This window comes from Juglans regia, chromosome 5, assembly GCF_001411555.2.
Source record: "Juglans regia cultivar Chandler chromosome 5, Walnut 2.0, whole genome shotgun sequence".
NCBI lineage: Eukaryota > Viridiplantae > Streptophyta > Magnoliopsida > Fagales > Juglandaceae > Juglans > Juglans regia.
In genome coordinates, this window is record NC_049905.1 from 11850192 (window position 1) to 11922280 (window position 72089).

A 72089-nucleotide genomic window follows, 5' to 3' on the forward strand; every position below is an offset into this window, starting at 1 on the left:
TTTAAGCACCTCTGTGATGATTTGAAAACATTCGGATGTTAGAAATTTACGTTTTGAACGTGAGAGGAAATGTTGGAACGTAAATTTTTCTAACTTTTGAACATGAAAGTAAAAGTACGGGAAATTTGGCGCTCGATTTTGGTACCACTATGATGATCTGAACGTTCGTACGTTAAAATTTTACATTCGAATGTTAGTCGATGAAAATCACTGGGAATTTATAAATGTTTGAATAATAAAAGTGCAGAAAATTTCCCACTCGATTTAGGTACCTCTGTGATGATCTGAAAGTTCGGACGTTAAAATTTTACGTTCGAATGTTAGATGATGAAAATAAAAGTGTAGGAAATTTCCCTCTAGATTTCTGGCACTGTCATAGGAAGATACGTTCGAACGTATATAGAAAACGTCTGAACGTGCTCGGCAGAAAATTTATCTGAGTTTTTTAACGTTCGAATGTTTTATCTAAAAAGTTTATGTTTGAATGAATACACGCACGGGAGGCAGTAGCCTCATTTCTGCTGCTTCTCTTGTGTGTGCAACAGAGAGAGACGTGAGAGAGTGTCTTCGTGGGTTAGAGAGAGAGGGTTAGAGTGCAAGAGAGTCCTGTGAGAGAGGGACGTGGGTTAGAGAGAGAGAGAGTTAGAGTGAGAGTTGAGTTGAGTTTTGGTAAGAATGATTGGTTGTTTTGGCAAGTTTGAAGCTTTTGATTTGTAAGAGGATATTGTGAGTGCTAGGTATATTTCTAAACTTTAGCAATATTTTTATTCATTTTATGCTTACTTTTGAAATATTGTGATTATTGTTTGTATAGTTTGTGAATAATTTGTGAGTTTATGGTATTCATTGATGAATTAATATGTGTAGAAATATTGTTGTGGAAATATTGTGAATATGTTGTGATATGGATTTGAAATATTGTGATTATTGTTTGTGAATTTTGTTTGAATATGTTTACATGGTTAGAAATATATTGTGTTAAGGTTTTGGATTTATGTGAAAATTTTGATATAATATTTTTTGGCTTTGAAGAATATGTTTATACATGTTGTTGTGATTTTATGCTTACTCTTGAAACATTGTGATTATTGTTTGTATAGTTTGTGAGTTTATGGTATTCATTGATGAATTAATATGTGTAGAAATATTGTTGTAGGAATATTGTTTTTGTTGTTGTGATATGGATTTGAAATATTGTGATTATTGTTTGTGAATTTTTATTGAATATGTTTATATGGTTAGATTTAAGTAAAGATTAAAAAAATTTAATATACATTTAACATGAGACTTAATATTTAACATTTAATAAGTATATATAATATATTCATACTAATTTAGTTAAAATATGATTACTATTCAAATTATAACTATAGTATAAAACTTAATTTGAAAAAAAAGATACTATAGTATATAACTTAACAATATATAAAGTATAATATATACATACAATAACTATAATTAATAATTACTTATTAAATATAAATAACTCACTCAATTAAGTATAACAATTAAAATGATGCGATTTTAGGAATGATAATAATTAAAATTATATTATAACCTTTGAAATTAAGTATAACACTTAAAATGATACTTTAGGAATAATAATAATTTAAATTATATAATAATCTTTGAAATTGAGTATAACAATTAAAATGATACTTTAGGAATAATAATAATTAAAATTATATAATAATTTTTGAAATTAAGTATAACAATTAAATTGATATTTTAGGAATGATAATAATTAAAATTATATAATAACCTTTGAAGAAATTATATATAACAATTATAATAACAATTATATAATAAGAATTAAAATAACATAAGTATCAATTAACATTGTCCTAAGATATATAATAACAATTAAATTATAATTGTGAGGAATCCGAGATCAAAAAATTAATATTTCATATAGGATAGCCGCAACCAATCCAAAATCACTATAAAAAAATTTGTTGCCTATTGAAAAATCTGAAGTTTCGATTCAATAACTATTAATTTTTAATTTTTTTTATAAGTTTAATAGTGTCACCTTCATATTGTGTTATATTGTTAAACTTGAGAGAGATAAAAGAATATGTGAACAAGTTTCGTGTCTTGTAAACAATAAGGGAGTATGATCTTGAAGAAATGTTGGAATTTTAGTTTAATTGCTTGACTATCAAAGTCTATCCGGCCTTGGTCAAACAGTTTATGACGGTTAAATAATTAGACTAAAATTTAGACATTTCTTTAAGATCATTCTCCCTCGTTGTGTACAAGACACGAAACTTGTTCACATAATCTTCCATCTCTCTCTAGTTTAACAATATAACACTACTAGAAGGTGACATTGTTAATTCAAACAACATAGAGATATTGTTTGTAGTGTTTTTTGATAGATATGGTGTGACATTGCATAAATAACCTTAGACCCGTTTGGGAATTAGTATACATTTATGTGTCCACTAATTCTTGAATTGTCTAGTATGGACAGTTTGAGATTATATTATCTGTATTACACATTTTTGTTACTCATACTTTCCACGTTTAATATGAAATTTCGGTGTCTTACTCTACTATTCTTCGGGTATATCGTTCGTAGGGTCACAATCCCTCTATTTGAACATGTATACTTGGAGAACTATGGGGAGATGCTACCGAAATTTCTACTAACGTGGAAAGTAGTAGAGTGACGATATGTGTGCAATATGGATAATAGTCTCGAATGAGATAGGACCAACTACCTTATCAAAAAAGCAACTTTGTATTGGAGAATGACATTTTTTTTTTTTTCCATAAGAGCCAGTAGCCACACACATAGCGGCCCTGTCCCAAGTTTATTAATAAGCCCTCACTTATGGCGGAGGAATACCGTGGTAACATCATTACACATGGGGGCTTACAGGACAAAACGCTATAAGCTAACCCAAAACCAAGTGTCAAAATAAGCCAAAAACCAAAACAAATTCTAACAAGCCTAAGCCAAACGCAGCTTATTTTGAGGACCTAAGACCTCAAAGAAGGAAGACCTAATCTATCCACTTGTAAAAAACCTTTGAGCTTCCACGAAACATCATCAAAATTTATCCACATACCAGATAGTGATTCGAGGCCATACGAGCAAGAAAATCAGCTCCTGAATTTCCTTCTCTATAAACATGGTTGATCTTGACTTGCAAACCAGACAAGACCTCTTGGATTTCATCCCAATAGTCTTCAAGATAGCACATGCCACATCTCCCTTTTGCCAACCAATTAACAACAAGTAAAGAGTCAAGTTCAATCTCAATTCTTTGCAAACCCACCTCCTTGCAGTGTTTCAGCCCATAATAAAGAGCTAATAGTTCCACTTCGTTATTAGAACCATGAGCCAACTCCTTAGCAAAAAGCCAACCTCAAATAGCCCCGATCATCCCGAATAAGCCCCACCCCCATGCGCCTTGGATTGCCTAACGAACTCCCGTCAACATTCAACGTAAACCACCCCTATTGGCTTACACCACTTTACCAAACAAACCGGCTTACGTAAAGGAGCTTTAACCGGAATTGAGAAGGCCTTCAATATTCTATCGTCACCATTATCCAATTTTTTACTCGTCCTCAGACGTAATCCTACCCATGCAATTGCCTCTTTGATCGCACTCCACAAAGACTACACAGATCCATGTTTCCCTTCCATACTAGCCTTACACCGCCACACCCAAAGAGACCACGTTAAAATAATGAGAATCAAACCAAGAAGTATACCTTTTTGGGATGAATGTGAGGCCTGTCGAAACCAAAGCTCCATTGTGTTCTTCCAAGGCCTAGATGGGTTAAAAGGCATCCCCAAACTCAACGACGCCCTGCGCTAAATTTCTACTGCTAAAGTACTTGTGGCTAGGACATGATCCTGATTTTCCAGACAACCCCGTACACAACATTCACATTTAGAAACCACTGGAATGCCTAGCTCCTTCAATACGCGCATCCACACTTAGGTAAAAGTTCAAAGCCTTCCACATTGTAACTGAATACTTCTTTGGTAGTGTAGAATGCCAAATCCTACGAGCCCATTTTGTTTTTGGGGCCCTAACACGAATACATTCCCAACCCAACTTTGAGGAAAAAATACCATCCAAACTCGGCTTCCAAATCCAAATATCTGCCCCATCTTTTTGCTCACCTAAAGATGTCAAGATTTCCCCAAATTTGGATTCCCCCACCAGTCTTCTGAGAAGGTCCACATCCCATCCATTATGAATACGACACTCCCTTATTGTGAGAAGAGAAAGCTGATATCTCACAAGAGTCTGTAATAGCACCTGATGACAACCAGTTATCCCTCCAAAAAGAGACATGACCATCCCTTACCTTCCACACGGCATTACTCAACACCTTAGATAACACTGCTACTATTCGCTTCCAGAATAACGAGCCCTTACTAGCCTCAATCAAAGAGATATGCCTCTCTTTGACATATTTTGCCTTAAAGAAATTAACCCAAATGGAATTTTGAGTTAGAAGGTTCCAAGCAAACTTCATGAAGAGCGACACCTGCACATCTTCAAAATTCCAAAGACCCATACCCCCTTCAAGAATCGGGGTACACACTCTAGCCCAGGAAGCCCACTTCTTTTTTGGTTTACCATTATAGGAACCCCAGAAAAAATTACACATGAGCCAATTAAGACTTGCCACCACAGCCTTAGGCGCATACAAAACAGAAAAGTGGTGTATCGGTACACTAGCCACAATATGCCTCAACAGCAAGATGCGAGCACCAGACGATGGGAACTTCGTTTGCCAACCTTTAAGCTGGCTCCGGATCCGGTGCATTAGCCCATCAAAATGAATCACTTTCAACATCTTTGAAACCAGCGGCGCGCCTAATATTTCACCGGAAAGGAACCCTCTGAGAAGGATGTAATTCTCAAGGCACTCCTTTTTTTTAGCACTAGTAAAATGTGTAGGAAAGAAAATAGAAGACTTCTCTTTACTCACCACCTGAACAGACCAATCTTCATATTGAGCAAAGACAGCCCGGATAGCACGAGCGAGTCCTTCCCACCATTAGCAAACACAACAATGTCATCAGCATACAATAAATGTGATACAAGAAGAGTACCTTGAGGATGAGAAAATGGAATAATCCTCCCATTGCCAAATTATGCTTTAACAATCTGGATAATAATTATTCCACAATGATAAACAAATAAGGAGATAAAGGATCCTCTTGCCTCAAACCACGCCCACTGGGAAAGAATCCTTTCATTGTGCCATTCATAACCACAGAGAACCATGGAGTAGAAATGCACTGTTTGATCAACTCGCAAAATCGAGGGCCAAAACCAAAACAGGACAGGACCTGTAATAAGAAATCCCAGTCAACATTGTCATATGCCTTAGCCATATCCCTTTAATTACGACATTACACCACTACGGGCCCATTTATTCAATAAATGAATCATCTCTTGAGCCAACGTAATATTTTCAAAGATGCTTCGTCCAGGTAAGAAAGCCCCCTACTCCGGGGAAATAATCTTATTTAAAATAGGTGCCAGTCTACGAACTAGAATTTTAGAGCACACATTGTAAACCACAAAACACAAACTAATGGGTCTAAATTTGTCAAACGCAGTAGGGTTTGGCACCTTTGGAAGGAGCACAATGTAAGATGCCGAGTAGAATCTGGGTAGAGTGGCACCACTTAAGAACTCCTGAACTACGACCACCACATTAGCCTCCACAATATCCCACCACGAACAATAGAATCCAGACCCAAACCCATCTAGGCCTGGACTACTATCTGTCGAAATAGAAAACATAGCCTCTTTAACCTCTTGGATTGAAGGGAGCTGAAGAAGAGTATTGTTTTCCTTTTCTGTAATGACGTTTTGCACAAACAAGGATAAATCTGGGGTAGCCCTCCTTGGTCTTGCCTTCAAAAAATCACTCAAGAATTCCACAGCCCTAGCATCAATAGCCTCCGAGGTTGATAAACAAGAACCATCACGTAGATGCATTTCCTGCACCCTCAGCTTATTAACAGAAGCAAAAGTTTTAAAAAATTGAGCGGAGGCCTCTCCCTTCTCCATCCACCATCCACCTAATTTTGGTTTGTTGAGATAACCAAGTCTCCTCTCTGAGATGCCACACTGCAAGCTCTTCCTTGGAAATTAGTAATTCTGACTCAAGCTCTTCAGAAAAGCTAGCCTGCAATTGACCCTCAATTCTTTCTATCTGCTTTTCCAACTCACATATATTATTTTCCATATGGCCAAACACTCTACGATTCCAATATTTCAAAACCATTTTCAAACTTTTTAATTTAGCACCAAGATGAGACAACCCCACATCAGCAATTGGAGCCTTCCAAGCGCCTTGCACAACTTCTCTAAAGTTCACATGAGACATCCACATTTGTTGGAACTTAAAAGACGATGGACCATATCTACATGCCTGAGACTTTAAAACAAAGAGCATAGGAGCATGATCCAACGTCGAACGAGGCAAATAATTATACAAAGCATCTGGTAATAATTCCACAGCCAGAGGATTTAGGAGACATTTGTCCAGTTTCAACCAGCTTCTAGCCAAACCTCGCTGCCCATTACACCAATAAAACTTGGCCCCCATTGACTTCATTTCCGGTAAACCACATGACTCAATAAAATCATTAAAATTATCAATTGCCATTCTCGACCGAGGTCCACTACCCCTACGTTCCTCATCCCCAAGAATACTATTAAAATTACCAAGACAACACCAGGGGATATCTTGCACGGCCTCCAACTGTAACAACCTCCAGAGATCACGCCTTTCCATACGGTTACATTTTGCATAAACCACATAATCCATAACAGAATGAACGGCATCCTTCAACAAGACAGACACATGTTGAGCACTAAATTGACTAACAGAAACCTCTAACTCATCTTTCCATAACAACCATAATTTTCCAGCAACACTTTGATTAGAAAAACCATAATCAAACTTCAACCAATTTTTTAACTTGAGACTTCCTTACCAACTTATATAGGCGTCTCCACGATGTTCAAATACCACGGATATTCCAGAAAAGAGTCATAGAGATCATAAATTCTTCTGAGCGGGCTTGCTAGGAACTCGAGATGGGCTTCTAAGAGTTCGTCCACCCTTACTTGCATCTTTCACCGTTGTAGCATCCCCATCAGACGGATACTCCTTAATTTTACATAGGTGCTCTATACTATCTTCATTAGGTTCCGAAACATAATCCTCAACCATTCCATCCGAAGGGTAGTCTTTTTTTTTTCCAAGATGTTCTGCTCTTTCTTCATTTGACTCTGAGACATAATCTTCAACCACTCCATCCGGTGGTAACTCATCTACTGGGATCACAACAGTCAACGACTCCATCTCATCCATAGTGCCATGCAATGCCCCTTCTCTACCACCGTCTCAACTAGCACCTCATGCATCATCATTCCACATGGTTCTGATTCCTCACAACCTCCACCACAAATCTGCACACCCGAAGTACTAGGAATGTCCACAGTGATATCCCCATAGTGGTATCTTTCCACCATCATTTTTTGATGTCATGGCTCATTTAGCAATACATTTACCGCGAGAGGTACTGTTGGGTGGACCAGTGCAGTTCCGTTGGATGTATCCAGTTGAAAGATATTTGGGTCGACTGAAGCACACTGTTGGGAATAAAGCCAGAGCTGAGGGTTCAATAGCAGAGGCCTATATACACGATGAATGGTTAACATTTTGCTCTCTAAATCTTTGTGGTGTTGAGACACGATTTAATCGTCAAGAGCAAAATACTGATCTTGTTGCTCCTCCTCCTCGTGAGCTATTAGTGTTTTCCCAGAATGTATGACCCTTGGGTGCACAAACGGGTTACGATTTAATCGATGGAGAGTTGGGTAAAGTTTGGTGGTATGTGCTAAATAATTGCCGGGAGATTGATGATTATCTCAGGTATGTCATTCCATACTTCGAATCATTCTAGTTTTTTTCAAGTTTAACTATAACTGTTGTGCTCAAAATATACTTCTTTTGCATTTATCTATAACAATGAGTACATGGACACACTTAGGATGGAAGGCATAGAAAATATAGAGGCAAGACACGAGGAAGAATTTCCTAGATGGTTTGAAGAATATGTTTGAGCTAAAATTATATATATGCTATATTTTGAAACTTTTAACTCTGGATAACTTTTAATAAATATATACTATTTCCATTGTTAGATTCTGGAACAACGTCCGCGTGATCCTGGATCAATTTCTTTTGAATTGTATGCATTGGCCTATGGTCCCTCAAATAGAGCACTTCGATACACTGCATGCACGGTTTGAGGTTATAGATTCCATACTCTGGACCGTGAACGTAATAGAAAGACTCAAAACTTTGGTTTGTTGGTCGATGGGAGTCATGGAACAGATGATATTGACTATTATGGTTTCATACATGATATTATCAGATTGAAATATCTGGGTGGGTTTGTAACATATGTCTTTAAATGTGATTGGTGGGATCTAGGTGGTGGTCGGGTTTCGATACATAGGGATAATCACTTTACGAGTGTCAATACTGCATCTAAATGGTACAAAGATGATCCATTCGTATTGGCTTGTCAAGCTACCCAAGTCTATTACTTGATTGATCCAATGAAAAGTGCTGATGAAGATAGTGGAGAGATAACTTGGAGAGTCGTACAAAAATTTGTCCCTCGAAATATGTATGAAGCAGGAACGACTACAGAGTACGAGAATAGTGGAGATGAAGATGACACTCCAATTGTGGAGGCATACCAGGAAGATGGAGAGGGTATTAACTTGTTTGTTGACCTCGGTGCACTCGAGTTGCTCCCCTTGTGTAGAGATGATGTCCCACCCGTCCATCTTGACCCGTCCGTATTAAATGATCATTCAATTCAAATATGTGAGGAGGAAGAAGAAGAAGAAGTGTCAGAAGATGAAGACGAATCAGAATCCAGCCAGGAGATGGATAAGGAGGATGAAGAAGAAATGCATGATGATGATGAAGATGTTATTGAGAGAGATTCTGAATATAATTAAATATTTTATTCGTACTAAATATGAAGAATAAAATACATCCAAAGATGAAGAATAAAAGTACTAAATATTTTATTTATATAGGTGACTATAAAATATCTTGAATTTTCAAAATTTCTTCTAATTAACTTTCTTTTATATAATTAATTATTTTCAAGAATGTCGCCAAAATGACAACGAAGTCCCACTCCCAAACCCATTGAGGGACTCCCTACTCGAGGAATCTGCTTCTGAAGATCAAGTTAACACGCAAGAGAACAACAGTCAGTTGACACCTACCAGTAAGGAAATATTGTCGTTGATAATTAATTATATAGTTAATACTTTTGTCTCAATAACTATATAACTATAATTATAATTAATTATGTTGTTGATGCATCTCCACGTCGCGGTTGTGGCTATACACGTGACATCTCTCCTGAGAAAAGTAGAAGGTACGGAAAGCTCAAGATCACCATTCATGATAATTCCACTAGAAGAGTGGATGATAGTGCAACAACGCTTTCCTCTTATATTGGCACAGTAGTTCAAGCTTATGCTCCATTTTATGTGCGCTCATGGCGAGATATTCCGAATGAGATTAAAGAGCACATTCAAAGTCGTGTGCTGGTGATTTTACTTTGAGAATACATTTTTTTCACCTAGATTAGTATATCATATTTTTGACCTGATTCACTTGTTAGGATCAATTCGACCTCAACTTTGGTCGTAGCGAGGATTTGAGAACCGTGAATGAGTTGGTAGCTACACTATTCCGACGTCACAAGGGACGATGTCATGACCACTTCAAGAAGTTTGAGACGTTCGAAGAGGCTACGCAGTCTCATTTCCAGTAGATGAAGTTAGATGATTGGAGAAAATGTTGTGATCTTTTTGCATATCCAGATTATCAGGTATTTTACGTTTATATCTTTTAATTATTTGCATTCATATTCATTCTATATATTATATGTATATATATTATAATTTACATTCTTAATATATTTTGTAGCACTTGAGTTCTACAAATGCACAGAATAGATCCGTTTTGACTATCCACCATCGTGCCGGTTCAAGGTAATTCCAACGTCTTGCTGAAAAAATGGTAATTAAAAAATTATAGATTCATTTATTTTTCTGATATTCTTTTATACTAACATTATCTTGAAAAGTTTTCCATCATTTATGTCTATGTTGCTGCTCATACTAATGAGCATAGTAAGTGGATAGATGCTGTCGCTGTAGATAATTATGTAAGCAGTGTTAATTTTGTTAAATAAATTATGTAACACGTGAATAATTTATTTTTTTATTTCTGTTTCTTTTAATGCGTTACTTATTAATGATCATTACTTTTCAAATTGCAGGAAAAAATGATGGAGATGCAGTCGGCTTCTGGGGAATCCTCTCCTAGTGACGTAGACATATATTCACACAAATGCTCGGGCCACAGTCTAGTATGGCAAGAGGTTTGGGACGATCTATCAAGCATAGATGTTCATCCTCCTCAACCTCATTGACTTCACAAATTCATAATCTTACCAAAGATTTAGAAGTTGCATAGTATGAGAATGAGTATATGAGGTCGAGACAGTAAGAGTTAGTGTCTCTCTTAGAACGACAGTCTCAATTAGAGACGCATTTGCAGGACCAACAGAGAGACCAGGAGGAAAGAATATGCAATGAAGTTCAAGAGCAAGTGCAACGGGAGATGATGGTGCAAATGGAGTGTGTTATATCGTTGCGACAGAATCGCGGTGGACGAGGGAAAAAGAAGAAATAAATTTTATCAGTATTGGTGGCTAGTTTTAATATCTAATTTTAAAATTTTATAAGACATTGTTACTTGTTAAATGATGGTATGTAATATGATACAATTGATATATTTTTAAATTTTATGAAATTAGTATTTTTGATCAGTACGTTCGAATGTAAATTAAAAACATTTGAACATTGGTTCACATTCGAACCAACGTTCGAACGTGAATACATAAAATTGTATAGTAACATTCGAACGTAGGCCTCTACGTTCGAACGTACTCACCCTCAAATGAACAAAACGTTCGAATGATTAAACGATTAACGTTCGAACAAACCTCCGAACATACCACTTGCATTCAAACGCTCATTCGTTTACATTTGAAATAACGTCTGAACGTTAAACCCGTTACGTTTGAACATTGGTCCGTTAACATTCAAACGGAAAGTTGAACGTTTATTATAATTAACGTTCGGACGCATAAACGTTTGAACGTAAATATGATACGTTTGAACTATAATCAACGAATGTCAACTTCTCTCATTCGAACGCCAATCGGTCGGGTTGCCGTTCGAACGTTCAATTGGACGTCCGAACGTTACTTTCTCTGACAATTCTCAACCGTCACAAAAAGGTAACGTTCGAACCTTCAACCAAACAGAACACCTCCAACCGTCACTACAAATTCAACGAAACGGAACACCTCCAACCGTAACTAAAAATATTTTTAGTGACGGTTCAATAGTAAACCGTCACCAATTGTTTTCTGTGACGCACATTAGGTCACGGTTTCAAACCGTCACCAAATATCTTTAGTGATGTTTTGGCAATTTTTTGTGACGGTTTCCTCTGTCACAAAAAACAAATTGTATTGTAGTGGGCTAACCGGTCGGCATGCCCCCTCCAGTTATGTCACTAGTTACATAGGGAGCCGGCCATTTGGATTGGAATGCTGGGCGTATTGATTAAGGTTAGAGAAAGGGCTTGCATGGTTTTATTGACCAGTAGTTATATATTAAGTATTCCTAGCAAATGGTTATGTGGTACTCTCATCTTATTATAGGATGTTATGTCTATTAAAATTAGAAGACACGTTGTAGTATGTAAGATGAGAATACCACGGATTGTACTCTGAAAGTATCTAATAATTTCTTCTTTTTGAGAAATGATAGTTGCAGTCGTGAGTGTGCAAATACTGTACAATCAGTTTGAAAAATATGAATATATACGGGATCCACATAAAAAATTAATTTTTTAGTAGTGGACACTACTCTTTTTCAAAGCGATTGCACGACGCTTGCGCACTCTACGACTGCATGTAGTATTACTCATTTTCTTTTGGTGACCCCTTTTACACAATCCTCAAACATTGATCAGAAGTTTGGGGATTAAATAGGTGTTTAAACCAGAACAAAAAGGGAAAGGCTAGTAGAAGGGACCAGGAAATCTAAATCCAAACAAATTTGTATGATATGCCCAATACGAGTCTAATTTAAGAAATTTATGTTAATGCTTGCTTGTTCGACACTTCATGAGCTAACCAACTTCCTCGTACCCTAGTCTGCCTCTTTATATAAAGATCAATAAAATACTCAGTTATGCTATCACAGGAAATTATCCACCTTCCTGCATTTATTATAATTCCATGGGAGATTATTTAGATTTCAACGTACAAACATTACAACTGCGCGCGACACGTACGCGCGTACGTACGCTGAAAACAAGCATATATGATTGGAGCAAAGATAACTATTATGCTTTTGCTCTCAGTTGAAGAGCTTTCGTATGGCCTCAGAAAGAGCTATATTGGTGGCACTAAAACCCCCGTCCACGACAAGGTTGAGCCCACTCACGTACTTGGACTCCTCGCTCGCCAAGAACAAAGCTGCCTCCGCCAAATCTACAGCTTCCAAAACTGGCCCTTTCAAATTTGCCGCGGTGGACACAATCTCTTCAACCGTTTCCTTCTTATCTATTCCCAACAATTTTAGGAGCATAGGTGTGGCCACACCAAATGGTGATATGCAATTGACTCTAATTCCGTACTGCCCCAACTCAACTCATAAATTCTTCGTTAGTCCCACCACGGCATGCTTGGACGCCGTGTAGGGGTGCGGGGCCATTCCTTGTGACTGTGTTACAGAGCTTGCGTTGAATATAATGTTGCCCTTTTTCTCTGGAATCATTACTTTAGCCGCGTGTTTTGCTGCCAGCATTGACCCCCAGACATTCACATCAAAAACTTTCTTGTACTCCTCCTGATCAAAGGCTAAGATGTTTGCATCTACTCGGGCAGCACGCCCTGCATTGCTGAACATTATGTCGAGTTTCCGATGCTTCGACACCGCAGTGTTGACAGCATTTTGGACATCTGACTCGCTAGTGACATCGCAATTGACGTAGGAAATGGCACCATTGGTGCTTTTGTCTTGACAAATTGAGAAACCAAGCTCGTCTTGGATGTCAGCAATGATGACCTTAGCACCATGTTCAGCGAATAGTCTTGCCGTACTCTCGCCAATGCCACTTGCACCTCCGGTTATCAAGGCAACCTTGCCTGCTAGTCTGCATATTCTAAATTTTATTACGGTAAACTTTGAAATATCACAACAAATTATATAAACTATAGAGAGAAAGACACGCTACAAGAAAAATGGGCTTTTGTGACCATTTAATTGCGGCGAAAACATTATTTGTGATCAAAACAGTCTCTTTTTGGCTGTCAATAATCATTTCGCTGGAATTAAATGGCCACAAATAAACAGTTTTCTTGTAGTGACAACAAGATAGAGCAAATTAACGCACATATATAGATACTAGAAGCTTTTCTTTTTAGTATTACCTCTTAGCAATGGGAGCTAGCATGGCTGTGCCGTCTATATTTAATCTTTTATTGGTTGTGAAGTCGTGGGAGAGCGTTTTATAAGGAGAGAATTCAAGGACTGTAGTAATGGTTGAAATATGTCTGCTAGCAGTCTGAATCCTCTATTTTCACACACACAACATATATACAAATTTTTCAAAACACGTGTCATGCGATAATATATTATCCTTCAGTCTTTCTCACAACATTTTTCTTAAAGAGTAATCATAATTATATTCGTGAACGGTATAAATATCGTATAATTATTTTAAAAAAAAATATGATACTCTATTATTAAAAAATTAATTTTTTTATATGAATCTCGTATTTATTTATTTATTTTTAAATAATTATATGACTTTTGTACACTCCACAAATTTCTTTTCTTTTAATAAAATACTTCACCGATATACGTTTTGTTAACAAATCATGCCTATGGTAAAACAAAAAATCAGTACTAGAGTTTTTGCTATAGCCCAGAAGCCAACGAAATATCCCACACTAGCTAGGGGCAGCTAATGGTAAAACAAAAAAGTGATTACTAGTAAATGTGTATTTTTTTAAAATATTTAAATATATTTTAAAATATTTGAAAGAAAAAGAAAAAGAAATTGAAAATACATTAGAAGCATATATACTGGCGACGCCCTAGCATTGTCGTTTCTAGAAAACAATTCAAAAGAATCTCTTCATTTTTAGAGCATTAGTAGTGAGCTTAATAAAGTTAAATTTTAATCAAAGAATAATTAAAGTGTAAAATAAAATGCAATAATAGGTTCAACAAATAAATAATAATTTTAACTTCAGATTATATCACTAACTTCAGATAGTGTTGGGTCTCAGTTGGCCGAAGGTGTGTATACGTTTGGTACTGTTAAAATAAATGAAAATGTTAAAATTAATATTTTAATACAATAAGAATAGATTTGCTAAATTTCTAAAATGAATTCTCAGACTAAATTAATTTGGTCAAGTTTATTCATTCCACAACTACTAATTTGGTACTGTACGTAGTACAGCTGGTTGAAAAATATGTCACGTATAAGCTAGCGGTCTGAATCCTCTATTGACTATATATTTCACACAAGACTAAACGCTAACATTGTCGTTTCTAGAAAACAATTCGAAAGAATCTTTCCATTCTAGCTACCTATATATCCTAACAACTACTAAACGCTATTAAAGTCATACATATAGATAACTGCATGTTGTATGGCTAGAATGCGTTCCCGAGCCATCCACGCAATCACTGAATGCCACGGGATCCCTCAAATGAGATGAACTGGAGATGTGATATGTTGTAGGCACACTAGCTAAAATGTTCACTTTTTTCTTTTCATTTTCTCAATAGAATTCCTAACATTCTGTCTTTTCTGGCCAATGTATGAGTCATATCAAGTAGTATTAACCCTTTAACAGACATTGTTCCAAAAGAAAATCACATTTACACGGCTCACTTGTGAGCTTAGCTCAACAAAAAAAATTTTGGGCCCATCATGTATTAGGTAAGTATTGAATGTTCAACTTTATTTTTGAAACCTTAAATCAGGTTTAGATATAAGAGTTGGAAGAGAGAGGCACCCTTATTGATGCACAGATAGCATCTTGGTATACAAGTACTACTCCATCCATGAGTTCTCTGCACAACTTGAAAGTTTCTTCCCCAACCACTTCCATAGCAACTCCATCTGCAAATCCTCCTATATTATCCAGCATAATTCGCTGCCCATGGAAAAGTGATAGTGCCATTGAATTTGCATCATATGGCTCCACCCCAATAATCTTGACCTACATGCAAGATGTTACAGATAGCGATTATTATGGTCTTACTCACATGTAAAATATGCAGATACTTCCGTTTTTTTTTTTTTTTGGCACTGAAATAAAATATTTTAAAGAAAAAATGAGAATAGCTGGATGGAAAAATTTGAACTTCGGATATGTCCTGTCACATGGAGGGATGACTTCTTCTGTTTTCCCACTTTCTTTAGGTTGAGAATTGAAGAGGACCTCAATGCACTAAATCCTACCCTAAAAAGGTTATTTTCTAAGATTATATTGAATGTCACGAGAAAAATTAATATATATATATATATATATTTTAAAATTTTATGTTACATATACCTGAAAAGATAAAAACAAAAGAAATATAATGATACATCTATACCATTTTACATATATTTTACAGGTCGTGCCACCTCTAAAAAAAAAAGAAGTTAAGATTCATCATTATTTCCAACTTGTACCTCTAGTCTCATGCAAGAGCACCCCTTACTTCTTAGCCATAGTCATCAGCCCTCTATAACAAAGATGCATGTCAAACAGAGCTCTACAAGACTCTTCGTTCTACGCCACCACCATCGGAGGTTCTCACTCTCTAACAATGAATTCTACCCATTAAGATGCAGTTTCACAAACATCGATCAGTATATTCATCAAGAAATATTATTTACATACATAAATCTTGTGTACTAAGTTGCACCAAAGTTTGAAACAGAAGACATTTAAGTACTCTAGGAGTCTTGGTACAACAATGAACATATGAAAACACTAACTTACAGACAAATGAGCAGGAGATGTAGAAGTTCCAGATTTTGTTGACCGTGTAATGAAATCCTTGGTACAACAACTCACATGTGAATATTTTCCTCTTTTACTGTCCGGTAACTTTTCTAAACTAACACTGGCCCATAGATGACACCTTAGAGAACTGAAGTCTAGAAAGAAGTTATGAGGATTGCACAACAAGGTTGGCACAGTTAATATTAATAGCATCCCAACAATTAACTAATAAGCAATTAATGCATGTTGTATGTCTGTCCTACGTCATGTTCTAGAAATGGATGTCTACCTAATTAGTCAAGGAGCATTAACAAGAAAATTAATCGTTTTAAGGATCTCCTAGCTACAAACCATCAATTGGTTTTTCTTCAACAATATTAATCCTTGTGAAAATGTTCAAAAGGATTTAAGTACAGCATAGACCACAAAAGGCAGAAGTCATTTTTCCTCAACAGAAATCTAATTAACAAAAGATAAACCCCACAAAAGGAAACTTACTTGAATGAAACTCATGTCATGTCATGTACATCAAGCTCTTGAATGAAACTCACTTGGATCCTTTTGCAATCCTGCCAAATTATTCCATATATCATCATTTTCACGTGAAATAAACTTATAGTATTATGAGAGCAAATGGAAATCATGGTCTTGTCTCTCTCAAAATATACAGAGATTAGTGAATGCTTAGCAACCACATGTTTACAATGAAACCAATGTCAAGCTAAGCCTAACAACATCAAATCTGCTCAATACAATGATTTCTTATGTTCACTCAGAAAAAGCAACAAAAGCCCCCAAGTGTTAATAAGAAAACTTATTTTATTCTCTGTTCTTGTAAGCAATGATATCATTTTTTTTTTTTCACAGATCACCTAGCATGTATCCTTTAAACGCATGTATAGACCTTATAACCAATTATCTCCTAGAAATTCAAGCCCATGAGAAAGCATTAGTAGTGTATACTGTCAAGGCTTTGTATTGAAGTATTGATTGAGTGTCCAAGCCAATAAATTACATAAATGGTTTTAGATTTATATCCTATGGGAGATAAAAAGAAATTAATAAAACACAGGAACTCAATCAATGAAAGGAGCAGAAACTAAGTGAAACTAACCCAACAATAAAGGCACAATCACCAACTTGGCATGAAAGAAAAATCTAAGGAAATACATAACATAATGCACAAAACCTCACAATATATGTCTCATTACATAATAGAGAGAAACATTACAAGTATATTCAGAATTTAGGACCATCAATTTTTTGCAAGATTTTCTTCACTTTCTGCTTACATCCGATATATTGAGAATAGATTTCTTCATGCACAAGCAAGCCAAAAATAAAAACATAAAGCAAAGGTAAATACTACTAAAATGGAATCAAATACCAAGCCTAAGATGAGTACTAAATGCTTGTTAAATGAGTATCTGGAAACGAGCACTTGGAAAATGGAATCAATTTTAGTACTAAATGAGTACTAAAATGGAATCAAATACTACTAAAGGCCTGTTAACGAAACGAGGGGAAAACCTCAGTTGCCTCATGGATGAATACAGAAAAATATTGTCCAAAGCAATATATAAAGACAGAAAATTAATAAATATTGTCCAACGCAATATATAAAGACAGAAAATACCCAATAAAATTGGCAAGCCTCAGTTGCCTCATCTGCCCTACTACCCGCGCCTCCTCCTCATTTGGTGGCAGTGGGTTGCAAACAGAGCAAGGGAGGGCCTCGGGCTGCTGGGCTAGGCGTAGAGGAGAAGGGGCTCCAATGGAGGACTGGCAACGGCGTCGAGGTGTGGGTGGTTGCGAACGGTGCCCCCAGCGACGACGATATAGAGAAATCCGAGAGAGAGAGAGAGAGAGAGAGAGAGGTGAGGCCAGAAAGAAATTGGCGTGGGGGCTGGGGGAGAAGGAGGGGGTGGCCGTCGAGGTGAGGTCGCGGAGATGGGCTGTGCGCGATGGAGGCTTGAGGGAGAAGAGTGACTGGGTAGAGAGAGGGTGAAGGGGGAGAGACGGCTGCAGGAGGGAACGAAATGAGGGGAAAACCTAAGGCGGCGCTTTTAAATTTAATGAGTTTTTCCGGCGCTTTCGACTCGCCGCAAATAAGTTTAAATGGGCGCATTCGTTTTTATAGCGACAATGTTCGCCGCAAATAGTATATATTGTGGCGATTTTATTTAATTGACGGAAATTTAATGAGCTATAGTTAATAGAACATTGTTCTGACGACACAAATCGCCGCAATAGGTACAAATTTCGCCGCAAAAAATAATTTGTACATTTTTCCTCCATGATTTCCCATCATCGCAACGAAATTAAGCGGCGACTTAATTTTTCCCAGAAATAACTTATATTTGCGGCGATTTTTGTTGCGACGATTTTAAAATCGCTGGAAAATGTCAGATTTCTTGTAGTGATATCTATGACACTACAAGAAATAAACCTATTTCCGGCGAAGACTTTCGCCGCAAATAGAGGAAACTATCGCCGGAATAAAGTAATTCCGGCTAACTAAGCTTGCCCCAATATCGCCGCTATTAACCAGCCAAATAAGACATTTTGTGCCGAGTTCGAGAACGGACAAAAATACTTTACATTTCCGGCGATATATACTTGCCGGAAATATCATATATATCGCCAATAAAGATCTTTAGCATAGTTGCTCAAGTCTATTCCGGCAACTAAAACTCACCGGAAATATAATCTTTGCTGCGAACTTAACTTTGCCGCAAAAGTTCCATTACTGGCGACAATTGACATTTGCCAGAAACACTAGACTATTATTTCGGCGATGACATAGTCGCCGCAAATAATCCTTACTCGCTGCATTTATTATCGGCGAGTTACGTTCGCTGGAAATGATATTTAAAAAAAAAAAAAAAACCAATTCTGTTTGCTTGTATTTTGTCGTCCTATTATTTTTCCTGATATTTGTAATTTCATAACAGATAATTGCTTGCTAATAAATTATAAATACTAAATTTGGATAAATTTATATCTGATTGCACATATAAATTATATGTCAACATCATTCAAATTATATATCAACATCATTTTCCAGATTTTCGTCTCAAATCCGTAAAAGGTATTTCAAGATTTCTTCATAAATTTCTCGAAATCACATTCATGAGTACCCATTCAAATGATCGGTTCGATCAAGTTGAATTTATCTACTATGCGTTTCAACTTTCTAAGAAATCGTTCAATGGGATACATCCACCTATACTGGACTGGTCCTGCAAATCGAGCTTCATGTGGCAAATAAACAACTAAGTGAACCATGATGTCAAAGAATGACGGTGAATAAATAGTCTCCAACTTACCTAATATTATAGTAATTTCTCATTCCATATGATACAAAGTTTTTACATTCAACGTTCTAGTATATAAATATTTAAAAAATGCACCCAACTCAATCAACACAACTCACACAACTTTCGTCAAGAACCCACGGATACCAACAGGCAAGATACGTTGTAAAAATACATGACAATCATGGCTTTTTAATATAGTAATTTTCTAGTAATTTGTTCGCACACAACTTGTTAGATTTGAGGTATACCCATCTGGTAATTTAATCTTCTGCAATTACTCACAAAATGTAGCCCTTTCATTCTTTGACAATGTATACCACCCAATTGGCATGTAGACAGATGAACCACTTTGTTGCAAGTGCATTTCAGATCTGATTCCCAACCGCTTTAGATATTTCTGGGAGTTTATATTATACTTCCTTTTACTTTCAATTGACATCAATGTTCCTAACACGGACTCACATATATTTTTCTCAATGCATAACATTGAGACTATGCCACAATTTTAACTTCGACCAGTAGGGGAGTTCAAAAAATATACTCTTCTTTGTCCAATTTATTCGCACTTTGTTTTCTCTTCCATTATTTTTTACCAAAATCATTACTTCCGACATCTACAAACTGTGCAATAACATCTTCGCCAGACAAGAATGGTGGAGGGTGCCCCCGTTCAACAATGCCATCAAATATTCTACCATTTCTACACCATCTATGGTCACTAGGTAAAAATCGACGATGACCCATGAAGTATAGTTTCCTCCCATACGTAAGCCATTCAGATTGGGTATGTTTGTTACAAGTCGGACATACTAATTTCCCCTGTGCTCCAACCTGACAAGTTTCCATCAGGGGGAAAATCATTTATTGTTCATAACACCGCAACATGCATCTTGAACGACTTGCCTATTGATGAATCAAATGTTAAGACCCCAATCTCCCACAAATCTTTCAATTTTGTTATCAGTGATTGTAAGCGTATGTCTATATCATTTCCTGGTGATCTCAGACTTGGAATGAAAAAATTCATCATGAAATATTGATCTTTCATACACTTCCATGGAGGTAGATTGTACAACATAAGTACAACTGGCTAAATACTATGACCAGTACTCATGTTCCCAAACGGATTAAATCCATCTGTTGCTAAGCCAAGTTGAATATTACGAGGTTCTTCAGCAAACCATGGGTGTTCCAAGTCAAATTCCTTCCAAACTTGAGAGTTTACAGGATGTGACAAAACATTATCATTCTTGACTCTAGATGATGAGTGTCATCTCATGTCCATAGCAGTTGAACGTGACATAAATAACCGTTGTAATCTAGGTATCAATGAAATGTGAAGTACGACCTTCCGCGGCACATTTTGCTTCTCAGTTGTCCATCTTGAATCATGGCAAATGAGACACTCGTTTAAATGTTCATTCTCTCACCAAAATAATACATAATCATTCTTACATGCATGCATTACATTGTAATCAAATATGAATCCTCTTTTCAACTATTTTGCTTCGTAGAAGTTGCTGCGTAAAATATTGTTTGATGGAAGTGTCTCTTTAAACAGCTCAAGCGACATATTGACAGCCTTAATAGATATTCGGTACATGGATTTTATATGAAGCAATCTAACTGTAAATGACAACTTACTGTCTCTTCTACACCCTGGGTATAACGCATGCTGTGAATCATTCCACAATCGAGTAAGTGTTATGTCACAGATCATTTTGAATTTGATGGGTCTGTATCACATTCATTCATAAACATTCTCGAACCAATATTGCCGAGCATTTGCTACATATCCTCTTCAGGATCGTCACCAACAACCTCGGGATGTACATCCTCATCGATGTCTTCTTCTTCATCTCGAAGTTCGAACGACGTTGGATACAATTTTCCATGTAAGACCCAATTGGTACAACCTTGGTCAATACATTTGACAAACAGAGATACTCTCTCACCAACTCTATCTTATGAGAACGCAAATTCTTACAAAGTCGACTTGGGCATCTAATACGTCAGTCACTGCTAATTGTACTGGATGTGAACTCAAAACATTTCTTAACACCTTCAGCATATACATTGTAATCCTCACCCAACCGATCTCTAACTCGCATCCAACTCTTATCCATGTCTAATATACTATAGCAAATAGTCACGTGCATCAACAAACAATCAATTATCTAACATATTGTGCAATTTCTTCCTTTCACCGGGTAGTTGGAACTATCCCATTCGAGATTGTAAGATCGTAATCGCCAACCTACCAACTATTATTTGTCACGTTCAACAAAATTTCGGCAGCATTGCCCCATAGTTTTCCAAATATGCTCGCTTGGTCGTGCGCACTGACAAGTAATACATCGATGCATCATCACCGAAACTACATATCTAGAGAACAATAAGGGATGACTCTACCAAAATCATAATGTCGGATGCAAAAGATATAGTTTAATAGTTTACGAGAATGATCTTACAATCTCAAACTGTACAATCTGGATAATTCAAGAGTTATCAATCAACCGTTCAATAGGATTGATAAATCTCAAACGGGTCTAAGGTGTATTTCAATGCAATGTACACGATACAAAATTAAAATACAACAACAATACAAGATTCGAGAATACAATAAATAGGAATAGACGATACGAGAATCCACAAATCTTAATTATTATGTATTTTAATTATCCTAAATATTAAGTGTCTTTTACTATCCCTATTATTATGTTTTAAAATTAAGTATATTTTAAGTGTATTATTATGTATTTTAATTATTAAGTGTATTTTAAGTATTTTAATTAATAAGTGTATTTAAAGTGTATTATTATGTATTTTAATTATCCTAATTATTATGTATTTTAATATTAAGTGTATTTTAATTAATAAGTGTATTTAAAGTGTATTATTATGTATTTTAATTATCCCAATTATTATGTATTTTAATATTAAGTGTATTTTAAGTACTTTAATTAATAAGTGTATTATTATGTATTTTAAGTATCCTAATTATTATGTTTTTAAATATTTTAATTATTAAGTGTATTTTAATTATCCTAATAAATATAATTTAGTAATTAAATTGTTTTCTGTGTTAACGTTTGAACAAGTTCGAACATGGACAATTGTTCGAACGATTTGATATTGTGATCAAACGGTCAAACCCAAATTAAGAACCAAAAAGCAAAACGCAATCGCAAAACATTTATCAAACATCAATTCACAGTGAAGATAAATACACAAATACACAATGAGCTATTGTGGAGATAAATACACAATGAAAATAAATATTACACAAACATCAATAAACGATTTGAAGATAAGTACACAAATATCACTTCACAATGAAGATAAATTCACAATATGGACATACATTGAGCTGTGCGAACCGAAATAACTCAAGAAATACCTACAAACGTGTGTTTAAACAAATATTATAAGTTAATGAAGAAAATGAGTTAATTTATATAGAAATTTAACAAAAAAACTTACCTTCAATCAATATAGTGATAAAGTTTATAGATTTCATGGATAGAATGAATGATTATGGAGAGAAAAGTGGAGGATTGTGGAGAAAATGAGTCTTTTGGGCACTGGTTGAAGAAGAAAAAATGAGAAAAAGAGAGACGTTCATGGGCTGAGTGGTTAAGTATGTTTTAAAACTTGTTACAACGACTTTTGTCATTGTAATAAGTTCTTCACACATTGAAAAAATGTCGTTCTAATTAAAATACAACTTATTATAGCGGAATAAGTTGTCATATGGGTCGTCGGATACCGTTCAAATTAATAATTGTGGAGTTCGAACGTGAAAATTCAATGGGCACCAAAATTTTCCCACTTGCAAAATTTTGGCGAACGGTTAATTGTAGTGTTCGAACGTGAAAATTCAATGAGTGCCAAAATTCAGCATTTGAACTCTCTTCTTTATGTATATTACCGTTCGATCATGTTACATTCGGTCGAACGTTGTTATATCCATTCGAACGTAATTATGGATTTAAATATAGTATTAGTATAAGTATATTAGTACATACTATAAGTATAATAACTGTATAGCTATTATAAGTTATGATAACTATACTGATATAAGTTAATATATATAATAATATAACACAAAATATAGTTAATAAAAACTATTATAGTTATTACACTGTTACTATTATAGTTACTATTGTAAGTTAATTATACTATAGTTACTATTAGAAGTTATGATAGCCATTATAAGTATAGCATAAATATAGCTATTATATATAAGTTATGATAAGTATACTGATATAATGGGGTTGGAATACCCTTTCCTCCTTTGGAGGGGGGGATAGTTTTTTATCTCTATTTTTTTTACAGAGAGTGATACTCTCTTATGAGAGTTATTATAAGTTAAGACAATATCCGTGGTAAATAAATTTGTGTACGGAGAGGCGTACAACAGATGTGTAGTTGGGCTTGTATACTGATATAAGTTATATAATAATATACCACTAAATATAGTTAATAATATATAATATAGTTATTATATAGTTACTATAGTTACTATTATAAGTTAATTATACTATAATTAACTATAATATATAATAATATAACACTAAGTATAATATAAGTATTATATTATACTAACTATATAACTATTATAAGTTATAATAACTATAAGTCTACAACTTATAGAGCAAAAGTGCCTTCGTTTCTCTGGGAGAAAGTGTGAGGTCCCAGTGCCTTGGGTTTTCACTCAAAGGTTTACGTCTCACTTCATGTGAGTTTCATGATTGGTTTGCTGTCTTGGTATCTTCATAAGCCGTACGGCTCACCTCATGTGAGTTTCATGATTGGTTTGCTATTTTTGATATCTTCATAATGGAGGCAGAAGACTTGGCAACACAATGGGAGAGGCTTCATCTCTCAAAAGAAGAAAGTTCATTTTTCATGCTAATCCAGAAAAATACACTGAGGAAGCTGCACGGGGCAAATATTGTCTTGTTGGAAAGGCCTTAACTGAGAAGAGTGTCAACAGTGAAGGTTTTAGGGTCACAATGTCTCAGATATGGAAGTTGGATGGGTGGGTTATTTTCAAGGAGTTGGGAGAGAAATGCTTCCTGATTGAATTCAAAAAGCTGATAGATAAAGAGAGAGTACTAAGTGGATGTCCATGGTTTTTTTATAGACACCTTCTGACCATGATGGAAGTGGATGAAACAATATCCATCCATGCATTACAGTTTTGCTTTGAACCCTTTTGGGTGCAGTTGCATAACCTCCCGTTAGCCACCATGACAGAAGACTTTGGCCAGCAGTTTGCAGGATCAATTGGTCACATTATCAGAGTAAGGGTAGTGGTAGATCTCCATAAACCTTTGCTGAGAGGGAAATGGCTAAAGCTAGGTGAAAAAAAGCATTGGATTTCCTTTAAATATGAACGTTTACAAAGCTTTTGTTTCAAGTGTGGGGTGCTATCTCACAAAGGAAGAAACTGTGCAATGCTGAGAGCTGAGTTTCAAGGAGATGAACAGGCCGTACCAGTTTGGCCCCTGGTTATGAGGGCAACCCAGGAACACAAACATTTTTGACAGGCACAGGTATGGTGGTGGCGGAGGTGGAAACCACCACTGTGGTGCACAGAAAGGAGATAGTGATCGTAATAATCGAGAAGACTCAAAGTACAATGGTAACATTTTCAAAGTGGAAGTCAAAGCAGGAAAGCAGGATATGTCTTCAGCAGAAAATGAGGAAAAAAGAAAGCTAAGGGTCCAATCTCAACCACCAACAAAAGAAGCAATAGTAGGCGATGATCCTATTCAGGGTGGTTATCTTGGGAACCAGTTTAAAGATCAGATAGGAGATCACCTCCCAGAAGTCAAGCAGTCAACACACATGCATGAGGCGCTTAGTTTCGAGGGAGCCACTGAAGCTACTGATATACAATGGATCCAAAAGAGCATGGGACATGTGTTTGACTTACCAAAAGAGGCCTCCACTTGCAGAGTAGAAAACTGGTCCCCCACTTATGATCCTGAAAAGTGGGAAGTCTTACAAAGGAGTGAGATGGATACTACTAGAAGGCCTGTTGTTACTAGGAAGGTGTCCGGGAAAAGTTTGGGGACAGGCAGGTTGGATTGTATAGATGATCATGTGAACCCTAGTAGGGTTGACCTGGTAAGCACTGTCAGAAGGTGAAAAAGGAAAGCCCGTGAAGGAACCATCCATGAGGAGGGCAATGGTGGTGCTCCTCTGGCTGAAACCTTGAACAGGTCCACCAGAGTGTTTTACCAGAGAGGATGCAAAAAAGATTAATTGGTCATGTAAATCATAACCCTATCAATGATTAATTAAATGTTTTACAATTTTTTTACGCGAGAGTTTAAGCTCAAACGTACACCATGCATGGATCATAACAACATGGTGCGTAAAATATGGTTGCCAAAATAAGCTAGCTAGCTAGAAAGAAGACGGATCGATCATAAACAACAAATAATTAATTACTATAGATATTATTGCTTGTGCTTAATTCTTGGCCAATTAGCAATAATAATGCATATATAGTCGTAGAATGCATGATTTCATGAGTGAGTACGTAGTCGATGATCAACAAACTAGTGACCCGGGCCGCTAGGACTAGGTGATCCTGATGGCAACCGTTGAAGCCAATAACCCAAGGTATGCTTTGCCTTCTCGTAAACAGTCGAGTATTTCAGCAAGTGATCATTTGCAGCAGTACTACTAGTAATGGCCATTAGTGTGGCACAAAATCATGTTCAAACTTTAAAAACCTTTGAACGATAGTCAATTAGATGCCATTTCACCTCCGTATTACTGTCACTGTCGACCCGCAGTACCACTATCAAAGATGTACATTATTTATTTCGTATTTTTATACTTTTGTTGTTATTTTTCACTATTGTTTAGAAGTTACATAAAACTTATTCTAAGTTTAGATTTACTACTCAAAGGATGTAAAACACAAGGCCGAAATGGTTCTACGGACATTTCGGCCTTGTGTGTGTTATATTTTGTAGAAGAAACGAAAGCAATCAGTGGATTCCATTCGTTTCAATGGCCATTGAGTCAACTCAACCATTGATGAGCTCGATCCAGCTGTCGTTCAAATGTGTACATCAAGTTCGAACGGTAAGAACTGAAAAGACTTTATTGGGAACAGTGTCTCAACCATTCGATTGCTTATATAAAACACCGTTTGAACGGTTCTATATCGTTCAAATGATTAGAACCCAAAAGACTTTCTTGGGAATGGTGTCTCAACCATTTGACTACCTATGTACAACACCATTCGAACGGGTTTAAGTCGGTTGAATGGGTAGAATCCAAAAGACTTTCTTGGGAACGGTGTCTCAACCGTTCGACTGTCTATATACAAAACCATTCGAACTGCTTATCAGAATTCAAATGGTTATAGCCCAAAAGAAAAACCTTTCGAATGCTATTTGCAGTGCTCGAACGAGTAAACATTAATTATATAATTTTATGATTGTTTTGTATATTATATTTTGTAACTTATCTTATTAATTTTATTATTTAAATTTTGTGTTGAAATGCCTGCTAGGGGATCAAGGCAAAGCGTGCCAGACCAGGGGAATTTGGTTCTTGTAGTAGTACGGTTGATACATTGTTAGGCCATAAAGTTTTACTGGAGCGTCAAGTCATTTTGGACCATAGAGTGTACTACTAGGATTGATACATTGTTAGGCCATCGACGATTTTCAAGATCTTCTCTTCGAGGGCCGCTCCTTGACATCGATATACGTAGAGCGTAGTTGGTCACCGATTTTGGACCATAAGGATGAGGCGTTCCAGTTTGTGTCATATATTGATCTTGTCACCGACTTTTATAGAGGGCTTGGTGCCTCCAGTCTGGATGATGATGGTAAATATATTATCGGCATACGAGGTATTTCATTCCCGTTCTCGGCATACATACTTGCTGATTTTATTGTTATCGCATGTTTGCACACTGTATGTCCAAACGTGGTGCCTAGGGAGTCTACAGCTGGTGAGGAGACATCTGAGGATGAGGGCACTAATTCTGGTATGGACAATATTATATATTCACTAGGATGCGATCAGAGATTTCATACGTTACGACATATATTTTTCCATTCGGCCTCCTGATCACAGGATTCCTATTGTTGGTTGGGGTCTTACTTGATGTTGCTGACCATATTCGGGAGCCAATTGGACCGATCAAAGCTTCTACCCAGTCACGGAGCACAGGGCGCTCGAGACTTTGTCTTCGTGCTCCTACTATAGAGTCGATCGATACTTAGACTAGAGATGCACATCCGACTCATTATAGAGTACTGGCCAATCAGATTACTGACATAGTGCATACGAGGCTTACGTTCAGAGTTCATGGGTGCCATTGATCGCGTGTCTCGGACTTAGGAGACGATATTTACTTGATTGACGTAGATAGAGACAAAAATAAATTCAATTGAGGATGTCCTTAAAGAGTTGGGGACATAGTATGTTATTATATTTTTTATTTTTTATTTTGTTTACTTTTTCATATGGACAATATTTGATGTTTTCTAAGTTTAATTAATTATGCATTATATCTTTCTTTTATAAATTAATTGTTGATTACTATTATTAATTCTTTAATTGTTAAAATTTTTTATTAAATTAGTGTCACCGTTCGAACGTTAACTCACCGTTCGAAAATGGTGATTTACACGTTCAAATGGTTTCAATGGACATTCAAATGGTAAATTAGTTTCCAGTGAACCACCTGCCAATTTTTCCACAAAGCACGAATGATTATTTCACTAGGGACGAAATTTATTATCCCTAATTATACAATTCGAACACATTCGAACAGGAAGCGTGTATCATAATTTTTTTGGAATGAAATCAGAATTTCTTCCTTAGAACTTACATTTTGAGATGATTTTCATTTCGTTCCAAATAAAAACCGTCCCAAAAACTCAAAATTGTTGCAGTGCAAGAAAGAGAGTCACAGGGGCTCTCTATTCCTTGATTAGCGGCAATAGAGAGAAGCCAAATGATTCTCTTTTACTCGGTGCTTGAGTTTGGAGGTTTAAAAATTATTTTTAATAGCTTAAAATAGTGATAAATGAAAAAAAGTCAAAAATTGACTTTCTGAAAAAACCGGAAATTGAAATTTTTGTTGAAAGGTTTTTGTAAATAATGCGATATTTTTAACACCTCCAACTACTATTGTAAGCAACACATTTCCAAGCTAGTGAAACACTAATGAAAATACAAGCTCGAGTCACATGGATATGGCTTCGTCATGAACAGCTCTTCAAAGGCCAAATACATATATATTGCTTGTACCTGCAACCCAACCAATCCAGACTGTGTTTGGGCTTGACCTAATCTGACTGGGTAGCCAGGGAACATAAACTGACCCAACCCGACCTGGCGTAGGTCAACCCGTTAGTTTCTTTTCCCCAATACTTTCTTAGAAACCAAACAACAACAAGTATCTCTGGTAACATCTCGAGAGATTCAACACACTTTTGCACAGAATAATTTTAATTGACCAAGACACGACCCTAATTCTAAGAATCTCTAATCACAGAAACTCAAACCTCCTAAGCCCCTAAAGTTGTAGAGGGTTCTGCCCTGTTGCTTCAAGGCATAGACGACGTCCATGGCGATTACAATCTTGCATTGAAGTACGACAACATCAAACTGTTCGTAACGGAGACTGGTTGGCCTTTCGACTGAGATGAGAAATAGGTGCATCGATACAGAACGCCGCTGCTTATAACGGAAACCTGGTCCATAGGATCCTGACTAGTGGAGGAACCCCGTTGAGATCCAAAGTGGATCTGACTATCTATCTCTTCGCTCTGTTCAACGAGAACTAGAAAAAGGGTCCCATGTCGAAGCGAAACTACGGGCTTTTCTACCCGAACGAGCAGAAAGTCTATGACATACCATTCACCGTGGAGGGGTTACGACAACGGGTCACCGCTACCCAGCCAAGAGCAAATGACAAACCCACTAGTGAGCAGTAGAACAGGAGGAGTGTCGATGAGTTCGGCGGGAATACTTGGTGCGTTGCGAAGGGTGAGGTTGGGAAGGAGAAGTTGCAGGCGGCTTTTGATTTCACTTGTGGTGACTGTAGGGGTGTAAATTGGTCGGTCCGGTCTAGCGGTGGACTGAACATTTTCGATCTATCATTTTTTCGGACCAGACTGAATATCTATAGGGATTGGACCAGATCAGTCCGGTCCTGTCTTTTTTTTTTCAAATCAATTAATAAAAAAAATTTATTTTAAAATACTAAATTAAACTAAGTGACTTATTAATGTAGATTATATAACAAACTCAATAAAAAAATATTTTATATGGTCAATAATAATAAATTAGATAAAAATTACATTATTAATTTATATAATTACTATATAATTAACTAATTGATATTATATATTATTTAATTCATAGAATATTAACAAGTGTTAATAATATATTTAAAATTTAATATTGTTAATAATGAATGGTTAAATAAACATATATATATATAAAATATTGTTAATTTATAGAATATTAACAAGTATTAATAATAGATTTAAAATTTTATATTGTTAATTGTACAATTATTATATGAATAATATATATAAAATATTTTTTTATTTTTATTTTTCATTCGGTCTGGAAAAACCCTAGATCGTGGATCAGACCGAATTTTTTAATCCTTTGAAACGTGGACCGAGACCGACCGGTCTCAGTCTCAGTTCGGACTAGTCCGAACATAAATGATCGGTCTGTTCGACCCGACCAGACCGTTTATCACTCCTAATGGCGAGGAAGGGCTGTGCAGGCAATTCTTGTAGAGAAATAGGGAGGGATGCTAGGGTTTGAGATTTGGGGGAGCTATGAAAATGTGTTTTGATCGAAATTGACATTTAGCAGATTGGATCAGCAAGTTTATTCAAATCGTTGTTATCGATCGGGTTGGATCGGTTCTCGCGGACGGACCGGATCAACAACTTTTCTGCACAGGTCTAATTGCTAGGTTTAATAATCCCCTAAAGGAATCGGACCGAATCTTACTTTATCAGGCCCTATGGGCTCAAGGGCCATCAGTCAATTCATCAGCCCGTCAAAGTCACGTCTACCAAAATATAAAAGGACGAAATTCGAGCTATCATTAATAAGGATTTAATGACGTAATTGATAACATGGGTGATTAATGACCCTCCAGCATGATTCTGGCGCACAATAATGGCCCTCCAGAATAACACTCGCTCGTGATACCAGCCCTCCAACACAATACTCACCCACGCAAGCACAATATTTAGGGCCCTAAGAAAGCCGCATTTTATCAATGAATGAATGGAGTCAAATAGAAGAGCAAATCTTACTATACGAGAGCAACCAACCCATATAAATGGGGATTAAGGTACGTGCAAAAATGTGCCTTTTCGTTACAAAACAAATACAATACACATTTTTGCTATCATTAACTTAGACGTCGGTTGTATCACTCACCACACCAAATCTCTTTCCATTCTCTGGTTGCATGTGGGAAATACAAAACATGCTCATAAAACACCCACACCCACACATATCTATATATATTTAACTCACCACACCAAATCTCTTTCCATCCGTTGGGTTCACGTCTGCCTCTACTTCAACTCACCAAGACCTTTTCTCTGGGCCTACTGTCCTCTTCAATTCTTATTCTCCCTCTATTCGGTCCACGAAAATAATCTCATCCCCACGGCCCAGCTCAGCTGCTCCATTATCCACAGCTTTGCCTCTCTCACCAATCAACTCTCGGTCACTACAAAATTCCTCTTGGCCCACTTCCCCTCAGCCTGTATCCATTCCCCCTCAACCTATCCTTCGTTCTCCTCAGCCCGAACCCAATTCCTCTCAAAATAACAATTCCACTTTCGACTCATCTTCATCTTCTTCTTCGACCGACTCATCCTCAAACCCTAACGATGGTCTGCTCCCTTCATCCTCCTCCATGCAACTTCCTTCGGCTCTACCATCCGTCCAATCTCATGGTTCTCATCCCATGATTACTCGCTCAAAGGCCAACATTCATTGTCCTCTTCTTCGTTCTGACGGAACCGTGCCATGGCCAGATTGCAAATCAGCCTCCCTCACTACTTCGACTACATCTTCAATTCCTGAGAACCCTACTTCATACACTGAAGCTGCAAAATTCCTTGAATGGCGTGAAGCTATGTCCACTGAGTTTCATGCCTTACTCCATACCCGTACATGGGATCTCGTTCCTCCCTCACCCAAACTCAATATCCTTGGCTGTAAGTGGGTTCTCAAGACCAAAAGGGGTGCTGATGGCACCCTTGAGCGACTCAAAGCTAGACTGGTCGCCAAAGGGTTCCATCAGCAACCCGGTCTTGATTATTCTGAAACTTTCTCTCCGGTGGTTAAACCCGTAACCATCAGGCTTCTTCTTTCGATTGTTGTCACCAGGAGTTGGCCTCTTCATCAGCTTGATATATAGAATGCCTTCTTGCACGGGGACTTGGAAGAGAATGTATTCATGCATCAACCAATCGGGTTTGTTAATCCTGACTTCCCTAATTACATCTGTAAATTGCGTAAGTCCATTTATGAGTTGAAGCAAGCTCCCAGGGCTTGGTTCTCCAAGTTAAGTTCCAAATTGTTATCCTTAGGATTTCATGGCTCTGTCTTCGATTCATCTCTCTTTATTTTTTCTGCTAATTCTCATTCCATTTATGTACTTGTTTACGCTGATGATATTATTGTCACTGCTTCTAGTCAATCACTGATCACTGACTTTATTTCCTCCCTTCGTTCTGATTTTCCTGTCAAAGATCTTGGTGTCTTGCATTTTTTCTTGGGTCTTGAAATCTGCTGTAACTCCACTGGCCTATACATGTCACAGTCTCGTTACATTACTGACCTTCTGCATAGGACCAACATGCAGACATCGAAACCTGTTTCCACTCCAATGTGTTCCAATGTTAAACTTTCTACTGTTGATGGTCCATCATTTGAAGACCCTCACTTATACAGAAGTGTCGTAGGGAGCCTTCAATACTTAGCATTTACCCGACCTGACTTATCCTTTGCAGTGAACAAAGTATGCCAGTTTATGCACTGCCCTCGGGTTCCTCATTGGCAAGCCGTCAAGCGTATCTTATGCTATCTTCGCCTTACCACCAACTTTGGCCTTCACTTTTCCCCATCTTCTTCTCCTCCTAAACTCACTGCATTCTCGGATGCAGATTGGGCGGGTTGCCCTGATGATGGTAAATCAACTGGTGGTTTTTGTGTTTACTTTGGTTCTCATATGATTTCATGGGGTTCTAAAAAGCAACCCACCATCGCTCGGTCTTCTACGGAGGCTGAGTACAAAGTTGTGGCTAACACCACCTGTGAGCTTTTATGGATTCAATCCTTATTAAAAGAACTGGAAATTTTTCTCCCTGACCCACCCACATTATGGTGTGACAATCTTGCTGCCACATACTTATCTGTGAACCCAGTTCTACACTCTAGAACTAAACATGTGGAACTTGATTTTTATTTTGTAAGAGATCGTGTAGCTACCAAGACCCTTACCGTCTCCTTTGTTCCGGGCAAAGACCAAGTGGCTGACATCCTCACCAAGCCACTTTCAACAGTCAGATTCAATCTACTACGCTCCTGCCTTACCATATCTCCGGTACCAGTTGGAGCGAGGGGGGCTATTGAAGCAAGTGATGAATTACCAAAAAGCCCTGCATGATTCAGCTCTTAAATAACCAACAAAGAAAGGAAGACTCTCGAAGAAATTGGCAAAACCGATTGTGCTGAGGTGTACAGTGTAGATTTGATCTTTGTAATTTTTCTGTTATGCACACTGTCCATAAATACTCAGTGACTCAGTATTCATTGTATTCAAGGAAATACTGAAACAGAATTGCACTTGAAGTTTTCGTTTCTTTTAGTAATTTCATCAAGCATTTGTTGAGCAGTGTTTTTGGTCCTTTTTACCCATTCAATACCTTGTAGTCATTCAGGACACCTATATGGACTATATATGCTCAAATGTTGAAATATTTGTTCAAAGTTATAATTAAATAATGTCGGATCTAGATTCAAAGCTTTGAAGCGGGACACCTGCAGTATGGACCATGCTGAAATTCAAACACTCAAAATGAAATATATATCCAATCCCATCAATAACTTATTTGACACGTATATTATATATTGACCATGATAGAACAAATTGGCCTTAAGGTTTTCTTGTGGGTATAGAGGTTAATTCAACATCCAGCTTTGACCATAAACATGATCCACCAGATTATTTGCGATTAGCTCAGATCCGTATTTTCGGTTGTAATTGATTCTGATACTAATTGTAACATTTCAAATGAAACTCAAGTACTTAACGTTATATCTGGATCCATAGTTCAAAATGATGACTATAAACTGTATAATTAGAATCCCCTTAGAATTATTATAAAGAATAAGACCAACTTCTTATTCTTAAATAACATAAGATCACATGCACCGTGACCTATTACTAGTATATATACGCCGACGCTCTTATTTGGCACATTGGGTAAAACGACATTAATCACTAGTGCATAAGCATTTTTCACTTTCCGTGTGCCTTTGCTAAGTCAACTATAAATTTTCATGAGTACTTTCAGTACTATTTGCAACTCTGGTTTATCAACAAATCACATATTGTGGAACTATTGTAGTTTGAAAAGAACTAAAATACTTATAGTTTTTCATCATTCGGGGACCCACTCCAATAATGTGTTTGGTGTGTAAGAAAATGGACATGCAAATAGATATTTCCTTTACAAAATCCTTATTTTCTTGCCAAAGTTGTAACACAAACTCTATTTGGGTAATTGCCGGATTGAATGTCATGGTTATGTCACTATAAGTTACATGGGAGCCATTTGGACCGGAATGCCGAGTAGTGATTAAGGTTAAAAGAAAGGGCTTAATTGGTTTTGTTGATGAGTAATTTATGTCATGCCTTTCAATTCATTGAGGGTAAATCTCGATTCAATTACTTATGTGCTATCAACTACTTTAGCAATATTTGTAGTAAAAAATTTTAATCATTCATCATGGCCCCATTAATTTATTATAATTTCAGGGGAAATTATTTAGATATCAACATACAAACATTACAACTGCGACCCATATATGAGCTTGGAGAAAATATGACACTAATGCTTTTCGTTCTTAGGTCCTGAAGAACTTTTGTATGCTCTCTGGAAGAGCTATATTGGTTGTGCTATAACCACCATCCACGACTAGGTTGAGCCCACTCACGTACTTGGACTCCTCGCTCGCTAAGAACAACGCAGCCTCTGCCAAATCTCCTCCTTCCAAAACAGCTCCTTTCAAATTTGCCGCGGAGGATACAATCTCTTCCGCCTTTTCCTTGTCTATTCCTATCGATTTTAGGAGCATAGGGGTGACCACAGAATGTGGTGATATGCAATTGACTCTAATTCCGTACTGCCCCAACTCAACACATAAATTCTTGGTTAGTCCCACAACGGCATGCTTGGATGCCGTGTAGGTGTGAGAGGCCATTCCTTGTGACTGTGTCACAGAACTTGCGGTGAATAGAATGGTGCCCCTTTTCGCTGGAATCATTACTTTGGCCGCGTGTTTTGCTCCCAGAAATGACCCCAAGACATTCACATCAAAAACTCTCTTGTAGTCCTTCTGCTCGAGGGCTACGATATTTTCATGTATTTGGCCAATATGGCCTGCGTTGTTGAACATTATGTCGAGTTTCCCATGCTTCGACACGGCAGTATTAACAGCATTCTCGACATCAGACTCGCTAGTGACATCGCAGTGGACGTAGGAAATGTCACCATTGATGCTTTTGTCTTGGCAAACTGAGAAACCAAGCTCGTCTTGGATGTCAGCAATGATGACCTTAGCACCATGTTCAGCGAATAGTCTTGCCGTACTCTCGCCAATTCCACTTGCACCTCCGGTTATCAAGGCAACCTTGCCTGCTAGTCTGCATATTCCAAATTTTAATACGGGAAATCTCGAAATATCACAACAATTGATATCAACGATGGAGAGAAAGCGAATAAGATAAAAGGAAATTAAAGCAGATAGGTACCAAAAGCTTTGCTTTATATTAGTACCTCTTTGCAATGGGAGCTAGCAAGGACGATGCGCCGTTCATGATATTTATTACTGGTTGTGTTGTCTTGAATATAAGATCTTGTATGGTGATGTTTTATACGGAGAGAACTCAATTGTAGAAGGATTACAATTGAGAACCCAATTGAAATTTAACACCCTAGCTAGGTGTGATGAAATTTACGAATTGGTCCTTCTGCTCCGTTCCTGTTAACTCTTTTAACGGCGCCACAGTTCCCATGTCTGCAATGGACAATTGCTAGGTGGCAACTTAATTCCTTGTTGCCTCTGTAACAAACGTATATAAAAAAAGTAATACAAGATACAAATTCTTAATGCATAAATTTTGTGCAAGTGTTATATAAAAATATGGTCTCCTAAAAAAAAAATAGAATTTTTCATACTTTTTTATAGTAGGATTCACCTTTTTTTGGTTTTTTTTAAGATTTGTGCAATACATATATATTTGGAACTTGTATATATCATTTTTTTGTATAAAAAACAAACAAAAAACTATTAAAATATCAAAAAGATAAAAAATTAAAAAAAAAAAAAAAAGAGACAGAAACGCTTTGGTGGTGGCTGGCCATGACCATGGGCCTTTATTTTTCAACTTTTGTATTAAAACATTTTTTTTTGTTTCTTTTATATATTTAAAATTCTATTTTTATTTCCATTTTCTATTTTAGATTATTTTTTATTTTAGTTTTTTCTATTTTCTCATTTTTTTAATTACTCTTATATTTAATTTTTTGGTTTTCTTTTATTTTTTTTAACTTTTTCTAAAAATTTTATATTTATTTTTAATAGAAGCAGCTTGTGTAGAATTAAGCTGCCACGACTAAATTTTGATCAAGTGTTGACACGTGGACTTTGAATCACGTGCATGGCAACTTGTGTTCTTTGAAGAGTTAACGAGAAATGCGTCGTAAGACCTAATTTTGAATTTTTTCAAATACAGGAAGTTAATTGTGAAAATTGGAAAACCAGTGAGTTTTTTTTTACAAAAAGTACAAATTAAAGGATTGGTTTTGCAATAATGTCAATTCAGTATAAAAGTCTATATATATAAACACAAAGTCAAAACCGCCCCAACAAAAAACGTGCACCTATTAGTATTACTATATAAGCACGTATCATCATAATAATAAGCATGATAAATAGGGGTGTAATAGTCAATTAAAAGTCTTGCTACGACTGAAGATTCGGAGAACGCATAAAAGAGATCCATAGGCTCTCTATTGATTCAGCGGCGCCAAAGGGTGCTCACAAGATTGAGAGAAGCCAAATTGTCAGTAAATGATTTTCTTTGACCCAGTGAATGTTTTGGTTTGAAATCGGAGGTTTAAAAGGTGTTTTTAATAGTTTGAAAGCTCTTTTAAAGAAAAGATTTGGGTTTGAGTTTGGCTACTCTTCATAATCAATACCGTATTCTTGAGCGAGCTTTGAATCTATCAACTCTTCACTTGAGTGAGTTTTAATTGTAAAAACTCACTTAGACCCAACAACAGACTTTCCTGAAGGCAAATCGACCAAATCCCAAGTATGATTTGTAGATAATTTATCCAGTTCCTCTTTCATTGTAGCCAGCTGAAGGGGTTAGTGGAAGCCTTACGATAGGAGTGAGGTTCATGCAAGCTAGTTAAGGCATGAAAGCAATGAAAATCATGGAGATGTAGGATTGTTCAACTGGGCCGGGTTTTTTCCCTGCCCGGTCCAAAACCCGGAAAACTGGGATTCGATTTCTGGTTTCGACTCGGATTAAATCCGGGCTGAAATCCAGGTTGAAAAACCCGGATCTATCCGACACCAATACGGGTTACAAATCCGGGTACCGGGTTTAAACCCGGATCTATCCGGCCCGAATACGGGTTACAAATCCGGGTATCGGGTTTTAAACCCGGTACCCGGGTCTAAACGAAAACCACACACCCCCGCCCCCCCAAGTCTGTCTCTCTCACTATCTCTCTCTCTCTCTCTCATTACGCTTGCTGCTTGCGAAAGGAGAAACCCTAAATCCGTGCCTCCTCGCCGCGACCCCATTGCCGCCGCCGCATCTCCGTCGCTGTGACCCCGTGAGTCTGTCTCTCTCTCTCTCTCTATCTATCTCTATCTCCCTCTCTCTCTCTCTCTAGATTGGATTTCTGGGTTTGGATTATTAGAAACTATATATTGTTGAGTTTTCCATAAGCGGGCTTCTGGGTTTGGTTAATCTCTAGCAAGTTTACTTTGGAGAGAGCCCGATTCTAGGACTCGGCTTGATCTGGGTTTGGGTTGATTTATGTGCTCCCATCCCATCTCTTTTGGCCTCGATGTGGATGAATGGGATTGTGTTTGATGGATGATTTCATTTGCTGTGAATTTATTTTAATAATATTATCATTATTCATGAATAATATCAAATATTATATAGGGTTGTCTTGTGATTGTTGTTATTATAATTACAGAACAAATATTATATAGGGTTGTTATTTCATCTGCTTGCTTGCATCGCCAATAAGTAATATCATTATTTTTTTAAATAATGATATTAGTAAAGTTAGTCTTATTTTCTGAGTTATCTATAATTGGTTTTCAAAGTTAAGTCCACAATGTTTCGGGTTTTGGGAGAAAGATGTTCTTTCTTGGTTCATTGTTTGGCAGTGTGATCTTAAGCTCGAGAAGTCTTGATATGATGTTTCTCATGTATTTGCGTTAATGAACAAAAAGAAAAGAAGAAGAAGAGGAAAACAAGATTCTTATATTGCAATAGGGTAGATGCATTTCTCTTATTAATGACTTATTTATGTACGTATTCGGAGTCTAGAAGTTTTCTGATTGATCATCCCTGATTATCTCTTTGATCAATCTCGAACGATTCTCAGCTTAAAAGTTCATTTGAAAATCTTAACAAATTCTAGGCCTTCATGATCCCCCCCCTTTCTGGTTCCTTAATAGAAGCATATTTTATGACATTTTTGGAGATGCAAACTCAGAATGAAGAGATGATCTATGGAACTTGTTCTGCTTCCTCTCCCTCTCACATATCTCTGCCCCTCACTCACTCACACTCTCTCCTTCCTCTTTTCCTTTTTTGTGGTATATCTATTTTTATAAATTTATGTTATGCAGAAGAAAGACACAATGAGCACAGCTATACTTTTATTTGTAAACTGTTGCAGTAGTCTTATTTGCAAGCTTTATATTAATTGAGAATGTTATAGTACAAGGTTGTATGTCTCCACACTATTGATGCTGAAAAAAATTTAGAGTAAGTACTTTCTTCTTTCATAATCAATTGGTTCTTTTTTAACAAACTAGTTAGTGGCCCTACTATCCCACCATAACCTTTTATGAACCTTTTGCAGTTCCCTATTAGCCCCAAAAAACCCTAAGAGATTTTAGAGAGGAAGGTAGTGGTGTTGATCTATAAAATATTGGATTAAGCAATATACAGAAGATGTTGCTGTTTCAGATCACTTCAGCATCCAACATAATTCTTTCTGAAGTGTCATTAATGATTAATGTCGCAACTAGAAGTTTGCTAATTGCTAATTGTGAATCTGTGCTTACCTCAAAATATTCAATGAGTTTACTTGATTGGCGACCTAGCATTCCAGAGTAGATAATCTGTCCTCCAATTTTCATTAGAATCAACTGCACCAAAAGAACATCTATTGAGTTGTATAAAGTATCATCTAATAGCAACACTGGAAAGATTATAGTACTTTTTTCTGCTGTGAACAAACATGTGCCTCAACTTGTGTCTTGTATTATCTTAAAAAATATATAATTTTGAAGACTCATGCTTTAAGTGGAAGGTTACAACCATAAATCCAATTTAAAGTATATATCAGATTTTGATAACAAAGACTGATTACTTGCCCCAATTACTGAAAATTATTGAGGTAGTAAAAAGTACTTTACATTATCTTGCAAGGTAACTAATGATATGGCTGTGAAAGCATGGGTTAACTAATGGTAAGGAAAAATGCTAGAAACTCATGAAAGGTAGAAATAGAAATTCATGTACTTGCTTCTACCTTGGTTAAGGACTGGAGATTTTACATGAATCCTTCTCATCTCTGTCTATTCCTGTAAGATGATATGGTGCTCTTACTTGTTTTATTTTTTCAGGTTCTCTAGTTTCTCATGACGTGCTGATGTAATTAGTAAACACTTGAAGGACACAAAAGCAGCTGAATAGATGCCAGTTTCAAACTTTCAATTGAAGCATTTTGTAATTTTCATATATTATAATTTTGTGTTTTGTAATGTAATGTAATGTAATTTAATTTAATATGTAGTGAATTACATTATTGCATGCATTTTACATGATAATGCATGGTCATGGAAGGTTAGAAGTAGTAGAGGTTAGAAACTACTACTTGATCGATCATTTTTAACAGTAGTATTATCATACTGGAATATGGAATATATTACATATACATGATCATCTAATCTCAAATTAAATATATATATTACCAACTTTTCAGTAACATAGACTTTTAGATTATAAAAAAAAAAAAACTTTTTGAGCTTTATTTTTTATTTTTTGAAAAAAATAGATACTGTAGTTAAAAAAAAAAACGGTTGAAGCTGGAACATACTGTATTTAAAATAATATGTGCTTTATTATAAATAAATTAATTAATTAAAAAAAAAGCGGTTGAAGCTGGAACCCGAATTTCCGAGTTGTAGAAACCCGGGTTCATCCGGGTTTCGGCCCGGGTCATAACCCGGGTGTATCTGGGCCGAAACCCGGCTCGGGTTTGAAGCCGGGTTCCTGGCCGGGTATACCCGAAAATCCGGTCCGAAACCCGGATGAACAGTCTTATGGAGATGTGATGGTAGAGATCTTACTCGGGTGGAATGACAAAGGTCTAAATGTGGATTGTCAACAAGATCTGTGGATTGGATAGAACCTTGAGACTCAACTGTAGCGGCGTTAGGACCATTAGATGTGCGTAGTTCGGGTGAGCTTGATTATAGGAAGATAATATTATAGGGTCGAGCAAAGATGGGTGTCTCAGGAGGGATGTCAACAGAAAAAAGTGGAAACAATGACATCGGGAATTTCTCAACATCGTGGAACAATTGATGTTCTAAAAAAATCCATGATGTGAAACTCGAAGACGATGTGACACAAGATCATAACACATATAGCCTTCATTTTCGATCGCATATCCAAGAAAGCAGCACAATTAAGAGTGAGGCTTGAGTTTGGTGCGCTGAACAATCTCTCATATGTAGTATCATTATTAATAGTAGGAGAAGGGAATTGATTGATAAGGTAGACCGACGTGTGAGAGGTTTCACCCCAAAATCGGGTAGGCAAGGATGATGATAGGAGGAGAACACAAGTGGTATTTGTAATGTGTCTAAGTTTACGTTCAGCCCTCTCATTTTGTTGCGACATACCTAGATATAAATGTGAAGAATAGTGCGATAATATTTGAGGATATCATGAAAGCCACGTTGTGTAGACTCTAAAGTATTATCAGAACAAAAGATTTTAATGTCTTTTGAGAACTGAGTCGCAATCATTTTGGCAAAGTTGCAATAAATATCTAATAATTCAGAACTTGATTTCATTAAGCCAAATATAATGAGAGAAGTGATTCACAAAGATTACAAAATATCTTGAGCTACTCATACTATGAACGGGAGAAAGTCTCCAAACATTAGAATGAATTAGATCAACACAACCACATGCCATAGACTCACTTGTACTAAAAGGCAATGCCATTTGTTTCCCAAGTTGACAAGAAATGCAATTAAAATTACTATGACTAGTAGATGCCGAATCTTTTAATCCTAGAAGCCAATAATTGTATCGGAGATACAGATGGATGACCAAGACGGGAGTGCCAAAATGAAAGTGAGGGTGAACAAGTGGAGGAAGCAAGTGCAACAACATTAGAGTTAGGAATGTGTAGAGATGATAGATGAACCAGTCCCCCAAAACTATGCCCAGTTCCAAGTATCTAACTGGTCCAAGGATCATGTACAACAACACCAAAGAAGTCAAACACAATTATATAACCAATTTAACACTACTGACCCACAGAGAGAAGATTGAATGAAAGTTTAGGGACATGAAAGAGATCGGGAACAAACTGGTTAGAAGTATGGACACTACATAGATTTTGAATGGTCATAGTGATGCCATTAGTTGTATATTGAAGATGAATGTGATAATGGTGTACATATGGTAAATGTATATTGGTTAGGTGTCATATGATTGTAATATGAAGAGTGAAAGATCTAGGGAGTAGCTTTACCTGGCAAGACTGAGAGGGTAGAGGAAGACTAAGTAGAACTCTTGGTGGGCTTCAGAATATCTCCAAAAACGAAATTGATACGCTGGCTTGGTTCTTACTTCAACTGATAGAGATTAAGTATCAAATGGTTCTCTAGGAAATTATCAGCTGATGAGTAGCAAGTATCAAGAATATCCCAAGCAAACTATGAATCTTTGAAAGGGCTAAACAAGGCACAATTAATGAAGTGGTAGTATTACAAAACTATGTGAGAATTTGTTAATGATAACTCTCCCAATCAATCAGACGAGTACAAAAGGCGTCATCAAATTCAGTAGAACTCTAGGTGGGCTTCAGAATATCTCCAGTTACAATGTTTAATCCCTCTCTCTATTTTTCTATCATAGCGAGCAAGCTTCTCTCATGGCTACTCCAACATTTTTAACAAGGCATGCTCTTCCTGTTTCTTGAGCTCTAAGTACAATTTTATAGGTTTGAAGATAGGAAAATTCTTGGGTGCCCACCAAATGTGCCTCAAGTTTATTTTTATTTTAAATGATTAAAAACATTACCACTAGTGACTTTGTGTGCATATGTATTTTTTTTTTTTTACATTAAAAAAACCAAAAAAATGAATATACACTAGTTTTGGTAGGCATATTTTGGGGGCATCCTAGCATCACCCTTGAAGAAATAGCATTGAGGTTTAATCTAGACTCCATGCAAACTGGTAGAAGAAAAATTCTTTTCTGAAGCTGATTTGGTTTACACACCTTCCATTTAATTGACATGGCAAAACTTAATTTGTTAAAAAAATTTAAAAATTAAAATTTGTAGCAAATCAAGTCTTACCAAGTTAATTAAATGGAGGGTGTATTTTGCACACCGGCATCCTTATAGAAGAGTTCCTGGTGGAATTGGGTATTATCAGTGAAACATGGAGCCGAAGGAATAGTGTAGTCGTCGCCACATAGGAAGTAGAAATTTTAAAAAGCCAAAGAAGAGCACGAGCAAGCTTCTCCCAAGGTAGATCCAGCATTATCCACATGCCATCTTGTTTTCTGAGCTCCAAGTTTAGTTTTTTAGCTTGCAAAAATACCAGCGTGAGTTTGAGTCTAGACTCCACCGCAGACTAGTAAAATGAGAGTGTTTATCAGTGAGGTACGGAGTAACATTGGCGGACTAGGAAAATAGATGAGGTGAGGTGTATGACGGCGGAATGTATAGAGGGAGGAGCTAATTGGAAGGAGAGGAAGAGAAAAATTGAATGTGAGAGTGCAGAAAGTTTTTTGGACCGAAACCTCCTTTCCCGCCGAATGCACCCAAACAGGCGAGAATGACCGAAATTTTCACCGGAAGGAAACATCCTACATATTCATGCCAGTTACTATTCTGGCCAAAATAATATATATATATATATATAATATATATATGGGTTCCACAATGAATATTATGTTTATACATCAGTTTATAAATCCTTTAAATTATTATCTATTTGAGATTTAGTGTGTGTGTATATATATATATATATATATATATATATAATATTAGATTTCTTCCTTCTCTTGAGTGTGAAAGACCTTAATGAAGTGACAAATCCCTTAGATCAAGCCTATAATTATTCACTGCAAATCTGTATCCCATTATTTTTACACTTAATATTATTTTTGCATTATGTACCTTAGCTATATATTCCTTATGTGTTTTACATACACAGCTCAAAATAGTTGCACATGCAAATGTCCTTCCTCTGTAAATACTATATATGGCAATACACAACCCTAGCATTTGTGCTGGCATTCTCACATTTACATGGTATCATAGCCATAAGAGGCTTTTTTTCACTGCACAATGTCTTCTTCTTCAACCTCTCAGATCCCTCTGCAGATGAACACTCATCGCTTGAGTTCTTTTCTGCCAAAACCCATCTACCTGAAATTTATACCAAACTTATCTCCACCATTTACCTTCTCTCGAAAGCACAATTGCTTCCCATTCTCAGAGGTCAGGGTTTGTTAGGATATCTCACAAATGAGTTGCCCTGCCCTCCCACCACTATCGTCGATGATAGTAATCAGTTACTTCCAAATCCGGAAGCAACAAAGTGGTTGCACCTTGACAACTTGATCCTTGGTTGGATAAACAACTCTCTTAGATGCTACTCTCGCTTAGGTCATTAATTGTGAGACTTCACATGTTAAATATTCTAACATGAACATTAATAATCGGATCTTCGATTTGCTATGATCTACGATAATAAAATAATAATGGTTAAAAGACTTAACTTTCTCCATCACAGTTCAATGAAGAATCGAACCTGACTATGAAAGAAGGACCACCCTTGCCACTTCGTCTCATAAGTGTTTCTTGAAAGCTAGAGGCATAATGATTTTGTAGGTGCGAATCTTTAACCCCTCAGTACTATTTATAAACTTTTGGCAATCAATAAATCTAGAGACTTTGTGTCCCACTATGATTAGATATAGAATTAATCTTAGCTCATTGGAGTTAATCATATCCTATTGTGACTCATCAATTAAGTGATAAGTATTGAGTTATTCTAAACCTATCAGGATATGTGTGTGTGAGACATAGAGTTTAAATAAAATTCTTACATTCTCCCACGTGGCCCATACGCCCATAAAATAATATTTTTCATTCATAGGTTTATAATAGGAAATTAACTGTACTATCAATTTCATTTCTAGAAAAATTTCATAACTTAGAATACATTACATGAGTTTCGTAATATCAATGTCAAACCAGCTACCTATGTGAGTCATAGCGGTCCTCTATTATATAACCAACAAAATCCCTTCCATGTACTACAACACTAGTAACTTAATTTAATATGATCTTTAATTGGGACAATTAAGGCTAATACTATAATGGATTGTGTTCCAATTCATGTCTATTGTAGACATTATCTTGTCATCATTCATCCACACCATTTAATGTACATATAAAGTGAAAAAACAAAAATAAAACAACCATAATAGATATCATGAAGTGTCCAAATAAAAAGTCAAAAACGTCTACGAGCATGAACATGTTCACATCATAACACTCATTCTATCAACAAGTTCTTTAAACAGCTTCACTACTAGACCCTTTGTCAATGGGTCTGCTATCATAAGCGTAGTACTAATATGTTCTATGGATATTGTTTGTTTCTATACTTCCTCATTAACGCTTAGATATTTGATCTCCATGTGCTTGACACCTTTAGAATACCTATAATTTTTGGAGAAAAATACTGTAGTTGATTTATCATAATAAATTATCCGTGGCCTAGCAATAGAGTCGACAACTCCAAGTCCTGAGATAAAGTTCCTCAGCCATAAACCATGCATTGTGGCCTCAAAGCACGTAACACGGTGCATAGGGGAGCCATGAGGTATCCAATTACATGTTAAAAGTCAAGAAATACCTCGAGCTCAAACCTATGTTATATGATCAAGAACCGAGCTCACAAATATGTTAAGTGAACAAGTATGAAATGAAGAAAGAATGTTTTATGAGAGAAAAAGGTTATGAAAGTTATGATATACACAATGTCTTTTTGAAAAGAGAAATGATACTTGCAGTTGTGAGTGTGCAAGCGCCGTGCAGTCGCTTTGAAAAAAGTAAATAAATATGGGACCCACATGAAAAGAAATTAATTTTTTATTAGTGGACCCCACTCTTTTTCAAAGCGACTGCACGGCATTTGTGCATTCTACGACTGTATCTAGAATTACTGTTCTGAAAAGCCAAATGCATAAGTAAAGTCTAATATCCAAGCATTCATTGTTAAGTTTGTTTATATATGCTTACGATATCTGTTACATGTAAACTGTTTACTTACTGATATTTCTCGAAATCTCACTGTTGTAATTTCCACTATCATTCCCCTACTCGAAATGGTAGAAGTTGTGACAGGAACCTGAGAGGACACAAATGGGGAAATGCAAGAGACCAGTTTCCTAGAAGCCTAAGGAATCTCCGGAGAGATGTGAGGTCCCTCAGGAGTTATCACTTTTAGAAAGATTGGCACTTGCCAACCAATTCATCACTGAGGTGTTACAACTTTGTGAATAATTGATGAAGATTCTGAACCAGGACAAGGCCAAGTAGGATCAACCTTAAGAGAAAGACTTATGTTATGGGACCACTTTTGGGAAATGGCTCTTTTTGATAACTTGATGTATATATTTTGGGAGTCTCTTTTGGGAACACTTAACTATTTTGATGACTCTTATGAAATATGAAAATTTGAGATTTTATGTGTCTCGGTATCATGATTATTGTCCTATTACTTGACCTAAGTTGACTTTCCATTGTGATATACTGCATGCTGCTAGTTATCATAGGTGCATTGCATCTTATCTGTCATGTACGAGCGGTATGTAACCTTGTGTTGCATGTCCCAGCGTTTCAGTCACCGCCAAATCCCAAGCGGGGGATGGGGGCGCCACATGGCATGGTATCAGAATAGTTACGTCTCTAGGCACGGTATCAAAACAGTTACGTCCTAGGAATACATGGTACCTAATGCTAGGATTGAAATGCAATAGTTATAGGCTTGAACTCTGTAGCTATAGGTTTGAATCCTGAAGGAGGAGCGTTTGGAGGATAAGTATGCAGCTAAACATTATTGTGAAGTGAAGAAAAGAGTAAAACTCTTTCTTTAGGAGAAGTTGATGTTAATGCATTGGTTTTGTGCATGTCAGGGGGAAAGGACCTAATGGTGCACAGACAACGCGATGATGTATGTCCAAGGTCGTGAGATCAGGAGGCTAGGAACCAGGGCAGAATGTGAGACAAGAGCCGCTTAGAGGCAATAATTGAGGATCCCGTTTGAAAGGTTTCTGGTATATCGGTATCCAAACTTTATGGGTACAGAGGGAGCTTTGAGAGCCAATAAGTGGCTTATTGATTTAGATACAACTTTTGACATCAGTGGATGTACATAGAATCAGAAGGTCCAATATGTCGGACATTTACTCTAGGGAGAGGTTGGCATATGGTGGGACACGAAAAGGTAGCTTTTGGCGCAAGAGTTGGGTGATATTGCCACTCTTACTTGGGAACGTTTTAAGAAGGAATTTGACATTCGTTTCTTCCCAAAAATAGCTAAACAACAGAAGGCATTAGAGTTTATGAATTTGACACAAGGAAATATGACAGTGGAGCAATATGCAGCTTGATTCATGAAGTTAGGAAGACTTGCCCCACATTTGATTAGTATAGGGAAAATGCAAGCTAGGAAATTCTAAGATGGATTATAGCCAAGGATACGAAACCAGATTGCTTGCTTATAGATTGAGACCTTTCAAGAGCTAGTGAACGTTGCTTCGATAGCAGAGGCGGAGTAGCGGAATTGGATCTCTCAAGTTCAGAATGATCGTAAGAGAGGGAGACCCCTTATGCGGAAGAGGGAGACCCCTTATACTTTGGATAAGGGAAAAGGAAAGGTAGTCGGAAGTGTGGTGCCTGTTACGCCACCACCATGTCGTAGTTGCGAACAAAGACACAGTAGTGAATGTTATTTTGCCACTGGAGCATGCTTTAGATGTGGTCAAACTGACCATATGATTTTGGATTGTCCACGTAATGCGACAATAGGAGCATCTATGCCTAGAAAAAAAGGAAAGACGTCGGTGAAGGCTAAAGTCTATGCAATCACACCAGGAGAAGTGGATCTGGAAGCTATGGAAGCTATAGAAGCCAGAGTAATCATTGGTAACATTTTAACCCAATTATGGATGGTAGCTTGTGTTTGCTAAAAATCCCTAATTTGATGCAACAATCGGTTTGTGCTCTGCTTGATTTTGGAGCTTCCTATTCCTTTGTATCATATGTTTGCGTAAGAAGGTTTAAATTGAGTGTGGAATCCTTATCTGAGAAGGTTTTAGTAGCTATCCTAGATGGGAAGGTAGTTGGATGCACAAGAATAGTTAGGAATTGTCTGTTGGAAGTCGCAGGACTGACCTTGACAGTAGATCAAATCGTTTTCCATTTAATGGAATTGAACTTGATCCTAGGAATTGATTGGTTATCTAGGCACTATGCTAAGATAGATTGTCGAAGAAGGAAGGTGATCTTTGAAGGATAGGATCTGTTATATGGGGGAAGTAGTGAAATTGTTTCCTTTGACCTTAACAGTAGGATGAGTGAAGAAGGTTCTGAAGGAAGGAGTTGATGCATATCTAGTGGTTATGACTAGTGTAATGGAGGAATCTAAAGGATTCGAAGGGATTCCTATAATAGAAGAATTTCCTGAAGTTTTTGCCGATGATCTGCCTGGACTACCCCCCAATCGGGAAATGGAGTTTGTAATTGAGTTGGAGCTAGTTGTGGCCCCAGTATACAAGGCACCTTATCGAATGGCCTCAGTCGAGTTGAAGGAACTAAAGGTTTAGATCGAGGAACATCTCAAAAAGGGATTTATTCTCCCGAGTTCGTCACCATGGGGTGCACAAGTTTTTTTTTTCTTTTTTTTTTTCCTGAAAAAAAAAAGACAGGACTATGAGGATGTGTATTGACTATTGGGATTTGAATAAAGTGACCCTTAAGAATAAGTAACCTCTTACCGCGGATTAAAGATTTATTTTATCAATTACAAGGAGCATTAGTATTTTCTAAGATAGATCTATGGTCAAGATATCATCACTTGAAGAATAAAGATCAAAATGTACCTAAGACAGCTTTTCGGACTCGTTATGGACACTTTGAATTTTTGCTAATGCCTTTCGGATTGACAAATGCCCCAACAACATTCATGGATTTGATGAACCGGATATTTAGACAGTATCTAGGTAGTTTTGTAGTAGTGTTCATTGACGACATCTCGATTTATTCCCGAAACGATGAAGAACATAAAGAGCACTTGAGAATAGTATTGAAGACCTTGCAAGAACACCAGCTTTACGCTAAACTTAGTAAGTATGCGTTTTGGCTTCGAGAGGTGAAATTTTTGGGACATGTTATTTCTAGTAAAGGTGTGGTAGTAGATCCTCCTAAGATAGAATCAGTGATGGAATGGCAGAAACCGACCAACGCTCATGAGGTACTGACTTTTTTGGGTTTAGCAGGATATTATAGAAGATTTGTCGAAGGATTTTCTAAATTGTTTGGTCCCTTAACGACATTGAAGAAGAAAAATGCTATGTTTGTGTGGAGTGAGGATTATGAAAAGAGTTTTCAAGAACTCAAAAGAAAATTAACCACGGCATCTGTGTTGGCTTTGCCTAAGCCTCAGAAGTTGTATGTGGCTTTTAATGACGCCTCTAAGATGGGATTAGGGTGTGTATTGATGCAAGAAGAGCGAGTCGTCGCTTATGCTTTGTGACAACTCAAGGATCATGAGCGGAATTATCCTACTCATGATTTGGAATTTGTTGCCGTAGATTTTATGCTAAAGATCTGGAGACATTATCTTTATGGAGAAAAGTGTGAGGCGTACACTGAACATAAAAGTCTCAAGTATCTGTTTAGCCTGGATAACCTGAACATGAGACAGAGGAGCTGGGTAGAAATGATCAGCGATTACCATTGTGAGATCAAGTATCACCTCGGAAAGGCCAATGTGGTAGCAGATGCCCTTAGTCGTAAGACCCAGGCTGACATGCTAATAGGAAAGCCGAAAAGAGATGTCAGGTTAACGGTGGTATAGGAGATCGTGCCATTGATTGATGAGGAAATCGTCGAAGGATAGAGTAAGGATGATAAACTGGAGAAACTTCGACAGAAAATTCTAAAATCTGAAGGACCGCAACACTTCTTGATTTTCAAGGAAGGGATGTTGTATTACATGGAGAGGAAGATGATTCCTAATGTTCCTAGATTAAAGGAAAGGATTCTGAAGGAAGCCCATTGTACACATATACTGCTCATCCTAGAAGCACCAAAACGTACTGGGAATTGAAAGGACAATTATGGTGGGATGGAATAAAAAGAAAGGTGGCTAATTTTGTTGTGAAATGTTCCATTTGCCAGTTGGTAAAGGCTGAGCATCAGAGACCAGCTGGAGAGTTACAACCATTACCAATCCTAGAATGAAAGTGGGAGGATGTGTCTATGGATTTCGTGGTAGGTTTGCCGAGGACATCATCAGGAAATAATTCGATTTGGGTCATAGTTGATCTATTGACCAAAAATGCATATTTCCAACCAATTGCTAATACAGATTCATTGGACAAGCTCTCTCGAGTCTATATTAAGGAAATAGTCAGACTTCATGAAGTGCCTCTATAGTATCCGATAGAGACACTATTCACTTCGTGTTTTTGGCAAAGTTTACAGAAGATGTTAAGCACGAATCTAAGATTTAGCAGTGTCTATCACCTGCAAACAAATAGACAGACAAAATGAACTATTAAGACACTGGAAGATATGCTATGTGCTTGCATAATGGAGTTAAGTGGCAATTGGGAAATCCATTTTCCATTGATAGAATTTGCTTACAATAATAGCTTTCGGGCTACAATACAAATGGCACCTTACGAAGCATTGTATGGAAGAAAGTGCAAGTCTCCACTGTATGGGGATGAAGTAGGTGAAAGAAAGCTGCTAGGACCGGAATACTTGTAGGATGTGTGAAAGTAAGTGGAGTTAACTCGAGAAAGGATGAAAGCAGCTCAAAGCCGTCAAAAGAGTTATGCCAACAAGCAATGGAGGAATTTAGAGTTTGATATGGGAAACTGGGTGTACGTCAAGGTATCACCTAGGAAATGAGTCATATGGTTCGAAAAGAAAGGGAAACTGAGTCCCAGGTATGTAGGACCATTTGAAGTTATGGAAAGAGCCGGTGCAGTCGCATATCATTTGGATCTACCAATTGAGATGTAAGGATTGCACAATGTCTTTCATGTATCATCATTAAAAAAGAGTTTTGGTGAAAGATAGCCTGTAGTGATGGAAGCTGATAATATACGACTTTAGTCGATCCTATCTTATGAAGAACGGCCTGTACAGATCGTGGATAGCAAAGATCAAGAGCTAAGGAATCGAAAAGTGTCTTTAGGAAAAGTTCTTTGTAATAACCCAGCTTTTCAAAAAGCAACATGGGAGAGAGAAGTTTGGTGAGGAGTAAATATCCTCATTTGTTTGTAACTTATAACTTGTGTATTCATGAATCTTATTTATGAATGATTCATTGATTGTATCTTGTTTTCTTGCATATGATTGTCTCTGTGTTATCTGTGAATTTTAGTAATGATATGTGCACCTACCATACCCGTGAACAGGGCATGACTTGTAATAGGAATACCCCTCACATGTATGTATCCTTGGTCGCACATATTAGAGTAAGACGTGAACGTAGTCGCCATGACTAAGGAATGAGGAGGGATCGAATGATGAGTGCTCATTGGCAGCAGATGGAAAGATTTGAGCATCATTGCACTCATGTTTAGGACACGGATATTCGGAATAATATTTTTCTAAGAAGAGATTTACTGCATGAAGAGTGTCAACCCCCACATGATTTGTTGGTATGGAGAGATGCTAATAGGTTACATCTACTTGGACTTAACCTTGAAGCAGAATCCAGTCGCACTGCAGAAGCTCGCGCTTCAAGATATGAGGCTTTTCAAACTTCAGATAGGTCTATTGGTCGTATCTGTTATCATGAAGAAGGACAACCTATTGCGGACACTGAGCTCGAGATTGAGCATAGGTTAAATGAAATGTGAGTAAACATGTATTATGATTATGACTTAGACGTGAATTCAACTTTTCACAAGATTCAGTGACAAATGAAGAAGGCGAAGTGCCGTAACCGTCGCCATTTGAGGAGTCTATGGCCGACAATGCAAGAGGTACGAAGGAAGTTTGGTTAACACCCTAGTAAAATTTTATTAAGACTACAATACCGATTTCGAGGATGAAATCTTTTTCTAAGGGGGGAGGATGTGACAACCAAGACTTTTTAGGCTTTTTGTTTAATATATTTTTTTTTAGATAGGCCCATGAGGGTTTCAGCCTTCATAGGAAATTTAGGGTTTGAAGCCTAATGGATCTAGGGCTCACGTCCAACTCTAGTTCTTGCATCCCATTTGTCATCCAATGAAGCTAATGTTTAGAACTTGATGAATCTAGATGGAAATTAGGGAAGGGAGGTGAGAAGGATTTTTGCCTTGCAAGCCAACCATAGAAGCTTACCCATCTCCTTGCCACGTGTCAAGTATGCAAGAAGGTATGCTTGTAGGAAGAAACTTGTGACACTTGTCACTAGGAAAGAGAGATTCTAGAAGAAGAATGACGAGGATATGGAAAAGTGGAGCCTAGGGAAAGCCAAGACGCCTTGCACGGCAACCATGGAGAAAGGGAAGAAAATATTCTTGCTTTTTGTCATGTGTCATGCATGGAAAAAGGTAAGAGAGGATGTTTGCCTTTGAAATGGGTGAAATCCATAGGGAAAGAAAGAGCCACAAGCCTAGGGTTTCTAGAAGAAAATCTTGGAGGGAAATCCTTGAGATGGACAGCTAGGGCAAGGGTGTTTGTGCATATTTTGACCAACCACATGCTTGTCCAAAAGTTTGGTGAAAGAAGATCTTCTTTGGAATGGATGAAGGTTTCGGCAACCACCATGCACACACACTCCTCACATGCTACTTGGCACACATGAACACATGTAAGAGATTTGAGGAAGATTTTTAACTTGACAAAGACCATTTAGCTACAAGCTTCATTGAACCAAGACATGAGGTGAAGGGGCAAAGTTAGAAGGAGGTTTCGATTTTGAGGAAGGAGGCGCCACTTGTCTTAAAGGTCCTATTGTGTTTTCAACATAATCAAATGATAGGAAAGTAGGAAGAGGCCTAGGGTGGGACGCCACTTGGCATCCATGCAATGAGCTTGGCTCATGCAAGAAGCTTTTGTGTCTATAAAAGGGGGAGGAGCCAAAAACCCTTCTTTTAGTCATTTTGTGAATGTCTCTTGTAGTATTCAGACATCACATTTCTCTCCAACTTTCCACCATTTTTTCACTATCCAAACACTCTCCGCATTATTCTTTTCACACCTAAACATTATTTGGAAGGTAAGCAAAGCTAGAAGATACTTCCAAGAGAAGAATCATAGAAGGTATGAAGCCAAATCACCCTTTCCAACACACATACACACACAACATTAAGGGGTGAAGTTTCGGTTTTAGTGAGTTCATCAAGAACTCATGCTCACACACACACACACACACTTGACCTTGAAGAAGTTAGCTCATGTTTTGAGAAGTTTTCCATATGAACCCACGCCTATACTCACACGGCTAGATGAGAGTCTTTCTTCAAGGAAGGTGGATTCAACCCTACTTGCCTTAAGATTATAAGTATGATATTTTGAAGAAAGAGGGTCATGGCCTTAGTGTTTATTTGAGTGTATGTAAGATTTGGACTTGAGGGTATGAAGGTCCGAATGTTTGGAGTCATTTTCTTGGAAAAAGATGTTAAGAGCACAACACTCAATCACACAGGTTAGGGTTTTTCTTGAATAACGAACCTAATGATTTCTATATATGTATTCTCAGCTCGCTTGTCATCTATTGCGTATTTTTTTAATTAAAGCTCTAACTTATACTTGGATATTTTATGTATATGTCATGTGACCTTGTTGATTGTTAAGTTTTATGTGAATGTTTGTGATATTGATGTTTCTTCCATGTAATATAATATCTTCTTAGCATGACTATCTAATGTATGAATAAAATTGCCTATGGCATTTATTTATATTGGAAAATGGAATAAGAAGCCATCTTAGGATTCGGATTGCATAATGTTTGCTACTTGACTGAATCTTGTATGTGATTAAGTCATGAAAATGCTTGTCTTCTTATAAGCATGATCACTAGCATGTTTCGGCCACTACAAATGTTCATTGTTAAAATTCTTTCTAATACATTAGAAGATTCTAAGTTCATAAAAAGTTAATTAGATTGTATTTTTTCAAACTCAAAGGTCTCGGCTATTACTAAGGATGAGGTATGATCATCTTGTCATTGAAGTCTAATGAGTTAAGACCAACTCTTGAATGTGCTAGGGTGTGTATGTTTCGGCCACTACATGGAAAGTATTGAATGTCTGATAGATGTTTGATGCCTTAAGAATTTTTATAAAGAAACATGGTCGCATGTTCTAATATTTTCAAGTCGTAACGCGAAATGTATTGGAATTGCATGTTGAATGTCATATGGTAATGATGAAGCATTTGGCATTTTCATGTGCCTCATGAAAGTTCTAAGTTTCATTGTCATGTCACATGCATTGGGATTGTGAAAATCATTTTGTAAGGAAAAGAGTCTTTTTAAAGTTTTTGTCACGACCTCAATGGCTAGGATGGGGTAGTGTCCTAGTGGAACTCCTCTATCCACTCAGGAGTGACTAAAAAGGAGTGGTAACCCCTGGATCGACAAAGTACAGTAACTAAAAGACAAGGATACTGGAGCGAGAAACACACGGTGCATAGGGGAGCTATGAGATATCCAATTACATGTTAAAAGTCAAGAAAGGCCTCGAGCTCAAAGCTATGTTATATAATCAAGAACCGAGCGCATAAGTATGTTAAGTGAACAAGTATGAAATGAAGAAATAATGTTTTATGAGAGAAAAAAGGTTATGAAAGTTATGATATACACGATGTCGTTTTGAAAAGTCAAATGCATAAGTAAAGTCTCATGTCCATGCATTCATTGTTAAGTTTGTTTATATATGCTTATGATATATGTTACATATTATTTGTTTTCTTACTGAGATTTCTTGAAATGCTAGAAATCTCAGTAAGAAAACAGTGAGAAATGTTTTCTCACTGTTGTAATTTCCACTATCATTCCCATACTAGAAATGCTAGAAGTTGTGATAGGAACCCGAGAGGACACAAATGGAGAAACGCAAGAGGTCAGTTCCCCAGAAGCCTAAGGAATCTTCCGAGAGATGTGAGGTCCCTCAGGAGTTATCGCTTCTAAGATTAGTACTTGCCACCGACCAATTCATCATGGAGGTGTTATAGCTTTTTGAGCAATTGAGGAGGGTTCTGAACCAGGACAAGGCCAAGTAGGATCAGCCTCAAGAGAAAGACTTATGTTATGGGAGCACTTTTGGGAAATGACTCTTTTTGATAACTTGATGTATTGGTCCCATATCTTGGGATTCTCTTTTGGGAACAGATAACTATTTTGATGACTTTTATGAAATATGAAACTTTGGGATTTTAGGTGTTTCAGTACCATGATTATTGTCCTATTACTTGACCTAAGTTGACTTTCCGTGGCGATATACTGTATACTGCTAATTATCATATGTGCATTGCATCTTATTTGTCATGTACGATCGGTATGTAACCTTGTGTTGCATGTCCCGTCGTTTCAGTCACCGTCAAATCCTAAGTGGGGGCTGGGGATGCCACAGTCTCCTAGCCACAAGTCGAGTTTTGTATCTATCAACTGTTCACTTGAGTGAGTTTTAATTTTAAAAACTCACTTGGGCCCAACAACAGACTTTCCTGGAGGTAAATCAACCGGATCCCAAGTAGGATTCTTAGATAATGCATCAAGTTCCTCTTTCATTGCAGCCTGCAAAAGGGGTTAGTGGAAGCCTTATGATAGGAGAGAGGTTCATGCAAGCTAGTTAAGGCATGAAAGCAATGAAAATCATCGAGGTGTGATGGTAAAGATCTTACTCGGGTGGAATGACAAAGGTCTGAATGTGGATTGTCAACAAGAACCGTGGATTGGATAGAACCTACTGACTCAACTACAGCGACATTGGGACCATTAGATGTGTGTAGCTCGGGTGAGCTTGATTCTGGGAAGATAATATTAGAGGGTCGAGCAAAGATGTGTGTCTTAGTAGGGATGTCAACAATGACATCGGGAATTTCTTGACCTCATGCAACAACCGATGTTCTAAAAAAATCCATGATTGTAAATTTGAAGGCGATGTGACAAAAGATCAAACACATATAGCCTTTGTTTTCGATCCCACTTCCAAGAACACGGCACAATTAAGAGTGAGGCTTGAGTTTGGTGCGCTTAAAATAAAACGAACTATGCCGAACCAAAGATTCATAGGTAATGATATGTAGGAGTGGAGCCAAACAATCTCTCATATGTAGTATCATTATTTATAATAGGAGAAGGGAGCTGATTGATGAGGTAGACGTACATGAGAGAGGTGTCACGCTAAAATTGGGTAGGCAAGGATGATGATAGGAGGAGAACACGAGTAGAATCTAGAATGTGTCTAAGTTTACTTTGAGCCCTCTCATTTTGTAGCAACATACCTGGATATGAAAGGTGAAGAATAGTGCGATAAAGTTTGAGGATATCATGAAAGGCATGTTGTGTAGACTCTAAAGCATTGTCAGAACAAAAGACTTTAATTTGTTCTGAGAATTGAGTTGCAATCATTTTGGCAAAGTTGCGATAAATATCTAATAATTTGGAACTTGATTTCATTAACCCAAGTATAACGAGAGAAGCGATTCACAAAGATTACAAGTCTCCAAACATTAGAATGAATTAGATCAACACAACCACAAGCCATAGAGTCTACAATTATTGTACTGGTTGTTTCAAAAGTTGACGAGAAATACAATCAAAATTACTAGGACCGGTAGATGCCAAATCTTTTAAACCCTTTGAAGCCAATAATTGTACAAGTGCATGACCAAGATGGGAGTGCCAAAATGTACAACAACACCAAAGGAGTCAAATACAATTACATAACCAATTTAACACTATTTACCCACAGAGAGAAGATTGAATGAAAGTTTAGGGACATGAAAAAGATCAGGAACATAATGATTAGAAGCATGGACCACTACCTAGATTTCGAACAGTCATAGTGATGCCCTTAGCTGTGTATTGAAGATGAATGTGATAATGGTGTACATGTGGTAAATGTACATCGGTTAGGTGTCATGTGATTGCAACATGAAGAGTGAAAGCTGGCTCGGTTCTTACTTCAACTGATAGAGATTAAGTATCAATTGGTACTCTAGGAAATTATTAATTGATGAGTTGCAAGTGGCAAGAAAATCCCCAAGCAGACTATGAATCATTGAAAGGGCTAAACATGGCACAATTAATGAAGTGGAAGTATTACGAGACTATGTGATAATTTTATAATGATTACTCTCCCAATCAATTAGACGAGTACAAAAGGCGTCATCAAACTCTGTAGAACTCTTGGTTGGCTTCAGAATATCTCCAATTACAATGTTTAATCCCTCTCTCTATTTTTCTCTCATAACGAGCAAGCTTCTCTCACGTCTACTCCAACCATTTTTCACAATTATGCCAAATTTGTTGGGTTGCTAATTTTTGCAATTGACTCCTTAGGTTTGAGGAAATTTACAATTATGCCGCATGTTCCATTCCCATTAATTATTCTTAGTGCCTAGTTGTCATGTGGCTCAAAGTCCACGTGTCAATCAAACAATAATTGACATAAGGCAAATTAATTTCTTTTTTTTTTTTTCTTTTAAAGAAGAGGACAATACTCTAATTTTATTGATAGCCATCACTTATGGCGAAGGAATACCGTGGTTACAACTAGACATATGGGGGTTACATATCATTATAAAATCCAAACCCAGCCATCAAAACGAACTATAAAAAATAAAACCAACCACTATACTTTTTTTTATCAGTAAGCTCCTCTACATATAAAAAATTGCGAGGTTACAAAGAATCCCCAAAACCAACCAAGAAAACCATAAGTCTAAAGAATAACAAACTGAAGAAAAAACCAACATCCAATACATCACAAGACTAAGAAACTCTCAAATAAGGTAAACCAATCTTATCAGTTCTAATAAAACCCCTTAAAATTATAGGCATTCGTTGCAAAGAACTCCAATCTCTAGTAACGTTTTGAGTACCTTGCTTGGCTAAAAAGTCCGTTGGAGCATTACCCTCTCTATAAATATGATTCACTCTAAAATCAATCCCATATAACAGAATTCGAAACTCAACCCAATAGTCTTCCAAAGACCACACCCCACAACGTCCTCTTTGCAACCATTTAACAATAAGATGTGAATCAATTTCGATATCCACTTCAGTTATGTTAAGCATGTTACAACGTTTCAAACCCTCCAAAATTGCTCTCAACTTAGCATAGTTATTAGTGCCATACCTAAGAGAAACCGAAAAAGCAGTAAGAACATTACCCCTCTCATCCCTTATTAAGCCACTTGCAACTGTTTGCCCCAGATTCCCTTCACTACTCCCATCAACATTTAGTTTATATCGACCTGCTTCTAGTTTACACCAATGAACCACCTTTACATTTTTCTTTTTCAAAGGGATCAAAGGTAAGGTCAGATTGGATGCTGATACATGCATGCACTACAAGGAATTCAGACTATCCCAACGCATAGAATTTGCCGCTAAAAGCCCATAATTCGCTGCAAAAAATGAAAAGCAGCAATTCTCCCGTCGCTGTAGGTTGGTTGCCAAAGATTGGATGCTGATACTTTCAATCGTCGATTCACTGTAAAACGCTGCAAAAAACTTTTGTTGCAGCGCTATCTTACCTGTCGCAAATATGCATGCAGGCGCTAGGAAAAAGACCTCCACCAGCTGACCTTTTGCATTGCAAAAGCATAGATGCTTCGTTTGTAAATCACTGCATAAAAAGAATAATCATTGCTGTGTAATGTTTGTTTTGCAGTGTTAGAAGTCATCGATGGGAATGAGAATGGTTTTTTGCATCTGTTAGTGTCGGCGCAAATATTTTATTGCATCGTTCCACGTTCTGTCACAAATATGCAGTAGACGCTAGAAAAAAACCCTCCACCAGTTGATGCATTGTGTTGCAAAAGCTTGAAAGCGGCCAGAGTAAATCGCTAAAATTGATTGTTATTTTTGTAGCGTATGGAATAATCGCTCAGAAAAAGAATTCTTGCTGGCAGTTCTTCTTGTAAGAAGGTGATAACCAGTGCTGCAACACAGCCAGACTTGGCAAAAACAGTAAAGAAAATAGAGAGATGAGTGGATGGAAGAAGAACTTTATTCCTCTATATTGTTCTGTTTTTGTATACAGAGAGTGCAAAACATATATACAGTAGAAAGTTCTAACTAACTAACCGTAAGTTCAAATGAGCTAATGACATCTGTAAAGTAGAATAACAAATCAAAGAATAATGAAAAAGATGACAGCTTATGTACAAGGGATAGTAGGGACTAAACGACTTGTAGTTTGGCCTGTATCCTCTAACATCCCCCCGCAAGATGGAGAATAGAGATTAACTATTCCCATCTTGGAGAGGTGTAATTGCAGAAGGTAAGAGGGTAATGCTTTAGTGAAAATGTCAGCTAACTGGGTTTGAGAGGAAACATGAGCTGTTGTAATGGTTCCTGCTTGAATTTGATCTCGAATCAAGTGGCAATCTAGTTCAATGTGTTTCGTTCTCTCATGAAACACTGGATTTGCAGGAATATGGAGGGCTGCTTGATTATCACAGAAGAGGAGGGCAGCTTGTGGATGAGAGATACCAAGGTCTTGAAGTAAATATCGAAGCCAAGTTAATTCAGAACAAGTGGCAGCCATGGATCTATACTCAGCTTCAGCTGAGGACCGAGAAACCACATTTTGTTTCTTGGATTTCCAAGAAATCAATGAGCTGCCTAAGAATACACAATAACCTGTAGTTGAGCGACGAGCGTCTGGACAAGAGGCCCAATCTGAATCACAATAAGCTTGGAGCTGAAACTGAGATGAGGAGGAAAGAAAAATTCCTTGTCCAGGAGCTGCTTTGAGATACCTTAGAACCTTGTATGCTGCTACCATGTGAGTTGAAGATGGTTTATCCATGAATTGACTCAACAATTGAACTGCAAAACATAAATCTGGCCGAGAGATGGTGAGATATAAAAGTCTACCAATAAGCCTTCTATAAGTGCTTGGTTCAGCAAGAGAAATGCCCTCATCTTTGCTGATTTTAAGGTTTTGATCAAGAGGTAGCTTGAGAGGTTTACAACCGAGCATACCAGAATCAGCTAAGATATCTAAGGCATATTTCCTTTGAGAAATGTGAATGCCTTTGGATGATCTAGCAATCTCTAGGCCCAAAAAATAACGTAGGCATCCAAGATCTTTGATTTTGATCTTGCAATGAAGAAAAGTTCGAATGGAATCAATAGAGGTTTGAGAATTGCTAGCAACTAAGATGTCATCCACATAAACTAACAAGGCAATGTAAGAGTCTCCATCTTGCTTTGTGAATAAGCTATAATCAGCTTTTGATTGGATAAAACCAAATTCAAGTAGATGAGAGGTAAGTTTAAAATTCCACTGTCTTGATGCTTGTTTAAGACCATAGAGACTCTTAAGTAATTTGCAAACTTGATGTGGCTTTCCCTTGGTGTACCCGGGTGGTCTCTTCATATAAATTTCTTCTTGTAAATCACCATTAAGGAAGGCATTGTTTACATCAAATTGATGTAAATGCCATCCTTTAATTGCAGCAACAGTGAGTAAACATCTCACAGTGACCAGCTTAGCAACTGGAGAGAAAGTCTCATGAAAGTCTATGCCCTCTTGTTGTGTGTAGCCCTTGGCTACCAACCTAGCTTTGAGTCTTTCTATAGTGCCATCAGACTTAAATTTAATCTTGTAAACATACTTACAGTCGATGGCTTCTTTCCCTTGAGGTAAGTCAGTAAGTGTCCAGGTATGATTGTTTTCCAAGGCCTCAATCTCAGCTTCCATAGCTTTGCACCAATCAGGATCCTTCTAAGCTTGTTTATAAGAATTAGGCTCGGATTGGAGAGAAAGAGAAGAAGTAAAAGCTTGGAAGGAAGAACTGAATTTATGGTAAGATAAACATTTATTTATAGGGAATGACTTACCATTTGGAGCAGGAGCATCCTTGGAAATTGATTGTTCAGGAGGAGTCAACAAAGCCTGATGACAGTGAAAGTCTTTCAAATATTGAGGTGCAGTTCTAATCCTATTTGACCTTCGAAGAATGGGAATGGGGATGTGGGGAGAAGTAGAATGAGAAGGGAATTCAGTGGTTAGTGAAGGAGGTGACATGCTGACAGTAGAGGGGGTAGAATGGGCAGGAGTGGAAATAGTTGAAGGGATGGAAGGTGCAGGAGAAAGGGGCTGAAAATTAGAGGCAAGAGGTGGGGAAGATGAAAAAATGGGTAAGTGTGACTCTAGAGAAGGAGGTGATGGGGAAAGTGTGGGATCTTGGAAGGGAAAAATGGACTCATGAAAAATTACATCCCTTGAAATGAAAATGGTGTGGTTGGTAAGGTCTAACAATTTGTATCCTTTGATTCCAAAGGGATAACCAAGGAAAACACATTTTCGACCTCTAGGGTCAAATTTCTTTCTACCATGTAAAAGGGTGGCTGCAAAACATAAGGAACCAAATACTCTCATGTGAGCATAAGCAAGTCTTTTGTTAAACAGAAGCTCATATGGAGTTTTATTTTTTAAAAGTGGGGTGGGAAGTCTGTCGATGATATATGTGGCTGTCTAAAGAGAGTCACTCCAATATTCTAAAGGCAAATTAGCTTGGAAAAGTAGGGCACGAGCTACATTAAGCAAGTGCTGGTGTTTCCTCTCAACAATGCCATTTTGCTGAGTGGTTTCCACACAGCATTTGTGATGAATAATGCCTTTATCATTAAAAAAATCTGTCATGCAAAACTCAGCACCATTATCACTTAGTAGGGTTTTAATTTTGAGTCCAAATTGTGTTTCCACCAAGTTATAAAAGGACTTGATGCATGCTCTAGTTTCAGCTTTGGTAGAAAGTAAATAAAGCCAAGTTGTACGAGAGAAGTTATCCACAATTGTCAAAAAATATTTAGAACCATCATGTGCAACAGTGGGACTAGGTCCCCATAAGTCACAATGAATTAGTTCAAATATTCTAGATGAAGAATGAACACTGTCATGAAAGGTCAATCGATGAAATTTTGCTAATGGACAAATATGGCAAGGTTTTTCATTAATGGAATCTGTGTGCTTGCTTACAATAGGGTCAGAAACCAATTTTAATCTAGAAACAGACAAATGACCCAGGCGACAATGCCATAGATCAACATGAGCATCATAATTAACAATAGAAGCTGAAGAAGTAAAATCTGTGTGAGTGTTATGAGTAGAATCTGAGAGGGATAGTGCAAGGGCTGAAGGAGAGACGTTTGTGCAGACCAAGTAGTACAGGCCATGTCTTAGCTCACCCTTCCCAATCGTTTTCCAAGAAGGCAGATCCTGAATGAAGCAACAATTTGAGAAAAAAAGCAAACAACAATTTAGAGAATGGGTTAACTTGGTTGCTGAAATTAAATTAAATGAGAATGAAGGGACACAAAGAACATCCCTCAAAATGATAGTATTTGTCAAATGAATGGTACCAACATGTGTTACTGAGGCTGAGCTTCCATTGGGAAGCTTGACTGAGTAAGCAACAACTGAGGTAATTGAGGTGAAAAGAGAAGTGCTACAGACCATATGGTCTGTGGCACCCGTGTCAATTACCCAATTGGAAGAAGAATTATGCAGGGAACCGTGTGTGTGTGTAGAGAAGGATGTAGATATACCAGACATTTTGGAAGAATGGACAGGAGTGTTAGAGGATTGAGGTTGAGTGCCAGAGTGAAGAACATTGGCTGCAATTGAAGAATCCTGAGATTGAATCAAAGACATAAGCTGCTGATATTGAAGTTTGGTCAAACCAATCCTGTCATCACTAACAATTTCAGATTCAGTAGCATTAGAAAGAGTGGCCTGGTTAGCAAGAAAAGCAGGAGGTTGCTGCTTGACATGAAACTTGTGACCAGGTGGGTAACCATTCAGCTTGTAGCAGTTGTCGACTGTATGGCCAGTTAAGTTACAGTGTGAACAAATGGGGGCTGCTGCATTGCCAAGTTTGAAGCAGTTTTCCAATAAATGGCCAGAGATTTTACAGTGGTTGCAATAGGGCCTGTCCTTTTTGGAAGAAGGATTTGTTTTGGAAAATCGTGAAGTAGAAAATGGTTTCTTAATGGCCAGTGCCATGGTTTCAGTGGAAGGGACAGTGGAGATCATTTGGTGGTGCCTTTCTTGTTGCTGAATGAGGGAGAAGACTTTGGTGACAGAGGGAATGGGGTCCATCAACATAATCTGGTCTCGGATGGGAGAGTGGGAGTCATGTAAGCCCATTAGAAACTGAAGAACACAGTCTCTCTGGTATCGATCTAAAAGTGTTTTCATGGTGCCACAATTACACACGGGAATAGGGTCATAGATGGAGAGTTCATCCCAGAGAGTCTTCAGCTTACCATAATATATACTTACTAAATCATGTTCTTGAAGAAGGCTAGCTAAGGCTTTCTTGAGTTGGAAAATTCGTGGGCCATTTTGTTGAGACAAACGGTCCTGAAGATCTTGCCAAATTTCCTTAGCATCATCAACATAAACAACACTAGATTTAATGGAGGGACTTACAGAGTTTTGTATCCATGAAACCACCATGTCATTGCACCTTTCCCATAGGTCAAATAAAGGGTCCATGGAATCAGTTGGTTGCAAGAGGTTACCATTGATGAAACCAATTTTATTATTCGCACGAAGGGCACTGCGCATGGCACGAGACCAAGTGGCGTAGTTGTCTGTAGTAAGAAGTTCAGAAACGAGAGTAATGGCTGGGCTATCTCCATGATCCAGGCGAAAAGGATTTGCTGGATCAGAGAGATTGAGGTAACGAGATAAGGTATTTGTGTTAAGGTCTGAATGAGGGTTGAAGGAGGTATTTGTGTTAAGGTCTGAACTGGATTTGGGGGAGGTGGGATTTTCCATCGATATATCTCTCAGTGGCTCTTTGATACCATGTAAGAAGGTGATAACCAGTGCTGCAACACAGCCAGACTTGGCAAAAACAGTAAAGAAAATAGAGAGATGAGTGGATGGAAGAAGAACTTTATTCCTCTATATTGTTCTGTTTTTGTATACAGAGAGTGCAAAACATATATACAGCAGAAAGTTCTAACTAACTAACCGTAAGTTTAAATGAGCTAATGACATCTGTAAAGTAGAATAACAAATCAAAGAATAATGAAAAAGATGACAGCTTATGTACAAGGGATAGTAGGGACTAAACGACTTGTAGTTTGGCCTGTATCCTCTAACACTTCTCACCAGGAAAACAATTTATCACCGATATAAAGTACTTATTTGCAGCGTTGCTTATGATCGTTGAGAATGGAAATTTTTTGCATTGGTCATTGTCGCTGGAAATGTATATCAGCTAAGCATTGTGGCCTAATAGCAGCTTTTTTGGATTCTCGCTGGAAAAAGTGGTTATTCCCTTCGATATTTAGCACTCGCCACTTCCTGATTCTTAAAGCATGCATGCAGTCATGACCTTTTCCCAACCAAATGGTGATTTCGCTGCAACTATCCAATATAGGCAACCATTTTATTTCCTGTAATTCTGGATATGTAAACCAACGTATACATCTATAACTCAATACCATTCATTTGTGATCGTGGAATTGTGTATTGAAAGGAGGAAAATGATAGGGTTACTACCCTCTTACTACTCATTTGCTACTTTTTTTATATTTGATTTTTTTTATAATTTTTTATTTTACTTAATAGTTAAGGAAGTGATAATTAGTAAATTTATATATATTTTTTAAATTTTTCTTAATGATTAAGGATGTTAAAAAAATACTTAAAATAAAATGATAAAAAAATAAAAACACTACAAGTAGTAGATGGGTAGTAGATAGGTAGTAAGCCTATCACTACCCTTGAAAGGAACCTTGTTGGGACAATTCTGCAGCACATGATAGTTACACTACTAGCTGGCACCAGTTTATGAACATGTAGTACCTTTCATAAAGTGATATAATATCACATAGCTAATATTATATCACTTTACTCAGAATAGAATATATATACACAACGCAACCACAGACTGGTTTTTCATCTGCCCAAACTAATTGGATCCACAATAAAACATTCCCTGGCAATTAAACACATTCATTCATTCATCAACTGTCATAAATCCACCACTACATTACTTTCCCATACAGTCAATATTAAGCCAGCTATATTAGCCACTGACCAATTACAACACAATAATACCATAGTCAGCCAAATATTCCAAAGTTACATAAACTTGGGCAGGAAGCACATTAATATGACAGCAGGGCTGGCTGAGGCAGCAAAATCTTTACTTGAACAGCTCTCCATCACAGCAAAAAATGATCTACCACCATGCATCTTGTTGTTGAATTACGTCTTCTACGTCAAACTGAGGCTTCCACACAATATCTTAGCTCAGGCCTAGCTAAGATGAGCATCAAAATCAACAAGCCCATCTCGGCTCCTCTGTGAAACCCTCTGCCATTCACATCATGACTCAAGAAAAAGATGTATAAAGAATTGCTCCATCTCCAGAATGCATGACATAGCTATCATCAACCCATTATTAGGCACGACCCACTTAATCTTTCATTATTAGACTACCATCAATATCATTTCTCTACAATATGTACTATGCCCAACACTTCACACAACCCTTACAGAGCAATCCTCATTAATTCCATGCTTTGTTATAGTATTCATTACCATACATCTAATTAGTACTGATAACTTCCCAAATGTTATTGGCAGCAATTTTACTCTTCATATGTAGGAAGATATTCTCAAAATCAGTATGAATCCCATATAAGGTAAAAGTGAATGTGAGCAAGACATTTAGTTTGATATAAATGGAAAATGCTATAAGCATTACAAGGTATTAAATGGATAACCTTTCCTCCACAAAATCTTACCTGCATGTATAGTCCACCAAGAGCCTACTGTTATCTTTGTAAAAACCACTATGCAAGCACTTGCTTGTACCTGTAACTGTAAGTAGAAACATGGGAAGTCATTGTTAGCATTTGAAGGGAAATGCTATTTCTACTTACAAACTATTCCATACATAGTTTCTAACCTAATTTTAGGCTATAAAAAAAAAAAAAAAAAAAGTCCCTAGTGGAGATGAGAATCACCTAATTTTAGATTATGCACGGGCACATACCATATGACTAGATTATACATATCTTCTAACTGCTTAGATCATGGCCCATACCAGACGACACTAATTACAAAATCTGAATCCCAGTTCATTCATCCAAAGATTTTAACATTACTTACAACCACATACAATATCTTATAACTACTTCATGCACTGACTGCCCTATTAAACATCACAGCGGCATCCTCCAAAAAATCTGTGATGCCCCAAAACATAATTACATATGGGCATTTCACTTCAAAAAACTACACAAAAAATGCCCCCACAAAAGGAAAAAGGTCTTCATTGCTATCCTAGGCAGCTCCCTGAGTCTCTCTCTGAGACTCTCCTTGTGACATTAGGCTGTACAAGCACTTCTCATATGAACATTGCCTCTCCATAAGTACCCTAAAATCTCCCCTTAACTCCTCAAACTGAGTCTTGTAATACTCAACATCTTTTTTATATTTTTCCACTTCTTCAGCATGACGTTTCTCCCTTTCACGATCTTGTTGTCGTGTAGATGTTGGTATTACCATCTCACCTAGACCTCTAGCATACCCTGGTCTATGGCCTAGTACATCCCTAAATACAGAAGCTACTGCCTCTTCAGTTCATTACTCAGGTTCTATACCTTCCATCTTATCAACCATTTGCTTCTGCACAGAGTGTACATAATTGTGTAAATTAAACCATAACTTGTTTGTCACCATAGTGATAGTGAAGTTGCTACAGAACCTTAATTGTGTTAATGATAGTACATAAATTTAGGCACTAGGTATATTAAAATGCTCACATAAAGCTCTTCTGTCGTGGATGTCATGAATTTGTCTTTACTCCTAGACCAAAGGACTTCCTTGTAGAACTCGACCAAGTTTGTTGTAGTCGAACGCTGTGCAACAATGAAGCATAAAGGTCAATCTTACATACTAAAATTAAGTTATTCCTAAATGTATCTAGATTTTACATTATATAGATGTTAAGTCGACCATTCACCTGCCCTATTTCAGTTCAGTGTTTTTTACGTAATGACAAAGCAAGCCATTAAATCCTGCCTCAATACACATGAATTTTGAGTTTTCCTCACTTTCCACTAAGTGTTAGATTATATAGTGGTCTGTTGGAAGTAAAACCAGGTAGATGCTAATGCCATTAAAACAAGTGGGTTTAATTTGCCTGTATATTTTCACAAATCCCTTGTTCCCTTAAAATTTTATTAGGGTTCCTGATTATACTCATTGAAACTCTGGATCAGAATCTATTTGTCTACTTGTGGTTTGTCCCTGCCTAAATAAAGGTTCTTATGTTTTAGTATTTGACTATTTTTAGTCATGATTAATACGACGATGAAGTTAATAAAGATGCATACCTTCTCCTCCATGACTCTCACAAATGACTTCCTCCCAGAGGTGTGATTGGTTTTCAGCTTGTCACGGTTCTCTTTATTTAGCTTTGACATTTTCTACAAATAAAATGAAAAATGATAAACTTTGAAGATTGTTCTTTGTGACTAAAACAAATATTTTGACAAACCACAACTATGATAAAAACCATAGTTTTTATGTGTGCATATTACCTTAAATGCCTCACTTCCCCATCTACCACATAACTTCACCCAAACTAAATTAGATACCAATCCAGCTGTCCCACCAGCCAATCCTTCATCACGGCTACCTATGACAAATATTTCTTGTGCAGCTGATGGTGGAAAGCATTGAATCGCTTATGCAACTGTTTCCACACCGCCTGTCTATGATTTGCCAACTCCCAATCCAAAATGAAGTCAGCCTAAACATAGTCAAGTACTCATTAGTTCAACCACATAATCATTTAATACAAGCTAAAGCATAGTAGATGCATGGATTAAAAAGAAGCTTACCCGAACACATTCAATGAGTTCATCTTTCTCTGCCCCAAGAACATCAGTCCACCGTGCGTGACTCATGTCCTCATGATGCTTTAATATCCATGTGACCCGTGTGGTGAACATGTTCGCATTCTCACAACACGGGGCTGTTTGCCCATCATTAATTTTGAGTGGTATTTTCCCGTGCTTTCGAAGCTTATCAAACTCAATGCATTTGGCGAGGTCCATGCCTCTTTACTGCAACATCCGATGGTCTCGGCTCCGAAACAACTTCACCTACATGGAATATCAAACTTAATTAAGTGCTACCTTGACTTTTGATTATCAAATTTTACACCAAACATGTATGTAAACTGTACATAAATGGACATAAATGGATATGGAATAATATTCTACCTAAGAAGTTTTCTGTTTTTATGTGGAAGGCGTGGAATGGAGCTCTAGCTGTTGATGATAATATTAGGAGGATTGGTATTCCATTAGCATCGAAATGTAATTGTTGTAAGAATGGGCAGTATGAAGATATAAATCATGTGTTATTTGAAGGGGAGGTTGCAGCTGGAATTTGGAAGAAGTGTGGAGCTCTGTTTGGGATTCGGGTTGGGAGATTATGGCGTGAAACATGTATTAACTGGTTTCGGAGAGCCTCAAATTCATCTCAAGTTGGTGTTATACTTGGTTTATTACCTACTATAATTTCGTGGAGATTGTGGGGAAGAAGATGTTCTGCTCGAATGGAGAATAAATTGGAAACAAGTCAGGTGATTTGGCTTTCTATCAAGCACTGGGTAGGCGTTCTTGGTCAAGGAATGACTAGGTTTAAAAAATTTAATCAGCAGGATGATTACATTCTTGGGTGTCTAAATGTTAATCCTATCCCTATTCAACAACATCCAATTCATCTCATTACTTGGTTTAAACCACTACTTGGTAGAGTCAAGTTAAATACAGACGGGAGTAGCCTGGGAAACCCAGGTATTTCAGGTGCGGGAGGGGTTATTTGAAATATGCAGGGGGCTGTTTTATTGGCTTTTTCAATGAATTTGGGATATGGTGATAGTACAAAGCAGAATTACGGGCTTTACTGGAAGGGATAAAACGATGTAAAGAATTAAATTTAGCTGCTCTGGATATTGAAGTGGATTCACAGGTGGTTCTGTCATGGCTGAAGAAAAATAGGTGCGGAATCTGGTATTTGGAGGACTACTTGGAGGAGTTGCAGGAGCTGATTAAGGATATGGATTACAAAGTTTCTCATATATTTAGGGAAGGGAATGCTGTTGCTGATTGGCTTGCTCGGTGGGGGGCAAGAGTGGGTGATGCGGAATGGAGGAATACGTCGGATGTTCCTGCGATGCTGCGGGGTTAATTAGGATGGACAAATGGGGCATTGCTTCCATTCGGTGCAAGTCGCATGAGGTTAGGTATTAATTCTCTACAGGATGCTGTGTGTATTGAAGACGTCTTTTTTGTGTAGTGTCTAGCTGGGAAGGGGGTAGCAGAACTCTTCTTCTTGTCATATGAGCGACGAGTTATTTGTTGATTGGGTAGTAATTTTTGTGTTATTCATTAGGCCTGTTTAGATGGTTTTTCTTGGTTATTTGGTTAATTGTTCTGTAATTATTGGTTGGGCTTGTAAGTTCTTTTGGTAATTGTAACCACGGTTTTCCTCCGCCACAAGTGAGGGATCATTAATAAATTCGGGCAGGGGTCACTCTTGGACATGTGATTCCTTCTCTTAAATAATAATAATAAAAAAAAATGTATGTAAACTGTACAATATTAAGCACAATAGGTAAGCATAATAAAAGAATTAACCATTATCGTCTCTACTTGTGTGCGCATCCAATATTGGATGCGCAACTTCTGTCTCAGGAACCATGCTTGGAGGCTGCGTAGAATCGTCAGAGTTATCCTCGTTGTCATTTTGGGTTGGGGTACATGATGAAATTAAAGGAGGATGAGGACGTGGTCGTCTGTTGTAAGCCCCAGTGCGTCTATAGCCTCCACCTCGTCTGTACCCGCTTCCTCATCCAATTTGTGCCATATATCTTATACTTGCACCTGCCTATTATAATCACACGCCAGTTTTCATTAGTGAATATAGATATTTAAAAGAAAAATGAAGGGCCTTTCGGGATGATTAACTTCTTAAAAATGCTAATTTCTACTGCAATATCTTATAGTACTTGCACCTGCCTATTATAATCACAGGATATATTTCATTAGTGAATATATACACTTAATAGAAAAATGAAGGCCTATCAGGGTGATTCAACTTCTGAAAAGGAGGGGCTTTTTGTGCCCATTTAATATGACCTACTAATGAGGGAATAAATCTGAGCACTATGCTTATATATATCCCAATATTACTAGAGCTGTTGGAAAGTGACATGTAATATTGGGTGATACTTTGTCACCCAAGCAGTATGAACATGTCTCCATCTGCAGCTTACAAATGGAAATTACCCTACCAAGTATACCGAATGACATGGTGCTCCATTCACTATGCCAAATGTCACGCCCCAAACCCGGGTGGCTTGGAGAATTACTACCTGTCACTCATAAACATGTCTCCCAACACATCCAAAGAATAATCTCCAAAAAACTTCATAAATGAAATCAATCTCATATCTTCTCAATAATCTTATTACAAACTCCACACAATCTTTAATGCAATCATAAAAAATATCAAAGGGTCCACAATCTCCCAGTAATAGTAACATACCAAACTGATAAAACCATAGGTCCTACTAAACCCGAAAATATAATTAAAACTCAAAGGCATTAAAACTAAGGACACCAAAAGTCCTTCTTCTAACCACATCTCCTCAACTTAAACACGTTTACCAATCTAATCCAGATCCTCATTTGGACTCTCCATATCATCTGAAAAATATTATCATGATAGGGGGTGAGTTATCACAACTCAGTAAGCAGAAATCATATGCTAGCGTGCAAACATGAGCATTTACAAAGAATAGCATGCAGAACAAAATATTTTCCAGAGTTATCATGCAGAACAGAACATATTTTCAAGAGTAATAGAGCGACGGTTTTAAGACAAGTAAAAACCCATAGTGCTTTGGCATAACATAAACTGAGTATCATCATCAGATCAAAACAGAGCATCAAACAGAGCAGAGACCATGTTTCACCCCCGTGGTAGGGTTGTGCTAACCCCAGTGGCCAAACCAGGCAGAGACAGAGGTGAAATTTTTCCTTTATTCTTCTCGGAGCCCCGAGTGTGCACACAGGAAAGACCACAATAAAACCACTTTGTTTCCAAAGTGGGTGCATTCAGAGACAGAGAAGTTGGTACCAACCCAAACAGAGTAGAGCATAACAGAGCAGAACAGAGCAAAACAGAGACAGAGTCAGATACGAAAACCAGTACACCATGCCAAAGGTTTTTATATGTTATAACAAAATAATACAGAGTACCAAAAATGAATCAGACAGTTTACACACGCTAAACACAAAAGCCAGAACATCTTTCTAAATAAATGCACAACTTTTCATATTCTCAATATCGCTCTTTTTTCCAGATTTCAGAAACCACATGACAGAATTTAGCTCATGTCTACACAATGCATGTCAGAACATATTTTTCTCTTTTTCACACAGATTTCATGAATAATGCAAAATAGTGACCGAGGTTGATCTTTGTTTTCACAAGTTCCCAACACAACACAAATTATGCAAGTTTTCATAAAATCAACCTCAGTCTTATTAACCTGTATAAAACCCAGTATAGGAACCCCGCTTACCTGACTCCTGCAGCGTATTATCTATACCTTGAAATTGACCTCTATCAATCTCGTCACCTATTCATAAAAAAAATATATAAACTAAGTATTAAAAGATAATAACACAACCTCCATCTAAATAATTAAAACCCACAATTCCAAACCATTTTATAGCAAAAATAGTTTACTAAGTCAACCAAGTAGTAATCTGGACAGTCCTAAATTCAATCCAGAATATCATATACTAATCTTTATATTTACTAAAACACCCCCCAAAGTCAACATCCAACACCAATGATAAAAAATTCTAAGACCATTCTAATACAAAGTGTTGGCTTACTCACTTAAATGACCAAGAACTAGGAATCACAAGCCACTGAAGCCCAAGAACTGACGAAATGCAAACCCAACTCACGGCAACAAGAAACTGCAGAAATGAGGATAAAATCAAAATAAATTCGAAGAGGAAACTGCATGAGTACGCTACAGCAAATGAGAAATTCCAGCAAAGGCTTCAATGCCAACCCGAAACACACCAACCCGAAGTACCCACCACGCACAACACCCAGACTCACAAAACGCAACCCAACCTCACAGCCAAAACAGAAACTGCAGAAAACG

General features: G+C 37.3%; 2 protein-coding genes and 1 pseudogene across 2 annotated transcripts; 1 reads left to right on the forward strand and 2 right to left on the reverse strand.

Moving 5' to 3' along the window:
• Positions 1-12294: 12294 nt before the first annotated feature.
• LOC108985429 lies at positions 12295-13720 on the reverse strand (annotated as a pseudogene).
• Positions 13721-34556: 20836 nt separating this feature from the next.
• Positions 34557-35924, reverse strand: LOC109021540 (secoisolariciresinol dehydrogenase-like). The gene is made up of 2 exons (XM_035690197.1): positions 35622-35924; positions 34557-35488 (listed from the first exon to the last, which is right to left on the reverse strand). The coding sequence occupies exons 1-2, from the start codon at positions 35660-35662 to the stop codon at positions 34690-34692; spliced, it is 840 nt and encodes a 279-aa protein (XP_035546090.1). The 5' UTR covers positions 35663-35924; the 3' UTR covers positions 34557-34689.
• A 12664-nt stretch (positions 35925-48588) lies between these two features.
• LOC109021546 (uncharacterized mitochondrial protein AtMg00860-like) lies at positions 48589-49194 on the forward strand. Its single transcript, XM_019004195.2, has one exon. It carries the CDS (start codon positions 48589-48591, stop codon positions 49192-49194), a length of 606 nt encoding a protein of 201 aa, XP_018859740.2.
• Positions 49195-72089: the final 22895 nt, after the last annotated feature.

Bases quoted from the DNA above. Each gene is read 5' to 3' on its own strand.
- LOC109021540 (XM_035690197.1), bottom strand. From the start codon at position 35,662: ATGAACGGCGCATCGTCCTTGCTAGCTCCCATTGCAAAGAG. The intron at 35,489-35,621 runs GTACTAATATAA...TGGAATATGCAG, and splicing joins CTAGCTCCCATTGCAAAGAG to ACTAGCAGGCAAGGTTGCCT.
- LOC109021546 (XM_019004195.2), top strand. From the start codon at position 48,589: ATGCCTTTCGGATTGACAAATGCCCCAACAACATTCATGGATTTGATG.